At 33.0% G+C, this 68,284-nt stretch overlaps 11 protein-coding genes and 1 non-coding gene across 23 annotated transcripts in view; 3 read left to right on the top strand and 9 right to left on the bottom strand.

Moving 5' to 3' along the window:
- Window positions 1-4,606, bottom strand: part of LOC113854546 (uncharacterized RNA methyltransferase PG_1095) — a 4,743-nt gene extending 137 nt beyond the window's left edge. The window contains exons 1-13 of one of the 3 annotated variants that reach the window (XM_027485581.1): window positions 4,216-4,550; window positions 3,900-4,142; window positions 3,648-3,815; window positions 3,444-3,553; window positions 3,149-3,257; window positions 2,750-2,905; window positions 2,518-2,633; window positions 1,977-2,143; window positions 1,369-1,499; window positions 1,148-1,285; window positions 624-697; window positions 440-513; window positions 91-304 (exon numbers count right to left, since the gene is read on the bottom strand). In XM_027485581.1, the coding sequence (XP_027341382.1) occupies window positions 1,178-1,285; window positions 1,369-1,499; window positions 1,977-2,143; window positions 2,518-2,633; window positions 2,750-2,905; window positions 3,149-3,257; window positions 3,444-3,553; window positions 3,648-3,815; window positions 3,900-4,142; window positions 4,216-4,530 (1,623 nt within the window). In that variant the 5' untranslated portion in view covers window positions 4,531-4,550 and the 3' untranslated portion in view covers window positions 91-304; window positions 440-513; window positions 624-697; window positions 1,148-1,177. Of the gene's footprint in view, window positions 305-396; window positions 514-623; window positions 698-1,147; window positions 1,286-1,368; window positions 1,500-1,976; window positions 2,144-2,517; window positions 2,634-2,749; window positions 2,906-3,148; window positions 3,258-3,443; window positions 3,554-3,647; window positions 3,816-3,899; window positions 4,143-4,215 lie in introns of all 3 variants that reach the window. The other 2 variants (XM_027485580.1, XM_027485582.1) reach the window with 2 other exon arrangements.
- Window positions 4,607-5,055: 449 nt separating this feature from the next.
- On the bottom strand, window positions 5,056-8,422 carry LOC113854548 (IAA-amino acid hydrolase ILR1-like 4). Its single transcript, XM_027485583.1, has 5 exons — window positions 7,934-8,422; window positions 7,598-7,720; window positions 6,683-6,997; window positions 5,915-6,043; window positions 5,056-5,701 (listed from the first exon to the last, which is right to left on the bottom strand). Exons 1-5 carry the CDS (start codon window positions 8,282-8,284, stop codon window positions 5,294-5,296), a joined length of 1,326 nt encoding a protein of 441 aa, XP_027341384.1. The 5' UTR covers window positions 8,285-8,422; the 3' UTR covers window positions 5,056-5,293.
- A 2,347-nt stretch (window positions 8,423-10,769) lies between these two features.
- On the top strand, window positions 10,770-14,760 carry LOC113856003. The gene is made up of 7 exons (XM_027487629.1): window positions 10,770-10,857; window positions 10,891-12,086; window positions 12,200-12,373; window positions 12,479-12,764; window positions 13,215-13,273; window positions 13,869-14,078; window positions 14,292-14,760. Exons 1-7 carry the CDS (start codon window positions 10,770-10,772, stop codon window positions 14,622-14,624), a joined length of 2,346 nt encoding a protein of 781 aa, XP_027343430.1. The 3' UTR covers window positions 14,625-14,760.
- A 2,966-nt stretch (window positions 14,761-17,726) lies between these two features.
- On the bottom strand, window positions 17,727-18,662 carry LOC113855195 (ESCRT-related protein CHMP1B). Its single transcript, XM_027486731.1, has one exon. It carries the CDS (start codon window positions 18,553-18,555, stop codon window positions 17,944-17,946), a length of 612 nt encoding a protein of 203 aa, XP_027342532.1. The 5' UTR covers window positions 18,556-18,662; the 3' UTR covers window positions 17,727-17,943.
- Window positions 18,663-20,951: 2,289 nt separating this feature from the next.
- Window positions 20,952-23,292, bottom strand: LOC113854819 (60S ribosomal protein L28-2-like). The gene is made up of 4 exons (XM_027486066.1): window positions 23,221-23,292; window positions 22,965-23,133; window positions 22,544-22,707; window positions 20,952-21,481 (listed from the first exon to the last, which is right to left on the bottom strand). The coding sequence occupies exons 2-4, from the start codon at window positions 23,110-23,112 to the stop codon at window positions 21,338-21,340; spliced, it is 456 nt and encodes a 151-aa protein (XP_027341867.1). The 5' UTR covers window positions 23,113-23,133; window positions 23,221-23,292; the 3' UTR covers window positions 20,952-21,337.
- Window positions 21,963-22,053, bottom strand: LOC113856714. The gene has a single exon (XR_003502947.1). It is a non-coding gene; the product is annotated as a small nucleolar RNA R24 (small nucleolar RNA).
- Window positions 23,293-24,270: 978 nt separating the features above from the next.
- On the bottom strand, window positions 24,271-33,075 carry LOC113854818 (NADP-specific glutamate dehydrogenase-like). 6 transcript variants are annotated; one of them, XM_027486065.1, is made up of 16 exons: window positions 32,745-32,979; window positions 31,464-32,067; window positions 30,866-30,977; window positions 30,544-30,745; window positions 29,383-29,469; window positions 29,245-29,304; window positions 29,057-29,143; window positions 28,098-28,169; window positions 27,679-27,734; window positions 27,263-27,348; window positions 26,923-27,013; window positions 26,677-26,834; window positions 26,494-26,585; window positions 26,025-26,105; window positions 25,208-25,285; window positions 24,271-24,726 (listed from the first exon to the last, which is right to left on the bottom strand). In XM_027486065.1, exons 2-15 carry the CDS (start codon window positions 32,023-32,025, stop codon window positions 25,208-25,210), a joined length of 1,824 nt encoding a protein of 607 aa, XP_027341866.1. In that variant the 5' UTR covers window positions 32,026-32,067; window positions 32,745-32,979; the 3' UTR covers window positions 24,271-24,726. The 6 variants fall into 6 exon arrangements, 5 of the variants coding, with proteins under 5 accessions (XP_027341866.1, XP_027341865.1, XP_027341863.1 ...); XM_027486064.1 differs by having other exon boundaries at window positions 24,276-24,726; window positions 25,212-25,285; window positions 30,866-30,998; window positions 31,467-32,067; window positions 32,717-33,075; XM_027486062.1 differs by having other exon boundaries at window positions 24,278-24,726; window positions 25,212-25,285; window positions 29,383-29,565; window positions 31,464-32,242; window positions 32,717-33,075.
- Window positions 33,076-34,527: 1,452 nt separating this feature from the next.
- On the bottom strand, window positions 34,528-37,687 carry LOC113854813 (dof zinc finger protein DOF3.1-like). 3 transcript variants are annotated; one of them, XR_003502802.1, is made up of 2 exons: window positions 36,093-37,687; window positions 34,528-35,781 (listed from the first exon to the last, which is right to left on the bottom strand). XR_003502802.1 is itself a non-coding variant. In XM_027486052.1 (2 exons), the coding sequence occupies exon 2, from the start codon at window positions 36,955-36,957 to the stop codon at window positions 36,286-36,288; it is 672 nt and encodes a 223-aa protein (XP_027341853.1). In that variant the 5' UTR covers window positions 36,958-37,026; window positions 37,390-37,687; the 3' UTR covers window positions 35,617-36,285. The 3 variants fall into 3 exon arrangements, 2 of the variants coding, with proteins under 2 accessions (XP_027341853.1, XP_027341852.1); XM_027486052.1 differs by having other exon boundaries at window positions 35,617-37,026; window positions 37,390-37,687; XM_027486051.1 differs by having other exon boundaries at window positions 35,617-37,026; window positions 37,449-37,687.
- Window positions 37,688-41,229: 3,542 nt separating this feature from the next.
- LOC113853652 lies at window positions 41,230-42,573 on the bottom strand. The gene is made up of 2 exons (XM_027484145.1): window positions 42,392-42,573; window positions 41,230-41,416 (listed from the first exon to the last, which is right to left on the bottom strand). The coding sequence occupies exons 1-2, from the start codon at window positions 42,571-42,573 to the stop codon at window positions 41,230-41,232; spliced, it is 369 nt and encodes a 122-aa protein (XP_027339946.1).
- A 1,648-nt stretch (window positions 42,574-44,221) lies between these two features.
- On the bottom strand, window positions 44,222-51,980 carry LOC113853651 (serine/threonine protein phosphatase 2A 55 kDa regulatory subunit B beta isoform). 3 transcript variants are annotated; one of them, XM_027484144.1, is made up of 15 exons: window positions 51,373-51,828; window positions 50,938-50,955; window positions 50,383-50,486; window positions 50,169-50,267; window positions 49,964-50,083; window positions 48,497-48,706; window positions 47,778-47,869; window positions 47,493-47,611; window positions 46,692-46,815; window positions 46,297-46,420; window positions 45,725-45,793; window positions 45,533-45,624; window positions 45,373-45,450; window positions 45,220-45,290; window positions 44,403-45,105 (listed from the first exon to the last, which is right to left on the bottom strand). In XM_027484144.1, the coding sequence occupies exons 1-15, from the start codon at window positions 51,482-51,484 to the stop codon at window positions 44,969-44,971; spliced, it is 1,569 nt and encodes a 522-aa protein (XP_027339945.1). In that variant the 5' UTR covers window positions 51,485-51,828; the 3' UTR covers window positions 44,403-44,968. The 3 variants fall into 3 exon arrangements, with proteins under 3 accessions (XP_027339943.1, XP_027339945.1, XP_027339944.1); XM_027484142.1 differs by lacking the exon at window positions 50,938-50,955 and having other exon boundaries at window positions 44,222-45,105; window positions 51,373-51,980; XM_027484143.1 differs by lacking the exon at window positions 50,938-50,955 and having other exon boundaries at window positions 48,500-48,706.
- A 6,027-nt stretch (window positions 51,981-58,007) lies between these two features.
- Window positions 58,008-60,045, top strand: LOC113856002 (inorganic pyrophosphatase 2-like). Its single transcript, XM_027487628.1, has 4 exons — window positions 58,008-58,145; window positions 58,492-58,613; window positions 58,751-58,952; window positions 59,683-60,045. Exons 1-4 carry the CDS (start codon window positions 58,008-58,010, stop codon window positions 60,043-60,045), a joined length of 825 nt encoding a protein of 274 aa, XP_027343429.1.
- A 1,946-nt stretch (window positions 60,046-61,991) lies between these two features.
- LOC113855452 (inorganic pyrophosphatase 2-like) lies at window positions 61,992-63,844 on the top strand. The gene is made up of 4 exons (XM_027487096.1): window positions 61,992-62,129; window positions 62,233-62,354; window positions 62,829-63,030; window positions 63,473-63,844. Exons 1-4 carry the CDS (start codon window positions 61,992-61,994, stop codon window positions 63,842-63,844), a joined length of 834 nt encoding a protein of 277 aa, XP_027342897.1.
- The last annotated feature ends 4,440 nt before the right edge of the window (window positions 63,845-68,284 follow it).

The following is a 68,284-nucleotide window of genomic DNA, read 5'->3' as shown; positions in this document are numbered from 1 at the left end:
CCGGCATAACAGTACAAATACACAGTTCAGGACCCCCAAAGAGAAAAAAAAACATTTAAAATTGCTAGAAAGCATAGTCAAGACCAAGAGACAGAGGACAGAATATGGTCTATTTGTATGCAAACTGAATACTGTTTATTCATCTGGTTTACATCTAATATTTCATGATGGACTAGCACCTCCCCCTCAAGTATGCGAGGATCTGACAAGTGTAGCGTATGACCTATTTCATGGCAGATTCGTCATATGAAGTGAGATCCATATTTTGCAGGTTGCTAAGCATGAATCCAATCTTTTGGGGTACCTGCATAAAATAAAAAATGAGAAACATTTGCAACGTTGCAACAATGTAGTCATCTATGCATATGCTTGTTGCCATTCAAAATGATTTAGTACCCTCATGCAGCATAGTCTTGGGCAGGTAAACCATTAGTCAGACCTTGCAGCAAAAGAGTATGAATTTCCCAATCTAGCACCGAAGACCCAACCTTGACTTATATCTTGTTATATCCCCTGGAAGACATGTCAGAAACAGAGAAATAAGGGAAAGGAAGGAAGGAGGAAACATGCAAGAAAACAACAGTAGAAACACTATTTGAATTGGTGCAGATTACATCACTCACAACTTTAATTCGTACTATCAATGACCTATAATGCATCATACAAATTCAGCAACAGGTAATGTCACAGAGGTGGCCTATAACTGATGAGTTATGACCGCATTAATATATTAGCTACATCTCTTTAACAAAGTCTTGAGAACAGGGTAATCACACTGCAAGTTGAATAGAAATACAAGACTAGGAAAATGCAACTTCTATTGCAGTTTACTGTAGCCCATGGATGCAAGTCATAGTTAATCCTGCTGAACTACATAAATTAAGAGTCCATTTATGATTTATCCATTGAATTCTGCACTTTGCATTCATTTTCATTAAGAAATTGTAATACAAATGGCAGCTATATTTGACAGCAAATCATGAACAAGTGTTATGATAATTACTAGGCCTTTACCCAAAATCTAATCCAACTGAATTTATGCATTAAAGATTTCAAACAAGACAGTCACTCAAAATTCATCAGACATCCAAGGTGCATACTCCTAAGTAGTCCCAAATGTAGCATAAAAAATGAGATGGTGCCCAACCTTGAAATGGTAAGTTTTGATTGTCACAGATTAATGAAGCTCCAGAAGGCAGACACACTCAATATGAGGTGTGTGAGGGAACATGTCAACTGGCTGTAGGCCTACTAGCTTGTAACATCCTTTTATATTCTGTTCTGCCTACACAAAACCTTCAAATTTCAATGTCTCAAATAATTTAATCCCAAAGAAAAAGAATTAATATACAATAAAATAACACATACCACACCATTACAGAGATAATCAAGGTCACGTGCACATGTGGCAGGATTACATGATACATAAACTATGCGAGGTGCCCTAAGATTTAGCAGGAATTTAATCAACTTCATGTGCATTCCTGGGCGGTTGGGATCTGTATTAAGTTTACAATGGTGAGAAGCGTGAAGCATTGGGGTCACACACAAAAGATAACCAATATTAAGAACTGCAATTCAGTCAGTGTGAAGAAAACATATGATCAGCATGTTAATATCTAAAATGGAGCTAAGTTAGTTTTCTTGGCATAGAAACTGTATGTTGAAATCTTGAAGCACACAATGATAAATACCAGTAGAAACTAAACAAAGCAATTGGCACAGAAAGCTTGATAAGTTCACTTTTGCAGGACACTTATCGACTTGATTTAATGAAACAACATTCAAGTGATGGGGAAAACAAGTTGAATAACAGTGGCAAATCCAATAAGTAGAAAGGTATCTCCATCTATACCTATGATTAAGATTTGAGACTATATTCAAGTAAATAGCTTCCAGCACAAGCCAAACTAATTGGGAGAAACAAATATAACAAAAAAATAAGTACAAATAAAGAAACTTAAGAGTAACGAAACCTGAAATAACAATGTCCGGTTTAGGAAAATTCTTCCCAAAATTCTCATCAATTTTATTGAGATCCCCCTGGATAAATGTTGCATTTTGTATGCCATTTATCTTGGCATTAAGACGAGCATCTGCAATGGCTTGAGGAACTACTTCATAGCCATAAACATGTCCTACCCTGTTCAACATTGGAAGATAATAAATTAGTCGCATGGTTTGATAGTTTATCCTTATATACTATTTCTTCCAGTCCTTTTTATAAGAAACAAAAGACTAAATCACCAGAATTAAGGAAAACAATTAATTCTATTATGTTTTCCATAAATATAAATTTTATTCCAAAAATACCCATGATATTAAATGGTGTAATTAGTAATTTGTATATTTAATGATATTAATAAAAGAATGGTATAAAAGAAACTTAGCAATTAATGCATCTTAAATCTATCATTTATTTTTTATAATAAAGACAAAAAAAATGGTCCATTTTGTTTCTTATAAAAAAGATTGGAGGAAGTAATAGTCTAAAACTAGATGAAGATAAAAGATTACCTTCTTGCAAGTGTCAAACCTATGGTCCCTGTTCCACAAAACAGGTCAAGGACAATTTCTGAGCCATCGCCACTGACTCCAGCACAATCTTCTATAAGCTTATATAAAACTTCTGCCTAAAAGGGAAAAGAAACATGCTTTTTTTTTGGACAGATGGCCATGATTAAATATAAGAAATAAAATATGGGACAGGATCCAAAGAGAATGCCAATTATTTTGGCATATTGCAAACCTGATAAGTATTTGTCTGAAAGAAAGAGTTTGCTGATATTTGGAATGTAAGCCCCCTTAAGGTCTCTGTTATGCTAGATTTCCCATACAATGTATATTCTTCCTCCCCAACAGATGTGTTACCAACAGAAGTATTTACATTATTAATGACGCTTACCTATCATTCATGTAAAGGAGAAACTTTAATGGTATTAAAAACAAATATAAGCATACAGTTTGGAAACAAGTTAACAGGTCATTACTCATTTTGTGATAATTTCCCAAGAAATTCTATCTGACTGTTGGCATTGTAATACTGAGTAAAAATTGCATTGCAAACTCAAGTACCAACCACTTCAAGAAATGAAGAAGCAGAATGTATATTCAGAAGAAAAAGGTTACTAAAAACATAAGTACCAACCACTTCAGGAAATGCAGAAATTTTATCAACTAGGAACTTCAACAGGTCTGGCTTGTAGGAAGAGGTCACAAAGTTGACCATAATTTCAGGCAGACCAGTTGTTACATCCCTGGAACAAACTTACATCGATTAAAAAAAGTTACTATTGAAAGATATAAGAATGTATGAAAGGAACAAGTGTTAGGGATGTGTTCAAATAACTATAGACATTAGACACTCTTCAACTTGAGGAATTGTGTAAGGTATATGTACTTGAAACAATTAAGTCAGGGATCATGAGATATAATTTATATACCTTCCTGTTCTCAGCATCAAATGCTTAAGAAATCCCAAGTGTGAATGAACATTATAGGGAGAAAAACCGAGTTGTGGATCTCTCCAACATTCTTGGATAGCGCCCAGTGCCTATTCAAAATTTCAAGTCAAAACAGGAGAGTGTGCCTTCCGAAGACGTGATAGAAAATCAAATAATTTAAAAGAACAATAATACATGGCACACCTTATTAGCAGGATCAGATTGCAGTAAGCACTTATCAACATTTAGAATTTTATCAAAAAAACCAGGAGCATGCAATCCCAGTGCATAATTTTCATTCCCACCATCCCCACCTCGTTCATGCAACAACTCTTTAGGTAACCATCTATGGGGTCCAAACGAGAATTCCATCTGCACAAACACGTAAACAGAAGCTATTCACTATCAGCTGACATTTTATTAAAAAAAGAAAAAGGTTAACACAGCAACACAAACCTTATTCCTATAATGAAACTGAATATCACAAGGGACAATAGGCTTCACAATGGCGTCCAATTGGAGTTCTTTGGAAGAAAACCTTCCAACGTGAACCAACAAGTCACGAACCTGCTCCTCCTTGGCTCGGAGCTGAGCCTCGTAAGACAAGTTTTGCGTCTTGCATCCGCCACAGTAAGGAGCATAGACACAGGGAGCATCAACGATGTCACGTGGAGGAGTTAGGGTCTTAACCTTAGTAACCTGCACTTGTCAACCGAATCAGAAAAGGAAGAGTGAAAAACGAAATGAAGAAGAAAAGAGGAGAGGGAGTTGCCTCGGCGTAATTGCCCTTTTTGCGGGTGACACGGCCGATGAAGTGTTCGCCGGGAAGGGCACGGTCGCAGAGGACGACGAAGCCGGTTTGGGTGACCTTGCAGAGGCCCTTTCCTTTGAAAGCCAGGGATTCGCACACCAGTTCCAGGGTTTGCCCGCGCTTCGGGAAATAGGAATTCGGGGTTTTGGTGGGGTCCACGTCTTCGGCGAGAGAGCATTGGAGAGTGGATAGCGAACGAGAATAACAGGAAAGTGGAACTCGGAACTTGCGGATTTGCAGTGGCAGAGTGCTTGTTAGATTTGAAATGCAAGCCATTTCGCGGCTCAACTCTTCACTCTCAATGTTGGTTTCCACGCCCACTCTTCCCTCTCATCCATGATATGGCTAGTTTGAAGTAGCTTAACCAAATAGCATTATTTTAAAAATTAATTTTTAAATATAATTTTAACATTAAAATTAAAATTACAAGGAATATGTATCACAAAAGAGATGACACATTGCAACTTCTAGTGTATTGCATTTTGCAATATACTTGAAATACCCGACTGTTACGCATATCGGTCTTTAGCAAATGACACATTTTGTTTCAACTTTTTTATATAATTTAAAAATTAATTTTTAAAATAACCCTATTTGAGTCAACAAGTTGTTTAAACTCCACTCATCTCTTAAAATAAGGTAAATACAAGTAAACACTCTTAAAACCCGAATTTCACATGCTTGAAACAGGACATTTAAAAAAAACTGTATCAAATATTTTTTATATATTATTATTTTTGAAGTCCAGAACACAAGCAATTTGATATGGATAGGATCACGGTAGATGACTATTATTTTTAAATACAGTAGTTTATATTTAATTTTATTTATTTTTTTAACTTAAAATCTGAATACATCGGGTCAAATTTTTTTCTGCTAATAGATTTGTAGATGAGCACGGTTAATGAGTTTTACGTGGAAGCGGAATGGAATTATTTGAATTAAAAAGCAATGCATTTACAACCAAGGTATGTGTCAATGCAATGTCCCACTACTACCTCGTGATAAAAAAACCAACAAGAGCATTCTACGATCCGTGTTATAATTCATCGTGATATTGCCCCTTCACTAGTGGTACTTGTTGATTTGATTTGAGAAGATATGTAGTAGCCAAAGACGCATGAAATGCAGCTCCATAAGGAAGTACATCTTCATTGATTTTGAAAGAGGGAGAGTGTGCTGACCCAAGACGTTCACCAGAAGCACTCTCCATTCCAAGTAGGAAGAAGTAGCCAGGAAAAACCTCTTGATAGAATGCAAAGTCCTCAGCTCCCATCACTGGTTGCATGTCCTTAACTTTATCTACTCCTACCAAACTCCATGCAACGCTTCGAAAAAACTCATGCAAGTCACCATTGTTTATTGTTGGGGGGAAGAAAAGTCTCTCTTCATCAAGAAAGTTGACCGTTGCATTGCATCTTTGCACAGCAGCTTGCCCTGTGATAACCTACATAAATGAATCAGCCTTAGCCCCTAATACCATTCCACTCAAAACTACAATCGTTTCTTGGTTGCAACACAAACCAACGAAAAAAGGTCTACTAGAGTTTGTTAGCAATTTGTATTGTAACATAAGAATACAACACATTGTGTGCTAAAAAAATTAGCTCATTAGTTCCACTTTACTGTATATATGAATCTATTCTAGTCCATAACTGACCTGCTCAATCCGCTGCTTTAGTTGCATTAAGCTTTCCTTTGAAAAAGCTCGGAAGGTGCCACTAATTGTGACGGAGTCTGGAATAACATTGAATGCACCACCTCCTTGAAATTTTCCTACAGTCACAACCTGTGGGGATATTCTGTGTTAGGAATCACACAGAAGATTGCCTCCATAAACAAGAAATTACTTCTAGAAGCAAGGCTTTTATCATATTCAATAATCTTTGTTAACAGATATTTGTAAACAGATGATTTTGTGGTATGTTTTCCATCGTACACATTTTCCCCCCGGAAATAGCTACAAGTGTAGGCAAGACAAAGTGCCTACAACATAGGTATTGATTGTATAAGTTATGAGAATCTCTATTCTTTGATAACATATCTACGATGAAGGCCCACAAGGATACAAAGCTTTTGATGCTCAATATAATGATAACAAGTTTAAGGTCTCAGATTAATAATATGAAAGTTATGTATGTAGTTAACTAAAAAGAGTGGGCGAAAGCAAGGGAAGCTAAGAATTGCTAAAGAAACTGGTTTGCTAGCTCAGGCCCAACCAATACTTTCCTTTAGCTTCCCTTTGTTCTTTCTGATGTCCACATAGTTAAAGAAGTAAGCATATACAAGACAGAGTTTGCCATTTTGGTAGTCATGGATTCAAAATATGGTATAAATGCAATGCTCTCAGACAAGGTAAGGATAAAACTAAGAGTAGATGAGCATGGGTGGCAAGAAGGTAAAAAAGAATGAAATAAAATAAGTTTACCTGGGAGTCCAGAGGATCGGCCTCACGAGAAACAATATGTTGTAAGCTAACAATCACATTGGAAGCTGCCAATATTGGGTCTATAGAGTGCTGAGGGATAGCTGCATGACCTCCCCTACCATTTATTATTGCTTCAAAGAAACCACTTCCTGCCAACATAGGACCTGACCTAGAGGACACTTCACCTAAAGGTGAGGTAGGATCAACATGCAATCCGAAGATGGCAGAGATATTTTCTAGGACTCCAGCATCTAAAATTTTCTTAGCCCCTCCACCTCCTTCTTCTGCTGGTTGAAAAACAAGAACAACAGTTCCCTATAGAGACAAAATAAGGAACGATATTAAGGATCCACGAGGATGAAACAACAGAACACAACAATTCAGAAAAAGTAGTAAGCAGGAGTAACTGTCCTTGAATAGTTGATGATGTAGTGGCCATTTTTTCCCTTTTCCATTTCTTTTCCAGTCTTCTTCTAAATTATGTGTCCGTTACAATTACAACAATCACGGATGCATCATGCTTTAAGACTAAAGTTGCATACCAGATCATAGGATTATTTAAGTTTGTAACATAAAAAGTTGGCATAATCATAATTGGCAGCGGTTTCCCAATATGACATTCATGGTTAAAATCTATTCTATTGATTTTCTCATTAATGGTTGAAATGTCTCACTTTTCTCTCTGAAGTGAACTAATCAATCACTTCCGAGGAGCCAAATATCGTATCCTTGACTAGATAGAGCATGGACGTTCTAAATTATTTGAAGAGAATACATCAACAAAACATTAAAAGATAGTAAAACAAGACGTTGCCTATGCATAAAGAAAAGTAACTACCATCACCCCCCCCCCCCCCGCCCCCCGCCCCCCGCCCCCAAAACAAACAAATAAATAATGAATGTCAAAAAGCATACCGGTATCTCCTTTTCATGCTCTTTGAGGATCTTTGCAGCACCGAGAAGCATAGCAACATGAGCATCATGACCGCATGCATGCATCTTTCCAGGTACTTTACTCTTGTGCTCCCACTCCATTTCCTAATGTTAAATATAGCAAATAAATAAATGAAGTATACGAAAGAGTGTCCCCATAGAAACATAACCCATAAATTGGAAAAGGGTCAGACTACTAGCAATGAAAAATTGATCAAAAGCAAAACATTAACTTTAAATCAAACCCAAAAGGAATCCGAAACATAAGCACATGGTAAGCATATATGAAGAGAAAGAAAACATAGAAATCATGTATACCTGCATAGGAAGAGCATCCATGTCTGCTCTTATTGCAACAAAAGGAGAAAGTCCAGTCCCTATGAAGCCAATAACACCAGTAACTGCAACTGGGTGCTTATATGAGATGCCCAGTTTATCCAATTCCGCTCTAATCAGCTCACTGGTCTCAAATTCCTCAAAACCCAGTTCTGGATTCTCATGAATTTTCCTCCTGATACCCACCATCCAGTCAAAAACCCGAGGATCCTTCGCTAAATCTAGAAACTTGGCAGCGTGTTCCTTTAAGCTGAAGGAGGAATCAGAGAAGATGGGGGTCGCAGCAAAGAAATTAAAAAAGATGAACAAGTTGATCCATTTGAAGAAACCCATGGCTACTTTAGACTTTGAATGGGTCTGGGAAAGAAAAACGTACAAGATGAACCAACAAAACTCACAGATTACAGCACTGCACAGTTTGCAGTACGAGTGTTGTTAATATTGACTTCTGCTTGGCCAATATAATTCTACACGTATACCCAAAAACTTGAACATCAAATAGAGGTTTTTTTTTTATATGAAAACAAAATATGGTACTTTGAACAAAATTATATAAATATGAGATTATTTCAGTAATTATTTTTGAGAAGTTTTTTTTTTCATTTTTAATATTTTTTGAAAATTTGTCTAAATTTAATAGATTTTTGTTACTTTATCGATATTTATATAAAAAAAATCGTTGCTAACCATTTTAAATTTTATATTTTATAATTTTTTAAGAATATTATATTTTAGTATTTATTTTAAAAATTCTATATATAAAAAAATTAATCTTCAATTTCGAAAGAATCCAACAGACATTAATCCTTTTAACCTCGAAAGATACAGCTCCAAACGTATGACTAAGGAGCAGTTTAAAAAATGATAAACATGTGGATTTGAATGTGTGGCCGGTGATGTCACATCAGAAGGTCTAAGTCACAGCACGTGACATTCCCACATTTCACGCTTTTGCTAAATTAAAAGCACTTCAAAAATATTTTAATCAAATTCGAAACAGTCTTTAAATAGAGATAGGCTTAATTGGCATTATGCATCAATTTTTGTAAAATGGTATTTAATAAATTTAAAATACAAGACCATCAAGATAATATCATACAATTTAATAATTAAGGTGATAAATTTTTTACTAAAATATTAAAAAGTCATTTTATAAAATTTTATATATATAAATAAATATTGAAATTTATATAATATACAAATTTTAAAAATAGATATATGATTTCAACTGTTATATTTAATATTTTATTAATATGAAATTTAAAATATAATTAGTATTTTATCTAACTATTTTATTTATAAATGAACTAATAAAAAAATATTCGTGTTAATAGAAAAAAGATGTGATAAGAAAGAATATTTTCTTATTAATTTGTGATCACTAGACGGGATCTAATCAAATGCATTTAGTCAAACTAAGAATTTAATGTACAATTAGATTTCATGAATAATGATTATGTGGTGTAGCAAAAACATATTTAGAAGATGATAGTTTTTTTTTTTTTTTTAAACATTAGTAATTTACAATTTCAATTATCTTCAAACATACTTAAGGCATAACTCATTAAAATTATTTTTAAAAAACAACTGAACATACGTTAATAAATTCCAATAAACACAATAACTATGTAATATCAAAGAAAAAAAGTATATTTAGCAAATTTAAGGAACATTTTTATAACTTCTTAAACTAACAAAGCTAAAAACAAAATTCTTTACCAAGTTAATATATTTAATTATCCCTTCTCGTGTAATTAGAGAATCATTAAACTGATTTATTGTGAAATTTAAAAATTTAATTGTCTTGAAAATAACTGTAAATGTCAGTGGTTGCCAGTTTTATAATCTTTACATCGTTAAATAGAACAGAAAATTTGATGATGTTTAACTAAATGGAGCATTTGTTTTTTTGGTGAATAGTAGGCAAAGTCTAACATGAGTTACGCTGGACATTCCTTGTGGTTCACTCTGGACATTCTATCTTGGGTCCATGGCAATGTAACACTCTGTCTGGGCCCACGAAGAAGCCCACGATCTTCTGCTGCTATATCATCGTTCCCTTCCAAGTCGGTGTTCGTCTCTTTCGCTCTGTCTCCCTCTCCAATTCGAAAACCCTTCGTCTCTGTCATAAAAAAGAAATAGTAAGAAAAGAAAAAAGAAAACCCTTCGTCAATTTATGTTATTCGTTTTCTTTATCGATTCATCTATTGTGATCAGAGATCACGTAATTTTTACCACCTAAGTGCTTAACGTTTCGCTTAGTTTCCCCCAAACAAAAGTAATTATTAGGTATTTCATTTTTCAACAATGTCTTCAATTTCATCGCATCGTTTGCCTGATCGCTTTCTTTGTCTTCAATTTATTCGGCAACGTTTCGTTTTTTTCGTTCAATTCTTTTTTCTGGGGTTTGGAATCTCACGGAGTTGTCAATCCTAATTCTTAAAGTTTTTGACTTTTTGGGTGGAGTTCGTAATTTGTGAAGTGATTCTGATAACTAGTTGTTTTCTTCGCCATTTTTTGAGTGGTTTAGATATAGATTTATGGAGTTGGGACGATTGGATTTTGTGCCATCTATTCTTGTTGTGGATTGTTCCCCTTATGTTTTGTGCTTTATGTTTCTTTATCAATAGCTTGATATGATTATCAGATTAATCTCAAACAACTGCCTATTCATGATTTTTGGTAGTAAAACAGAATGAACTTAAACCCATTATAATATGTATTTCTTGGTTATGTAAAGTGTGAATCTTTTCTGAATTCTCCGTTTCCTTTCAAAATTGTGATTAATGTCAGTGTGTTCAGATATCTGCCCTGTCAAATGGTCTCTGATGGCGTGCCTCTGCATTTGACATCAGGGAGAAAAAGGAAACACAAGGTAGAGGATAATTCCAATTGTGTTCGAGAGGGTACTAGGCTGAAAGAAACTCAAGGAAAAAAAGATTTAGATCAAATGGACCAAAGTGTTGAATCTGTGGATCGTATCTCGCAGTTGCCTGATCATGTCATCCATCACATTCTCTCACACCTTCGAAATGTGAAGGATGCAATTCGAACCAGTACTTTGTCCAAGAGATGGAGAGCATTGTGGTATTCTTTTTCTATTTTAATTTTTGATGAACGAAGGTTTGCTGCTGGAAATGAACATGAAGATGCAAGTAAAAAGGAGGTGACGTTTAGAGATTATGTATCTAACTATCTACATGGCCACCTTGCAAAAAAATTGTACATACAGAAATTGATGGTGCACATGACCTCCTTTGACTTAGAAGATACCCCATTTGTGAACCATTGGCTAAGTGTTGCCATTGCAAGAAACGTCCAAGAACTAGATCTCCACGTTGGCATCAAGAATAATAGGCGCTATACTCTACCAAAAATTATCTTTTCATGCAAAACACTGACTGGGATAAGGTTAAGTGGTTGCAAACTGGAAACATGCGATAATATAATGCTTCCCCGTCTGCAGAAGCTTTATCTGCGCAAACTTTCCTTGGTTGATCATATGATTCAAAATATGATTTCCGGCTGTCATTCAATTGAAGATTTAAGAGTCATAAAATGCTCAGGTTTGAAACATCTGAATGTTTCAAATCTCATTCAACTCAGTAGAGTTGAGGTCCACAACTGCAATCAACTGAAGAAAGTTGAAATCAGTGATCCCAATCTTCATACATTTTGGTTTTGTGGCAAGAATACAACTTCCTGTAAAGTTAGTTTGGAGGGGTGTACATCTCTGAAGAGGTTGACACTAGAGCATACCCAAGTTATTCGTGACTTTTGTGAAAATCAGATCTCCAATTTTCCCTTACTTGAAAAATTGGATCTAAGTATATCCGGAAAGATGAAACATGTTATGATTTCAAATACTCATCTTCAGAAATTTGCTTTGAAAGGATGCAAGAAATTGGGTCTTGCTCTACTAGAAACTCCTAATCTTGTCTCTTTTGAGTGCAAGGGTGAGAGCATGCCCTGGACTGAAATTCACCCTTTCCGCCTCAACGTTGCCAAACTTTCTTTCATATCTAAATCTGAACGTAAAATAGTTGGAAATGGTGACAAAATTTGGTTTCTCATGAAAGCATTTATTAAAAAGTTCGACAGTGAAGAATTTAGATTGGTTCTCTACTCAAATAAGGTATTTTTCTTCTAACTTTTTAGACATATCTGGTTGGCTACTTTGAAGAATTTCTGCCTCTAAACAACACTTAAGTCTCATTTGTTTTTTCCTTATCTGGTTGCTTAATCCAGAATATTGTTGTCCATGAAAATTTGAACAATTTCACACTTCCTCCGGCGCCCGACCTCAGTTGTGAAATTATCAAATCATCAGCCCGAATCGATGATACTTTGTACAGTTTGTTGCGGACATTGCACCCAGTAACTCTATCTATAATTTCTCCATTTGACAGCAAATTCCCTAAGGTAAGATTGTTCTTTCTATTTTTATTTTCTATACAATATACATTCATGTTGAATTTATTACTTCTGAAAGCTTACTTGAACTGCTTTTGCTATAACTGATTGCAGTTAGTGTGTGAAACGATAAAGAACGAAGATGAGGATCCTATCTGTTGTAAATTTAATGCTTTGAACAATAAATGTTGGCGGCATTTCATGAAGGATGTCAAGTTTGAGGACCTTAATGATATGACGTTTGAAGACATCGAAGCCTATGAAGACAAAAGGACTTCAAATTGGTATAATTGGTTGAAGTCCTCGTATGCCAAATCGCAGTGTCAGATTACTAATCTTAGATTATACTGGAATTCTCACCAACAAGATAGGAAGACAGAACAATTATTCACAGAAAATAGTTAAATGACAGTTGTTCTGTGGAATTTATTCCATTGCACACTCACTCTTCTTTTTTTGCACTCTTCTTTTTACTGTTATAGCAAAAGAAATTATATGTTCGGAAGAACATTTTATATATTTATTTATCATGATTTTATAGCGCTTCTGGACACTTCATTTTAGTGTTGCCTACTATTCTAAATTCCATTTGACATAAGAATATTTTACCGTGAGAATATGTCGTGCTCCCACTGGATGGTGGTGGCCATGTAGTATATCGTAAATTATAATTGAAAATGAGTTAACATGTCTAATTATAATTCGTCTAGCTTATAAAGATAATAATAGACTATGCTTTATCGAAAAGTTATAGTGATATTCTTTCAAATTTGTTCGAATAAGATGCTCTGCATAACAGTCGCCAATTTGTTGCTTATTAACATCATTTTGCGTTGCTGCTCATCATAACTTATTGTTGTTTCTTCTGTCACTGGTATAAGCTCCCTTTCCGAGTTAATTGGCCTTATGGTAAAGAAACGCTAGATCCCTATCGTTTTTTCTTCTCTAATCGATGTTTCTTTTGTTCTTTAACGTTGTTGTTAAGTAGAACTCGTTGACCATACGAAGAGTCCAGTTTTATGATGCTATCTGTTCTAGATTTTGGGTAGGAAGTTTCAGTTTTTACAGATCTGAAAAATGGAAACCTGTGATGAAGAAACAAAATTACTATTTGATCTAGCTACTCAGCTCTTTAAACGTACTGATTAAGAAATTAATAAATAATAAAATTTTATTAAATTTTTTTTATAATAAACATTAAAAATTACAGGAATATTTATTTTATGTTTTTTAATTAAGAAAAATCTAGTTTTGATTTCTGAAGTACACTAAGTAGAATTTTCCTTAACTATTAACGGAAGTACTGCTGTGATTTTGCTTTCCTTGTCTACTGTATTGCTTGAAAGGATGTGGTTAAGTTGCATGCTGTTAAATTTTGCATGTTAAGCACATACTGGTGTTAGAAGTTCATCGTTGTATTGGGACAAATATAAATAAAATTGATCCTTGTGTAGTTATGGTTGTTTTGCACACAGTTAATAGAGTAGTGTGATACAATTTGTAGGATGGAACAAATAAGAAGACAAGCGTGACAGTGGGACCATGGGGTGGCGAAGGTGGGACTATCTGGGATGATGGAACATTCACAGGGGTGAGAGAAATAAAACTTGTTTATGATCATTGTATAGACTCAATCCATGTTGTTTATGATAGGAGTGGTAAGCCTTTCAGAGCTGAAAAACATGGAGGAGTTGGAGGTACCAAAACAGCTGAGGTTAGTTCAATTAGTACTTCTTTTTGCTTCACTATCTCATCTAAGAGATACAATTTACGTGCAGTTTTTTAAATGCTCTTTTTATATTATTTTTTATTGTTTAATAAAACATCTTAAATTATATAAATTAATAATATTATAATATAATAACACAAAAAACAACTAACCTAAGTTTTGTTGTATAAATATGTTGTATTTTTCTCTGTCTCCTAGATAAAGCTGCAATACCCAGATGAGATGTTGATCAGTGTGAGTGGGCACTATAGTCCAGTTACTCGTGGTGGCACCCCCGTGATTCGGTCATTGACATTGAAGAGCAACCGCAGAAGCTTTGGACCGTACGGAGTTGAAGAAGGGACCCCATTCACTTTTTCAATAGAAGGAGGCTGTGTGGTGGGCTTTAAGGGACGAAGTGATTGGTATTTGGATGCTATTGCTTTCACTGTGTGTAGTGCACGACCAAAGTCGCTGCTTCAGAAGATGCAGAGAGGCTTCCAAAGGCTTGCAAGCACTCCTGCAAAATCTTCATTCTCCTATGATGCCTAGAAGACCATATGAAATTGTGACTTTTCTATGTATCATGTGCTCAAGAGTGTAGATTTCTCTTTGGTTTTTCTTCACTAGCTTTTTCAAGTAAATGCTTAGTTTGAGAGTGTGAACTATAATTGAAATGAGGATAATGTCTTCTTAGCCAAAAAGTCATAGTTGAGAATATAAATAAATGTGTATGTGTTCATAATTATTTTGCATAGGCCTGATGCAACTATGTTAATCTTTTTCATTGCCAGTTAAATTAACACATAAAATTGATACCTTAAATATATTAATAAGTTATGATTGATAATAAAAAAAAAAACTACTGTCATTTTAAACTTTTAAAAATGACATATAAATAAAAAAAAACTAAAAGGTAAGAGATTAAAAAAATGAAGGAAGTAATATATACGATATTTAATAACAAATAAAGTTTATGAAAAAATGTGCATCTGCATGACAAATATATACAAGAGCTATACTCATCCATTAGGTATTCACCTCCTTCCTTATTGCGAATAAATTGCACTTGTACTCGTGGATGTATTTATTTTTGTCATCTTTAATTTGAACAATTTAAAAATTTAACAAATTTTAATTTTATTTTATTAGGTCATCTAATTATAGTTTAACATCCCAAGCTTGAATATGGGATAACCCTTGTCTACCTTAATAATAGCTTCAATTTTGTTTTAATGACTTTATTAGATGCCACAATAATAGTTTTTTAGAAATGGTAATATACTATTTATTGGATATTCTCGTTCTAACACATTTTGACTTTGTTTAGTATATATCAAGAGAATTTAAACTAATCTTTTTTCAAAAACAAATAAATTATTGACATAAATTGTACTTCTGTTAATAAATTTAAAAGAAACTGTGGCTCTAAGAGCAATAACACTTATCTACTGTGTTTGTAGACTCAATTGCTGTGCTCTATGATGATCGCGGTTTTCCTTTCAAAGCGTAAAAACAGAGGACGTGGAGGTAATAAACTGCTGAGGCGAGCCTTTTTATTTACCTCTCTCTTTTTTGTGAAATATAAGATGTAATTGATTTTGTTATTCATTTTCATCTCTAATAATTGCCTTTTAATGAAGTATATCGCTATGTTTCCTAGGTTATACTACAACACCTGAAAGAGTTCCTTGTCAGGGAGTGGTCCATTATGGTGGAATAAATATACCGAACATGCATGATCGTTATATTCGGTCGTTGACATTGCAAGGCAATTTCAGAACTTTTGGACCACGTGGAGTTGAAGTTTTGGGTTTGAATGGTCGCCGCGGCTAATTGTTGGACACTACTGCATTTCATTTTCAATTCTTATGCGGTAGCATGCAATTCAATGCAGAGTCGTATGCTTCTGCTAAAACAAGTTACAACTGGAGTTGAAGTTTTAGTATACTGAAATAGTACAAGAGGTGTTTTTACTTGAGAACGATTGTGTTGTTGGTTGGCACAACTTTTTCTTACAAATCTTATAAAAATGACATTTTTACAGTTGCAGCATTACTTGGACAAATATTTTAACTTGTGCTTTCATTAGATTAGTTTTTTATATCATAATATTGCCTATGTGAGTTGACATTGTTGCTTTTGGTTTTACCCTTTTATGAAATAAAACCCTTGGTTTTGGATAATCACTTTCATTCCTTCTATCCCACTCTTACGTGGGTAATTTGCCCTTTAATAAAACAAGTTGCTACGTTTCCTAGGTACCCAAAAGAGTTCATCTCATAGCACGGTAAACGCACGGCAAAGTTTGATCCATGTATTCAGTTAACATTTCAGATGGTTGTTACCGGACAAGAAGTTAAATTAGGCACCACATTGGCCCAGAATTCCTTATATACATTACACGCCATCTTTTGGATTTAGAAGAAACTTGGTTCAACTTGAAAAAATTATCATTTTTTTTAGCGCTCTGATAAAAATTAAAATAAAATTCAACAATTAGGGTTTTTTATATAAAAAAATTGTCTACATGAAAAAAAAAATGATCTTTAACATGCCAGCAGCAGTTATTGTTTGGAAGCTATTGCATTTAATACTTTGCATGGATGGCTAGATTGTAGTTTCCCGGGTAATTAAGTGAAACGTAATGCAGACTATACACAGTCAGTAAAAGCTAACATACATTATTCGCGATGGTTATCGTCATGCTCTCTTATTATGCATGCCCATTCTTCCTTGGTCATCATGTAAATAAATCCCACACAGGCAAAGCATTGGTGACACTTAAAAATATAAAACCAATTATATACTTATCTCAAACGTTCTAGCATGAAAAGTGAAATGTATTTTTCAAATTACATTTTCCCAGTACCGAAACACAACCCAACATAAAAACATCAACCACGAAGCATATAATTGATACACGTTCAATAGGAAATGAACCAGAATCCACGCTATAAGAGCCAAGAAGCATTCTCGGTGGCTAATTGTAGACGTAGACTTTTAGGGTGTATAAATGTGCAACACAACCAAGTAGATGTTGCACACTTTAAAAGCATCTGCGATTGGTTTATTACATAAGATAACTTTACCATACATTACATTGGTTTACAACACACAGATTTCCAAGTTGTGAACCCAAACGTCGTCCAAAAGGATGGCAAGGCAACTTGAAAATACCTCAAAAATAATTGGATAGATGGAGGAAGGAAAAACATTTTCTAATGTAATAAACTTTTGGCAAAAGTGAAGAGCTTTTGTCCAAAAATGTTATTAATCTACCTCCTCCAAGATTTCCAATGCAGTCCAACATAAATTTTAATAAAGATAATCATAACAGTTAGTGGTGTATTTGAAAAAGCCATAAATATCCTTTAATATCTTAGAGGTAATCTCCCTTAATAAAAAGTTAACATTTTTTATCCCTTGGAGCACTGGTAGCCCAAAACATTATCAACCAAAATTTTCATAAAAGAATCTCCCCTCCCGAGCATTCAAACCGTGTAAACAAATAACACTTTAACATGAATTTTCAATCTGCATCACGCAGACGTAGCCCTTTCCAAAATCACCCGCACAATAACGAACTCCTCAGTTCTCTAATCCACCAAAAAAAATCACACATAAACCGCAATCAATAATTCCAGAAAACATGCCAAAGACAAACAGAAGCATTCAATTAATCTATTAAATATTCACACAAGCATAAAAGGAAGGGCACAGAAACCCCTCAAAGCGAAGTGCACATAACAATATCACGTACTGTTAAGGGCAACCAAATTAAGTTTTCATATACAGAAACATATATAATAGTAGTATAACACTGCATCAGCGTCGAGAAAGAACGATAACAACCATAACGATGATCATATTAACCTCTAGCCTTGAGCTCAGCAAGGCGCCTTGACAAATCATCTTCGTCGACTTTGTCGGCGTCTTTGACCGGAACGGCATGGGCAGCAGGTTGGGGCAGACCGACGGAGACTTCGAGGCCGTAATCGTCGGCGACCTGTTGCATGAGACTATTGACCTCTCCCTCGGGAGTGGAGAGCGAGGTGGATCCGGCCATGGCGCTCTCCATGAACTCAGCTTGGACCTCCATGTTCACGAACTGCTTCTCGAACTGGTCCATTGTCTCCGACATCTTCTGTAGGTTCCCTGTGGCAAGAGAAGATTCCAGCGATTTCACGATGTTCCCCATCGATTTGTTGATCGTCGTCATCTTCGCTTGGGTGTCGAGACGCGCCACCACTGCGTCTAGCCGCGAGGCCAGACGTAGGTAGTTCATCTGCTCCGTACGCTTGCGGATCGCGTTCTCCGCGTAGATCCGCGCGCCGTCCATGTTTCCTTTCTCGATCGCTTTCTTCACCTTCAGCTTCTCTGATTTCTCTTCCTTCTCGCATTTCCGAGCTTGCCGCTGCAGCGATTTCGACGTGAATTTCAATTCCATGATCTGGTTCATCAGCTTCTCCGTGTTCCCCATCGTTATCGGTTAGGTTAGGGTTTTTGGATTGGGAATTTCAGATATACAGAGAGAGAGAGAGAGAGAGAAAGGGAATTTTGAATTTGAAGTCTTTTCTAAAGTTTCTTGTGATTTTTTTATTAATTGTCAAAAGTCATTTGGGCTCCTTCCAGGAACCGTTACTACTACTCTTTCTCTCTCCCCGCTACGGCCCAACCTATGTAAATATTATTAACAATTTATTTATTATTCTGATTATAATAAATGCATTTTTTATTAGAGTTTAATGAAATAACATTGAATATTTGACAAATATTTCAAACATAAACGAGAAAATAGGCAAATTTATTATAATATTATAAATTAAAAAATAATTTATTATTTTATAATAAATCTGAAACAATTTCTTAATCTGGGATTTTTTTGCCACGTTGATCAATTTTTTGCCATAACAGCCGGCGAAAGTAATTAATTTTTAAATTTTTTAATATCTATTTTGTCACAAAAAGTACGAAATTTGACTTTTTAGAGCGGTTAACCGCTCTCATAACTCTATTTATATTATCTACTCTTTCTTCCTTTTCAATGTAAATATAAACAATAAAAATAAAGTTATTTATCATTGTATTATAAACATTATAAATGAAAGTAATGAAACTCTAATTTAATTTTTTATATTACCTTCACTGTCGGCTTCACAATTTTATTTGCAGTGAAACTTTATTTTTTACGACTTTCAAAGTGGGTACTCATTTTTATTTGAATAGTATGTGAAGTGTCAATAATCTTTAAAAGTTTGGAAGGTAATTTTAACACTTCACCATTACCTTTAAAAAATTATCACATAAAAATGGTTATATGTTTTAATATATTTTATTTATAAGAAGTTAGAAATTAACACATTTGCTTACAATTTAAGATGTTATAATAAGATCTATTAACTTTACTTGTGCTAATAATTAATTATCTTATTATTGGATACTCTACGTCTTTATAACATTATTCACATTTAAAATTTGTAGTTGTGAAAGAAATTATATATATATATATATATATAGTTTGCAATTTTAAAAATTAGCACTTTTCAAGGATATCAGCATATAATAAAAAAAGTATCATAGCTTCCATTCCATGGAATGATTAAAAAAAAAAGGATCACAGGGACGTAAGCCCCGTTCTGTTAGTCAGACTGAAAGACCATGTGAATGACTGTGAATATTGGCCAATTGCTTCGTAGGGACTTGTAAAGGCTCCGCACGCGTCTCAGCCCATCGCCCCCCCCGAAGAGCGAAACAAGTCCCATATCGAAGAGTACTCGTTTCCGAGCCTGCATCTCTGCAGTAGGGGCCCGGGGACTTTCCAGAGCCCAGCACAAAGCATGGGCCCACTCACATCACCCTATGATCCGGGTTACTTGGTGTGCTCTCATTCTAACCATATAAAGGCCTTTGAACTAATATTACTTACCGATGTGGGCCTTGTTGGTAGCACCATGCAACTCGCTTGGCATCATTATTTGTCAAGGAAGGCTGGGTTTCACCTGCAAGCAGGTGTCGTGTCTGGTCTAGTATATAAACTTTTGATAAATGTAACTGAAAATTTCTGCTAGTGTAAGGAACTTGGAGGCTATAAACCAACAAAAACTAATGTTATTTGGATTACTCCGAAAGTGATCTATAGTGGTTGGATTACCTTGGGATGCCTCTGAATACGAAAATACAACTCTCATCGCATTCACAAAAGGCAAGCCTTTGTCAAACTATATTGCATTAACCTCGTCAAATGTTCAAAATATACTATACTGCATTCACCTCATCAAATATTCAAAATATACCTTTAATTCTTATTATCAGAGCTCATTTTTAAGACTAAATTTTAGTCTAAAACATCATAACTTTTATAGTACCATTAAAAAAATGTCAACTCTTACAAAACTTTAATGTTATCACAACCTAAATTAAGGCACATCAAAATGTTTTGCAAAAAAACTAAATATGATTTATTTTAATATAATGACTAATTTGTAAACGAATATAATCTATATAGAGCAAATGTATATTTTAACTGCTCATATAAGATTTTTTTGCCCTTTCCTTGGCCTTTGTTCTTCTTATATCTTGCTTTGTTTACCAATATTCACTTTTTTATATCAAAATCAACGAACATTTTATACAGTTATTAAATTAATAAGTTGGTTAGATAGTTCAGTTAACAAAAATTCTTCGATAACAGGTCATAAATTATATTCTTTCTCCCGCAATTCATGACCTTGCAGGGATAAAAACGAAAAAGACAGATACACGTAATCCTTCACTAATTCAAGACCACTGGTAAAATTGAATTTGATTCAATTGATTGTAATATGGTAATATTATTATTGCATTCTTACAAAAATTGAAAACTGAATTTCTGAATGACGAGTGAATATATAGTTGATTTTAATTCATACAGAAAACCAAGCATGCTTTCAGGGATTTGTTCTCATTGTTGCCAAAATGGTTAAATTGCAGGGCTAATAAAAACAAGTAATCCATATGGAAAACATTGAGTGTAGTTCTTCAAAATCTTGCCCGTGTCCAGCTTTAAAGATTCAGCCTTCATTGTCAATTGACGGGTGACAAGATGAACATCCTTCAATCATTTGCTCAAAATAATAAATCCCGGTTGAAAGCTATAACATAGTTCCAGTTGTATATTGAAAACACAATATTTCCATTTCAAACAAAACTCCGAATCTCGAATCGAGTTTTGGAACACATACTAGAAAAGGGAAAAAAACGATGGTAGAAATGTAGAATGCAATTTAACTCTTCTCTCCAGGGACCTTCACAGCTTGTCTGTTTCTCTTCTTCACACCAGACTTGGCAACTTTGAGGCTCCTATTGACAGCACTCAATCTTGCGAGAGATGCATTTTTGAGATCAGGCCTGTAGTAGTTATCTGCTACCTGCAATACATATCAAAAGTGGGAGAGAGAGGAGATAAATTTAGCCACATTGATTTAATAAAATAACAAAAGTGGAAAATACAATGCAGTAAGCAGTCAACAAGTAGATAAAACTAGTAACAAGGTAGCAAATATTGGGAAAAAAAAGGCATAAAACTATCATTTAAGGAAACCTAAAGAACAGTTGTATGGCAGCATTATGCTTATTCACAACTTGGGAATTCACGAGAACAAGTAGAACAGTTGTAGTAGCCAAACAAATAATTTCATATTTACACAGAATGCAGATTGAGAAAGGACGAATTGCCATGGAATTCTAATGAAAACCAAATATAATTATTCTATAATATTTTGTATGGAAGCATTAAGAAAGAACAGTCAAGTGACAATGGATAGAGGCCAGAAACCTTCTATTAACAACATAAAATAAGGAAGAGACCAAGAGAGTACATTACTACATTCATAAAGAATTTCTGAAGAAAGAGCTCAGAAGCCAAGCGTAACAAGTAAATTTCATTGAAGAATCCCATCTAGGGATTTCTTCTTACATGTTAGAAGCTCATCACTGCTGGGGAAAACTCATTCATGATGGCAGAGATTCAAAAAGGTTTCAATTTAAAACTAGACATAGCAAACCACATTTCCAAGTGTCATATCCCTACAAACACTCATAATTAATAATAAAAAACATACGAGCATATGTACAAAAAATGTCATCCCTTATTTGGTACTGAAATGCCTTCAAGTTTTCAACATCTTAAGCTAGCATCATCACCCCAAAACAAAAATTACAACAATTACCAAAAGCCTGATAGAAAAGACACCTTTATCAAGTAACAATAACTAAAACAAAACAAATTTTGATGCATCAAATTATTTCACACACAAACTACAACATTAAAATTATAATATATCAAGACGACACCAAAAAATTCACCACCTTTCAATGGGGACTGACAGCAAATAAAATTGAAACTAACAAAGCAAACAAATACTGCAAAATGAATCAGTGAAGTCGCCATCAAAACATAAAATAACTGATATTATTCCCTCCAATATTACCTGATTTTGCACTGACTTTGCCATCCTCCTAAACTCCTTCCTCATGACAGACTTGTGATACAATGCAACAGGCTTGTTTTGCTTCTTTGTCTTGGTTGTTGCTAGCAACACAGACTGATCTTTACCCGCAGGTTGAATAGTAACAGTCTTTTTGTTTGCCAAACCTACAATACCAGCATAAAAACAAGGTAAATTATCATCAAAATTTAAAACTCCACACAAACTCAAGTCATATATCAATAAACATTCAATTATGATCATTATGTCATCGAAAACAACTTTCAATTCCCTAAATACATGATTTTGGGAAGTAACCATTTCTTATCACCCCCTTTCACGTACAAAACCCTTTCCAGAAAGGAGATTTAAATATAATTCCCATAATTGCAAATGTAAAAGCATGATAAAGCAAGGGACAAACCAGAGAACTTGAAGGAGTTGAGGTTGTAGAGATTGTTGGGTTCTCTGCTGAACTGCACGCTCTGAGTGCCCCTACCAAACTCTTTCACCAAGAAAGAGTTGTTCTTCTTCACAATCTCCCAAATGAGTTGACCTGGTACTGTCGCCATTTCCTTCTTCTACTTCCTCACCTGAAACGCACTGCACCAGATCTAAAGTCAGAACAACGAGGAAACTAAAGAGAACCCTAACAACAACAATGAGAAACACGGAAAAACCTTCGTTTGCTGTGGAGAGTGGAGAGAATTAAGAGGTGTTTTCTTTCTGTGTGAATTTATAGCAAGTACAATGGAAAACCCTAATTCAACGCTCTGAAATAGGCCCGGTCCGATTACGTTATTATTGGGCTACCATCATATAGCCCATGAACCTCTCAGATAATCTTTATTTCATAATCTCACAAAAAGCCCAAATTGATTAAAGAAAATGTTAGTAAGATACTGGCGATACAGTGATAATAATGAAAAAAAATGCATTGGTTTGGAAATTTTAATTTAAGTAGTTTTGAGAAATATTATAAAAAGAATACACCGAGGGTCAGGGAGGGACCATACACTCTGGCAAATGATTGTACTAAAAATTTAATTAAAATACACTCATTTAGTTATAGTCTCATAGATTGACATATTACTAAAATTTACTCTCTTTTTTTTTAACTATTTTAAAAGCATATCTATCATTTATTTTAAGTAATTGACTAAGCATATTGTTTTGTTTTTGCCTCATTATTTAACAAAGTATGCGTAAAAATAAATTTTATTGAGGTACAATATTACTCATAACTCATTCTCATAAAAGACTTAATTGATACATTTTATGAAAGCATAACAGATTTTTAAGAACGTGTACAATTTCTCACACAAGAATACTAATATTTAATATATTCCAGTGATATTTCACTTTTATTGATACAAAAATTCAAAATAAACAATCATAGGATGCAAGCTTACAATATTTGTTATAAATATCTTGATTATTCTTCGAGACAGTTTATAAGATTTAAATATCTAAATATTTCAGAAAATAAGTAGAAAATGATCTACAAACTCATGAATTACACACCCGGCCACATTCCCATCTTTCACCACTTTCCAAAGAGGTAAAGCAACTGAAAATAAATGTTACCCTCATAAAATAAACCACAGGGAATTTAAGACTTTGCTTCTAGAACATGGAAAGGCAGCATAAAGTAAGTCACTTTCAAGTCCAATATAAAAGATACCAAAAGAAAATTACGACATTCATATGAACTTCTGGGTAGAGATCTTCAAATAATAAGCATGTTTAATGCTAAGCTTTATTTCTTATCTCAACATCCAAATTGGAAACAAGCATCTAGATGGGTTGAATGAGCCAAGAACAATATCTCCTATTCCTGGCAACAATTTGGATAACCTTTCCCTTGTTCAACTAACACCATATCACATGCTTTCCCAAATCTGCCTACAACATTCATCCTCTATAACTTCTAATTTTAACAGTCACGTTACACATTTTACAAGGAAAATGCTCTTGCATTAGTGCGTATCCCGATGTTGAGACTGCAACATCAACATCCATCCTTAGCTTGCAATTATTAGTTGCATGTGGATTTCCATCCATATGAAAAATACCAGCACCAAGATGCATTCAAGGTTTTGACAAGCGTTTATACACAGCCTTGATCCGTCATAGCTTGAGCAATGGTCAGAAAAGCAGAGATGACTGCTCCATGTACCAAAGCCCTGAACAAAACAAGCATACAGGTATTATATAAGTAGGGCTGTGTGGGAAGTAGCCACTTGAAAATTAAGGATCATTAAAACAAACCCACAACATGATTGAAAAGGATTAGAAAAGAAAATGGAGCAGTTCCAAGAACCAATAATTTGTCACTAATTTAGTCTTTTTTTAAATCAAATACATAGCTGAAGCACATTTGTGTTAGAAACTGAGACAATGAATTTCATTATTAGTTTCAGCCTAAGTATAATATCATGATTCACATTATTCTAAATTAGTAATTCAGGATCAAATTATGTTCAATATTCAGAAATTCAAGACAACTTTTTATAGAGGGAGGTCAAATATTTTTTTAATGGGAGAAAAACAATTTGAAAGAGAATAGCTACACAAGTTGGAAGTTTACTAGCAGAGCATCAATTCTGAAAAGTGCAGGCACAGGTAGATAGCAGCTTTCATCAGTTTTACATTTCTGGAGAAAACTTACTCGGGACTTTCTTTCTGATAACCAAAATCAGTTGCAGCTTTGATAGCTCTCTGATAAGTCTGTTTCATTGCTTCCTATAAAATAAAAATAGAAAAATTGAGGACAATAGTTAGCATAAAACAGTATGCAATGGTGTTTATGCAAGTTTGAAAAAAGTAAGAACTAAACAAGAATAATTCACAATTCACATTTTTCAGATTTCATCCAGCTAAGATTTTTGCTCACGCATAATGCACCATCCAGCTGCATAATAACAATAATCAGCACCCAAATCTGGAAATGTCCTATTAACTATCAAGATCCTATTGGTCGAGCTATTAGATCTTTATCTCAGCGAGCAGAGCAAATTCCGAATTGGTTTTTTTAGCACTTAACCTTTTTAATTGTTTAAAAAAGAATTTGAATTCGCAGAAAAGAGAGAAATTTTTACCTATTTTTTCTAGAATAGGAGAATACGATTAGAGTGTGTAATAAGACTTGTATTTATTAAACATATGCAGATCTAACTCCAACTCTATCTATCTATCTATTTAAACAATAATTCTCCTTTCCTCACACAACCCAAAACACAGATGCACACACTTGCATATCTACATGCATTATACAGTATTCCTCTGCACAAAATAACTGTATTCAAGGAAACTATACATTTTTTTTTTCAAAAATAAAATAAAACAATGAGTGAATTCCATACAAATTGTATAGGTTTGATTTACAGTAAAAGGAAGAGGAAGAATGTGCCACGATAACCACACTACCAATTACAATTCTCAAAAGGGAACTTATGCTGTATAGGAACAGATTTCAAAGAACCTGCAATTTAGATTCAAAATCCTCTGGCGACCAGTGCATCAAACTGCATTCATGATTTAACTCGAGTTCTCCAGCCACAACCTGCAGGCAAGGAGAACACTTAGAGGAAGGTACCTTCAGATATCATGCTAACAAATTTATGTAGCATATGTAATAATCTGACCAAAAGATCAGTCAAATAGAACTAATTACCAAAATATAAAATTAATTTTGAATTTCCAGTTATAATATGATAAATAATTAATTGTGCATTAAAAATTCTCATTTTAACTGGACTTAGAAGCTCCAGTTGGTTGGTATCAACATAAACTGCATCAAAATATAATATTTATCATAATTTGGAATTTCCTTATAGCAGTATGACAATTTAAAGTGGTTAGTTGCAGACTATCAATGTTAAATTGTTATTGCAGATTTAAGATCTGAAAATGTCTCTCAATAAATAAGATAACTAAACACAACACCATACCCCTCCAGCACCAGCAGCCATAGCCGGAGCAATGAGAACACTAGCTTTCCTCAGAACATCAATTGCCTCAGGGGTACAGGGCATGTTCGAACCTTGGATATAAAAGATTAAATTGCCATTAGTGTATATGCTAAAAACATGCAAAATAGAGTCAATTACATGTTGGATCTGATAGAAAACTACCTTCTACTAGTACGCAACAACCTGAATTAACCAAATTAATGGCATCAGATTGATCAATTTCATTGTGTGAAGCACAAGCAAAAGCAATATCACACCTTTCATTCCAAGGTTTCGCTTCATCATAATATTTAGACCGAGCATAGGTCTTTGAATAATCTCTACACATGCCAAATTCATGCACAACAAAAAATCAGATAAAATTCCCCATCTGAAAAATATACAAGATTATGTGAGAGTGATACAAACCTCAAACTCCTTTGTTGAGCTTTGATGTCTCTTAAAAATGATATTTTCATGTAGTCGAATCCATCTTCATCGACCAAATATCCTCTTGAATCTGACAATAGCCTTTGTTAAAAAATTGCATATGCCTTCTAAAGACCAGGCTTTATTAAGGAATTTACTCCTAACAATTACATTATGAGAATCCTACTTCTAATTGTGACTATTCTTAATATTGTGAATATTAAACTTGACACCTGAAATGCAGTATTGAAAGACAGGTTTCTATTTTTGTTACAACGAAAGAATGCACCAGTACCATAGGAAATGATTAGCTTCTGTATGTTCACACGGCCAAAATTACCTGATACTGAGATGGGAAGAGCACCATAAGCAACAAGCTTCTCTAAAACATGCATTGCAATCTTTCCAGATCCACTCACAACACATCTACAGAAAAATATAAATTAGAAGAATTCCAGAATCATGAATATGTACAATAAATCTAATAAGCAACAAATTTCACTCTAGATTAATTGGTTTAAAAATAGCAGCTAAATTAACTATTGAAAAAATAAATTATTGAAGTCATGCTAATGGGAGCTTTCTCTAATATCACTGGATTTTCGAGCTCTAGAAACACTATCAATAATTAAAATGAGATTCTTCACACCGTCATATGAATATCTAAATAGCAAGAAATGGGGATTAAAATGGTATCATCAATAATGAATGTATCAGTGGTAATTCCTTATAAAATGACCAATATTAAAAGAGAACCTTAATCCTTTGAGTTCTTTATTCATGTCAGCAAGTACGAGCTGGGCAAAAAAAACCTGCAGATGTATGGAAAACTTGTCAAAAGGTTTAAACTTGAAACAAGATATGCATGGAAGTTTTTTTACAATGATATTCTGGATTAATAATGGACAAGTATGCTATATGCTCTTGGTCTTTAAAAAAGTTGGCAGATAAGAGATCAAGGCAACAACTCTGAGAGGTCGCGAATAAAGAGAAAGCCATGTAAAGGAAACTGAAAGGTCCTGCCATAAAAGGATATCATGTCGAGAAATTCCAGAAAACATAAATAAATAAATAACAAATGGATGGCTACCAAAGGACACATTTCATAAATAGTCACTTATATTTTCATATCCCACCATACATCCACTGTGTGTAAGAATTAAAAGTTAAATTACCAAGCCATAACCTGTAGCTTCAGGTCGAAGACTGGCACCAGACCAAAATATCCTTGGTCCTGTAAAACTCCCCTGCATAAGTAAGGAATACATTTGAAAAATACATAAAAGTTACTCAGTTTCCCTGTCTGCCAAGAATGTCAATATAATCAGTACCTCAAAATTTCATGCTCCAGAACTGATTAGATAAGTGGAAAAAACTCCTCTAAAGTAAGCTTATCTGCAAAGTGCACAAGGTGTATCCACATTTAAAACTTGGCGTGTTAAGATTGCAATGTATTTTAAATTAAATCAAGTGTGGATATACACTTGTGCACTTCACAAACACTAGGATCCTTATCCTAGATATGTTGCATACAGCAAGATACACGGTGTATATTGTTCAAACTTGCACATTCATCTGTGCACAGTAAAGCATTCAGCCAAATAACTAAAGGCTAATATGCATAGAGGGAAAAAAAGTGAAGCAAATATATAAAAACCAATTCTTAAATTTTGCAAAATCTGTTCTGTTTCTATGATAATCTAAAAGAGATACAAAAATCATCTTTTTAAATTAACCAAAAAATCTGACCTACTACAATCTCTTCCTCCTTTTGAGGAATTTAAAGTTCTTTTATTGTACATCATAATACAATTTTTCACTCGAGAGAAATACATCATGTCATCATATAATAAAATAAAAGTTGCAATTGTCTCATAAAAAAGCCTTCATGTGTGCCTCCTCTTGTCTCAAGATAAAATCAATCATAAGAGTACTTAATCAGAGTAGAATTTTATTTTAAAAAAATTATTAGAGACACAAGATGAAATAGAATAAGGAGGGAGGGATGAGTGCATCAAGAAAGTAATCACTAGATCTGAAATATAAAAATACAGCAGATTCAAAGGGTAAACCCATAGAAAAAGGAAGAGCAAGACACCAACTAGTTAATTAAACTTAAAGATTGTTACATTACCTGAAAATGACCAGCTAGACGTCTATACTGCCCAAAAAGATAACCCATTTCTCGAGTACCAACACCCATTTCCTCTGAGGGAAGGTCCTAATAAAGTAATAAACATCCATTACAAGAATGATAAGATTTAGAACAGGTTTGGAATGCATATAGGTTTAAAGATACACAAATGGATATACTTTAGTTACCTTGTCAGGACCCATGTACCGATACATCTCACTCATGAAACTTTGGCAAAATCGCATGATCTATCAGCTTGTCAAAGTAACACTTAGAAATTATACAACCGCAAGAGAAGAGAGAGATAGCATAAGTTGAAAAAGCACCTCATTATCACTTTTTCCTTTTGGATCAAAATCACTTCCACCAGCGGCTCCTCCTAATTTGTAAGGTGATAAAGCATTCTTTAAGGTCTGCAGAGAAGGAAGTCTGTCATATAAATGGTCCAATAAATAATGCAGCTTGCAATCTAGATTCTTTTCACTTGATGGTAGTTGAATCTCAGTATACTTGTAAAAAATAAAGCCTTAGATATGTATAATCACTTAATAAAAGTGAAGACTATATGTGTGTGCATGTGCAGCCTGCATGCATGAGCTTGTGTGGACACGAGTCATCTAACAAGCATAAGCACATTTTCTCCATGTGTTAAGACAGATATCACACATTTGGATCCCCAGAGGATGCCACATGTAAAATAAAAGCATATAAGTACATTTTTTCCCATTCTCCATTTGAACCCAAAAAATTGAAAAAAAAAAAAGTGATTAAGAAAGTGAAGGAAAAATTGGGGGGGTGGGGGGGATGGAATCCTACTAGTAAGGGTGAAAAATGGAAGGGAAAAAGAGGCACACGATAGAAAATTGCATCAAATCAATAAATGGCCTAGCAGTTTTTAAAATATATGTAGGTAAACAATACATGTTTGTTATGTTGGTATTATTGGTACCAGTGATTGTATGGGTATGTTCTAAAATATAAAATTCCAGAAAATCCTGTATGAGAATATTTGGAAGAACTAACTGCAAACACCCCACCAGTCCCTTCAACTATATTTATACCGTCTAGCATTACTTATTTTCAATACTCCCCCCCCCCCCCTACAAAAAAATAATAATAATAATAATAAAGAAAACAGAAATTTCACTGATATCATGCTTTTCTTTGCTAGTAAACTTGTTTTTATTCATTTCTATATATGCATGTGTATGTGCAAGCACAAGTCTGTTTTGCACATTTATCCTCACAATGTTTGTGTTTATTATCTTCTTTTATCACCCAAAGAAAAAAGGAAGCAAACTCTTGCATTCTGCACATATTTGTTGGTGCTTAGGTTTCCAACCTGTCAATTTTCATGTGCACCAGGTATTCAGATAGTAAATAGACAAAAATGCATTGACCCTAATATAGGATAGGTTCTGAAAAAGTTGAATGATTAGCTTTAGGAGAAAATGTTCAGTATTAAATACCAAAAGTATTCATAATACCTGTTCAAAACCAAGGAACTTGGCTATACTTAAATTCATTGATGGATGAAAACGAATACCACCCCTACATGGACCCATTGACTGGTTAAATTGTATGCGGAAACCACGATTAACATGTGTCTCACCCCTATCATCCACCCATGGAACTCGGAAAATAATCATTCGTTCAGGTTCCACCAAGCGTTCCATGATGCTAACATAACTGAAACATAACAATAGTAACGAGAAGCATACAATATTTAAACATTAGAATTGTCATATGTAATGTAGAGTAATTAAATAAATGAATATACAATTACGACTTCATTTGCATAAAACTCACTGGGAATTTTTTGCTATGACTCTTTCAAGAGCACGAACTGCTTCCTGAACTGCCTGAATGAATTCAGTTTCATGAGGATCCCTTTTTAAAGTAGCTTCAAGAATTGACCCAGCTGTTTTTGATACAATAGTTTCAATTTTAAATTATTAGACAACACAGAAAAGACAGTAATCTTTTTATAGACTGCGGAGGGCTTATAATTTCCACATGATTTTTTAGCTGGTAAATAACCAGCATAAACACATTCTAGAAATAGGTTATGTAAATCATAAATATTTAGTTCTATACACAGATACAGAACAAGGATGAACTAAAGTTTTATCAAAGCAACTATCATCTCATCTAAAACAAACATTTTAAGATGCAGATTAAGAAACATTACATTAATATTAAACAAGATGGAAATACAATATTAGTCAGGACAGAAGCAGAAACCAATATCAGAGAATGGGAGAAGACAAAAGAGAAGTTTTGTTACGCAAGAAGGCAGCTGGCAAACCGTGGAGGGAGGGTAAATCAGGGAAAAGATCGAAAATCAGTACGGAGAGGAGGTTAAAAGGGGCACATGCCAGCATTTATAGCATGAGAAATGACCAACCTTTAACATAAACGGGCTTGTCAACAACAATTTTATCCTTGGAGGCCATCTGAAGACGAAGAGCCTCTTTGTGAAGCAAACTATTATTGTGTTCTTCTAGGGCACTCATCTGCATGTTTCGACTGCCTTCATTCCCATAAGGATTTCTTCTGTGCTTCCTGCCATACTCCCTGCAGACAGAGCAAAAAATCCTTGCTGTTCCATCTTTCACGTCAACGTAAGCCCATTTATAGGTGTCTGCCCATTCCTCTCTCCATCTTTTAACAACTTTCTTCTTCCTTTTCCCTGGTTGGGTCTTTGACATATCTTGAGCATCATTAGGAAGCTGAGAAACCATCCCCATCTGTTTGCTCTCTACGTGCTCTTCTGTAGAAGATTCTCGTGGCGGGCCACCAATTAGAGTAGTGTTACCAAATGAAGGATCATCATCCCCAGGTCCAATTTCTAAATCAATCTCTTCGCCAATCTCCCTCACAACCAAGTGATGCCTCTGGGCCTGCTGAATCAAATTCATATCATCCATTGCAGAATTCATCACTCCTCCACTGGAAGGCAGCAACATTCAGCATGACAGCCACCTCCACAAATCTAAAATCCTTAGGTTCTAGCAAAACACATACACCACATACGGCAGTTAATAGAACAATCAAAAGACAAAACAAAAAAATAAAATTAATGGGCAAAATTTCTTAGTGATGTTTGTTTAGTGACTTCAGCTTCACATGCCTCAATTGAGCTAGATTAATTTTAGATTCTCAAGACACAGAACCAACGTACCACTGTATGAAGAGAATTCAAAACAATAAAAATGACTAATTATTTCTGCCTAGTTCCAGACTCCTCGTGTTACTTTTGCAGGCTCAACTACCCGAATTAAGCATAAAAAGTATAATCGCTTGATAATGTAGAACTAAAAAGAACATCACACCTTTGACCAAAAACAAAAATAAAAATAAAAATAAAAATAAAATGCCATTGTCAAGGGCAGGTTCCGTATCTCCAAAACCTTAACAAACAAAAAGTAACTTCGTTTCCAGCGTTCAGTATGTCAGTCAACACAGAATTCTACAAATTTTCCTCAAAAAGTTTTATCTAGCCAAGATTTAGCAAATCAGTAAAGCCCAAAAACACCCAAAATCACAGAATAACACAAGAAGTTAATAGTGAATGCAAAAGACAGTTTCCTGGTAACGACCCAGAAGTCAGAATTGAACATTTAGGAATACCCAGAACTCAAATCTCATAATTAGTACCTTTGGAATATGAATGAAAGTGATGAACCTGGAAAGGGGGGAATTTGCGGAGGTTGGTTTCAGCTTCGAGTGAGATCTTAACCCCTCACCCAAACATTTTGAGTTGAGTTGATGAAAAAGGAAGATACTTTATTTGCTGAAACTGAGCGGAAAAAGTGAGTGAGTTTTTCTATTTGATCAATCATAATCAGCGACTTAACTTTGATTGTTTTCAGTTTTTGTCTGTTCAAAAGTGAAAAAACGAGATGAATGAATGAACAGGCAAACAGGGCATAATTCTGTCGCCCAGAAATAACCCCTTTGGAAAGCACTTTTTTGCCGACTTATTTTTTCAGGACGAGCATTGAGCATGATCAAAGTTTGGGTCAAATTTTTAAAATTGTAAATTTTATTAACTCTGAAATTGTTCTAATTACTATATATATATATTACTACTTTTTTCTTTGTTTTCCTTCGACTCTGTTTACCAAAAAAAAAACCCATATTTTCAGCCGTATGAGTTATATCCTTGTCCGTGCACCAAAAAAACCCATCGTGCTGGCTTTTTTGGAGATCAATATAATTGTTTCATGTCCGAAGCAACTTGTAACCTATTCAACATTATAAAAATATAATTTATAGTATGTGTTATAAATTTGATCTAATATATAACACTATTGCTTTATTATTATTTAATAAAATATTTCATTATATGATAGTAAAAAAATAAATTAAATATTAAATATACAATTATACATTAACGATATCAAAATTTTAATAATGACATAATTATTTTAAATTTTCATTTGGCATAATATTTTAATATTAAGAATTTTTAATTAGATCAAATAGTTTAGCTTTATTTATCTGAATAAGACTTATTTGTTATTATTGTATACTTGCATTAATTGTATAAATAGTGTAACTTATTATGCAAACTTCTTTCTTTTTTTTTTGGTTCATATTCTATTGCGTATAATAATTAATTTTTAAATATCAAATAATAAATATTGATAATAAAATATTTTAAAATTTGGTAATCGTGTATAATATCAGGAAAAAAATTAAAAAGATGGTTTAGTACTATTAATAATCAAAATATTTAATGCTTCTATTTAATTTAATTGTATTTAATATTGTTAATAATTAATATTTTTAACCTTTTTGAACTTCTATAAAATTTATTAAATATAACAAAATTATTTAATACAGACTTAATTTTCATTAAAAATATCATTTTAATTTAATAACACCCATGTAATATACGAAAAATTTGCTGGTATATATATATATATATATATATATATATATATATATATATATGTGTGTGTGTGTGACATTCACATACTCGTATGCATGTTCAGACTTGCAACTTCTTAAGCTTGATTTTTTTTTTCTATTATTTTTCAAATCTCAATATCGTTGTAAGTGTAATTAATCCTTTGACTTTTGTAAGCTAAATGAATTGAAAAGAGGGGCATGGGGACATTGATTCATAACTCCAATACAAGAAGGTACTAAGTTTTTACAAAATTTTAAAATTGACAAAATAAATAGTTTTAATTGGACGAATTTTAACCTAATGAAAAATAAAAAAAATAAATTTTGGAATCAAATTAGATCTTAACTTAATCTAATTAAAGATGACGTGGATTAAACTAAAAAAGATAAAACTTGGACATCATCTTATTCAAAATAAATTTAATTTTTTTCTCACCAGCTAAAGCTTGTCCACAACGATTTAGCTCAATAACATGTTTGTTGTTCATAGCAATTTAGCTTAAATTAGTTATATAACCTGCCTTGTCAGCTCTAAATAGATATGAATAATGAACTTCTAAGTTTTGTTAATATATATATTTCATGATTTTAACACGGAATATAAATAAATCATCTCTCTCATATCTCTTTAAGCTAAGGTAAACAGAGATAAATTGTTTCGAATTAAAGAAAACACTTCACCACAATTTCGTCTAATTATTCCTTTTAACAGGTACAAAAGTCAAAATAAAAAAATGAGTAATTTTTGCTAAACATGAGCATGACATTCTAAAACTCAAAGGAAAGTCATTAAATTAGATGAACCAAACTATGCAACAGCAACCCCACCTAAAGAACCAAACTTATCCTAAAGTTGACGTTGACTACATTAATTAGACGAAGAAAATATATAAGAATATTTTCTTTCTTCTTTTGGTATAGAAGATGTAGACTCTTCTGTGATAACGTGTATAGCAATAAGTGGTCACCATTCAACTCAACAAGACAAAGTCAAGGCTCAAATCATATAGCAGTTATCTTTGAAAGCAGAATTGTAATTCACCAAGACTTTGCTTCTTCTCATTCAACTTGCCAAGCAATTTCAACTCTTATAGGCCGCAATTAATGTTTGTCCATTTGATTCAAAAAAATACACGTGTTTCATACAAGTAGCTTGCAAATGTGGCTGATTAAGTTGAACTTGGGGATAAATTGGGTAGCACAACTTAAATTCAAACTCACTTGAAGCAATAAATGCTTTTTTTTTTTACGAGATTTTTTCTGTATTCAGTTTGTCAAATTGACCTAGCAATCGAACGCATGTGTTGGGTAGTAAATGATATCTAAAGATGGAACTGGGTGGTCCTTAAAAAACACACCATAGTATGTGATCCACGAGAGCAAGGTGATTGGAATGAAGATGATCATCACACATGAGTTGAGCAAAAACACACCTTGATTGATCAATCAAACAACTACCTCAACTTGAAATTAGTAATTGGGTAAAAGAGGCTCGACTTTGGTGGTTTCTTTTGAGAGATATATTGGTAGGTTGTCTCACAAAATGTTCCATATCTAGAACGAACACAATCCCCACATATTATGATAGAAATCCACTGAATATTCTTCTAAATACTGGAGAGAGAGTAATCGGTGGGAGAAAAACAAAATCTAGTTGCATACTTGAGAATAAAAAACAAACATGCATAATATATTATTTCCTTTGAACCTTGTCGACCCTCCATTGAAAATGTACACAAAGTATACGAAGGTTTATATGTATTGCAGTTTTGGATCTCCAAATTCAACGAACCTCCATTCCCTACCTAAAATAATTAATGACAAGCAACTTGTCAAGTAGTAAACACTTCCATTCATACAACCATAGATGCTTGAAAAAGTTATTAGAAAAAAATACAACAAATTGCACGTGTGAAATACATAGATATAGATTAGATAAATTAGGAATTCCCAAGCCATGGCAACATATACTCTCACCATAACGACATTCATATCTCTCCATATTCTGCCCTAAAAATGACTTCGTTTCCTTTTCTTTTCCACCATCGATAAACGTGAAGAACACCAACCACAAATATATTCAAAAAACCCGTAAAAAGTAAAAAAAAGACTTTACCTAATTGATGCTACTGTAATAGCCTTCTGGTTCGTGATCCTTCACAACTTGATATCCATCAAAATATTCAATAGGCTATACACATAGACCTTTTCACAACATGTCTAAATATACTGATCAGAATAATCAGCATAATTGTAAAGCTGATTCAGCCAAAAAGATTCATTTTTTTCATAAGTTTCTCTCATTGCTTCTACTGAAAACCTGACCCAGGAGTGTATATTGCAAGGTTGGACCACCCATTACTTCCATTCCAACAACTAGAATCACCATTTTGCATAGTCAGAAAACTCTCTGCACTGCCATTACTCTGCATTTCCAAACCGGGATTCCGACCAGAACCCGGATTCACCAGTGGGCCAGAACTCACATTCTCCCCAAAATTTTCCATTTGCACAGTTTTCAGATTCGAACCACTTGAATTCAGACCCTCCAGAAGGTTCCCCAAATGCCCATTTGATGTCAGAAGGGAACTGAAACCCCCACCAACAAGCACCCTCCGCTCTTGATCAACCGGGTTGGTGTAAACCCGGGTCGGGTCGGGTTCTGAAGCACTCCCACCTTGGGCCGCAGTGGAAACTGATGGTGATGGAGAAGGTGATGATGATGATGATGCAGAGCGTTTGGCGTTGGTGGATGACCGTTTTGTGTTCTTTCGGCTTCCACCCCCAACAGGAATGTTTCTCAAAGCGCCTCCTTTGGTCCAATACCTTCTACAGTTCTTGCAAAAATGGCGTGGCTGTGAGAGGTTGTAGTTGTTGTAGTAACAGAATTTGGTGTTGGTGGAATCACAACGTGGGCATTTGAGTTGTTCTTGTTCAGGAAAATGGGGTTTGATGGGTTGGAATGCCGTTGGGTCTTGCATTCTCTTCTATCTCAAAAGCACTCTTTTGTCACGGTGGAAAATTGATCAACTTGACGTCAAAGTTCAAACCTTTCAATGGATTGAATTTGAGGGCATGTGTAAGATTTTTGGGAGGAGAAATAAATGATAAAAAAATTTAAATAAAAAAAGAGGATATTAAATGGTGTTCAATAATTAAGCATTTAAGATCTAATTGAGCTTAAGGAAAATGAGGGGTGTAAACTTGTGTTGAAGATTTGAAGTGCATAAAGGGTACAGCTAAAGCTACAACTGAGCAGAAAGTGGAAAAAAGACAAAAAGGAAGGATATTTATTCGGACCCTGAGATGGGTTTTAGTAGAACCGACCAAAATCCAAAAAAACTGATCTAGATAGAACCGATTCCACAAGGTTGTTTTAAGATAAAGAAAAACTCAAACAGACAGAAAGTTACATGTTGTGATGGATAAGTGCAAAAAAGCAAGGTGATTGATGATTGAGCTTGGAACTTGCCTTGTCTGCTCTTGCACTTGTATGGAGGAAACTCGCTGAAAAAACACAGATTTAACTGAGTTCCGAAGATAGCAAACAATATTCGAGAAAACCACAAAAAAAGGTTAAAGATGTTTGTAGAGTCTGGAAATGTTGATGGAGATGATCTATCACTTAGTCCGCGTGAGTGTGACGAGTGACGACTACCACAGTCCTCAGCCTTCAAATAGAAAGAGAAAATGCTCTCTCTTTCTCTCTCTCTCACTAGGGGAAGGATTGGCTTCAATCTTGAGCTGCACTCCCACAACCCACTTAACCAAAGTTAAAAACTACATTTTTGTTAAAAAAAATGTAATATGAGAATCATGCTATTTGATTAGTTTTAATAGAATATTAGATAGCTTATCTCCACGAAAATGACATATTTTATGTGGAAAATCACTATCGTTAATAATGTATAAAAAGTATACACAACTATTAGGAAATAACTACGACTATTTTATTGGTCAACGACGAGTCCATGACCAAAAGACAACAATAAATTAACAGTTGATTTGATTAAACAATCCAGTACCAAAACTGTGTTTGAAAAGTAGTAATATTAAATAAAAGGACAACAATAATGCAATAAAAAATTGCTAAAGAGACAAATAAGAATATTGCGAGTGGGAATTAAGCATGAAAACTTGAAAACGTAAATTCCTGGGGTTATAAACAAACACGAACGAGCAACAAATCAACACTCTTTCTTTTTTTAATATTTGTGATATTAGAATGTTTCTGCCAACTAAATTAACTTAATCAACACACCAACCACGGAAAGACAACTAATGACCTCATTACTATTTCATCTTGTTTTTCTTAAAACTACATTATACTTCTTTTAATTCATGTTATAAGTAATATATTTTTCTAAATATACATCTATGTTAGATGTATTCATTATTAAAAAAAAAGTTATACTATTGTTTTACTGTAAATTTTGAGTTAATAAAATACTCACACGTTTAACATATAAACAAGTGATTCAATTATTTAATATGAATATATAATTAATTTTTTATCTTGATTTATTAATTGTTAAAAAAATGGAGGGAGTAGTAGTATATGAAGGCAGGGCTTGACAGACATGTCAAAGCTTGTGTTGAGGTGAGGCGCGACTTAACTATGTGGAAGCCAAGCCAGCCGTATGGGTGCATGAGCTTGAGCCGTGGGCAACGGTGGCCCAGTGAGTCCACGACAGGCTTGCGCGTGAACGAAGCAAACGCAACCCATCATGATTTGGATTTCATCAGCAGATCAGAGCCGTTGAAGGCCAGCGAAGCGAATCTGGGACGTCTAAGTGTCGAGCTGGGTGATGAATGAAAGTGCGAACGGTTGCGTTGAGTTACCGCCACCCCAACACAGTGGCAACCAATGTCACCCGCAACACGTGGCAGTGCCCCCATGAGTGGCATACGCACTAATAAGTGGAAGGTGCTTGAGTGAAAGGATAGAATAGTAAATTTGAATCACGGATGTGCTAGAGTACCACGCCGGTTATATGGGGAGGAAGCTGGGTCCCCCGAGTTTGTCTTTTCATTGGCGCTATGTGTTTGACTCGTTTGGCTGTGATGTGGAAGTGGTGCACGGCGAGTGAAGTTAAGGGAGCATGTGGGTCCCATTCCATCACGAATTATTTGGACGGCCGTGATTTGATATGGTTGATGGATTAGAATTCAAGAGAGGCACCGTCCTCGTGCGCGTAGATGAATGATTAGGTGACCAGTGACCACTATTTTCGACTATTTCGGTGATTGATCATCTCAATGACACGTGTACAGTCATGATTGCGCCTCTTCTGTAATCTTTGCTTCATGGAATTACGATCATCAACCTCATCAACCTCATCTTGATGTCGATGAATTAAATAACCTAACTGCATCCTTACCATCTTCTATAATGATCCTCATAATCTATCTCTCTAACTTCATCAAAGATCCCACTATTTTCTTGAAAAATTGGAAAATAAATATAATAAATCAGTGGCTGCTATTCTACTTTGTAACCCCTCAAAGCCATAAAACTGTTTTATGAATAGCTTTAATTACCTTATTTTTGCTTTTATTATTTAATCAGTTTGATTTTAAAATTTATATATAATACAAATTAATTCAAAGCAGTTTAAAATGAAATAACTTTTTAAAAAGAAAACAGCAAATAAATCCTTAACATATCGTATAAGCCATAACATCTCGTAAGAAATGTTACTGACACATTTTCTGATATAATTATTTTTAATACACTTTTTTTATTATTAATTAAAATTTATTAAAAAAATGAGAGATAAATATTAATTTAAAAACAAAAACATGAAACTTGTATAATTTTTGTAATTTTTAATAGATATTAATCAATAATAAAAAAATGTATATTAGAAAGTATGTTGTTAATATTTTAAAAAAATATATATAATGTTATAATTAGTTTGTTTCACGATAATAAATGGAATAATTTACAAATTTGTACGTGTATTCGAATATAATTTTTTATAAATGAGTAAAGATTATATGGCAGTTTTGTAGAACTAAACAGTTTTATCTAAATTTAAAATATATTTTTAAACGAAATTTATTGTCATTATATATATATTCTCTAAACACAATTACAGTTGTATTCTAAAAGAATTTGTTTTCAGATTCAATGCCAAATTTAGCAATCTAGTAAAATAATTTTAATTTTTATTTCAGATTCAATTGGTTTACTTGAGTCAACGGGTTGATCAATGATGATACCTAAATACTACTAATAAATGATAATACAAAACCAATGGAAGCAAGTTAAATAGTAAAGTAAACGAAGTTGACCCATAAAAAAAAAAAAGAATAGTCGTGCACTTTCGGCTTTGACAAATAGGCATTTACGACACATTAATGTCGAAATCCCGTGTATGAAAAATCTACGTATTAATAAAAATAAGATGACTATTAAATTAATGATACTCGTATCTATTCTCAAGATTTCTATGTTTAAATTAAACTTGCTCGTAAATGTAAAATCTAAACAACTTTATAAGAGGCAACGGATGCATGTATGTATGTATGCTCCAAGGCTCTAACACAAGACATGATCCTGATGTACATGCCTTATATTCTCCATACCATCTTCTCAAAAATAGTTTATAGTTTATATAACTTTTTTAAACTTAATTTCAATAAAATTTATAATATAAATTATTATTTAAAAATACATTAAATAAATGTTTAATCACCCTAAATTTGAAGTGAATGGGAGCTGACTGGTCGCCGTCCAGGAGTGAGAATCACGTTTACAAAAGTGGTTTCCTATGTGAATGGGAATATAAGATCTCAATCCGTTGACGATGACCCACTCACACATTTCAATTGATTGAAGCACATATTCATTTCATATGCATATGCTCAATATATTCTTTCTAGCTACTAAAGAAAAGGAACAATTATAACCAGAATATGGTTCTTCCTAAGATTCTCCATCTGTTTAATTTGAAGCACACACATTCTTTAATCCATTAAGCCAATACGGAAAGTAAAGATGCCAATAGAACACCCCAAATACGCGTAAATGAAATTGAAACCAAAACAACATTATTGTAACTCCCCTAAATTACATCATTAGCCATACCCAACAAGCAAAAGAGATTTTTTTGTTCATAAATATTAAATTCTTTTGAAGCTACATCATACATGAATTTTCACGGATTTCGGAAATTATTATGTTGTTCATTTTCATTCATCAATATCAGAATCAAAACATAGCAATTTAGAAAATTAAGCAGTTCAGCTCAAACATAGTAGCCCGTGAATGTAAATCCTCTGCCCACAATCTCACCCCCACAAAACCATGCAAAACACTCAAGTCCAAACAAAGCAGCAATGCCAAGATTCCCTATATTTAGATCTTGCCTGTTCTTCACTAGATTCTTTGCGTGGTCCAATTCCTTCCTGAATGAATTGCAACGAAGAGGAATACTGCATAAGATAAGCAAATAGTGAAACACCACAAAGCCATTACCACTTCTGTCTTCACTTTGACAAGTAAAGCACAAGAGTAAAAAGAATGTTTGTGGAGGATTTATAATAGGTTAAGTTACACAAGTGATTACCGTTTAAAAGCGGTGAAATTTGAACATTCTAGAATTTTGAAGACAAAAAACAATTATGTCAAGCCTAAGGGTGATTTGCAGACGTGCCTTAGTTCAGATCATGTTATGAAAATACACATTGCCATCTTATTCAGTGGCAAAATCTATGACTACCATTTTACCACAAGTTCATCTATTAATGGATTGTGAAATAGCTTATAAGATTCGTAACAGTTTTATTATGAAAGTTGGTGACACGATTCACTGCTTGTGTTCTCGGCACATATCTTCATATCATCCACAGAGCTAAAATCTTGGCATCCAATGTTTGTAGTGCACAATCTTCATTTCCTAGTTGGAGTTATGGATCACAACGAGTTTTTACTTTAGTTTTGTTAACATAAGCTATAAAAGATAAGTAACTAATAATAATAAAATTTTATTAGAAAAAAAATTATTTATTATATTTTTATAATTTTAATATAATAATTATGTATTTTTTTTATAAAAATTTTCTATTTGTATATGTTTAAATTCAGCTCTAAGAGATGAAGTTAATAAAACTTTATTGTTTATTTTTTTATTTCAATTTATTTTTAAAAAGTCATATTCAATTCTTTTAAAGAGGATAAAAGTGACTTCGTGTACCTAACATGTAATAAGGTAAATTGTGAAGGTTATTTAAAAGTTTTATTTTGATAATTTTGAAAAGTGAGAATTATTGAATCTAGAAGAAACATTTTATCAAAAATAATCAAATAGGACGGATATAAATATATGTAAATAACATATGAGATAAAATTGCAATATCAGAAACGAAATGAAACAGAAGACATAACATATAGTGACAGAGAGAACAAACCTCGCTAGGCGAGTATAAAATAGTTGTTTTGCTAATGATTGACACTTTTCAATCGTGGGTGGATCCTGGATATAGTGTTTGTTCTGCTCCAACAATAGTTTGTAGTATGAAGCTCCATGGTTTGTCACTACTTGTGATGCTTGGGTTACCTTCGATTGTAACTGAGGAATCTTTGATGCCATGGATTTCCTGAACAAAGTATCAAGATTTTGGCAAAGAAGGAACATTTATTGAAATCTCATAATTATATCCTCCTAAAATATCCACTAATGAAGAACATAAAAAAATAAATTCAACATATTCATCGAGTAATTAGGAAGATTTAGAATTATTTATACGATTATACTACTCAAGGTAACATGTGCAAAGACAACAAATTTAAATCCAGGTTTTAAATTAGATCATTCACAATTAAGGCTATCGATTTCCATTTTCAAACAGATGAATTAAACATGAATGTCTCTAGGTATATAGACAAGTAGTCATGTATGTATCCTTGAAACACCATTAGATGCAAAGAATAAACAGCCATATTGCACCTACATTGTACGGTGAAAACTGTAGATTTGTGTTGGAGAAATCCGAGGTTGCACATTCGAAAACAAGAATCATTTATAATTTCACAATTTTCAGCGATTGAAAACACAATGGCCTTTGATATGTCAAATACAAACTACAAAGACATCGATCTTCATTCAGACACGAAGGTAAGAACTTCATATAAAATTAGCAAATTATGGAAAGCATTGACAAAAAGTTGGAACATTAAAACATTGGATTTGGTTTCAGTACCTAAAAGGGTAGTTGAAAATTGATATGAACAAATTTCAGGAAAGCTGAATGCACCCTACACTCCCCGCTGGACTTGTATTACCGTTTCTAGTTTCTACCGCTATGTCAGCCTAGCACTCCTCTGTTCTTCAACTGCTTACCGTTGTCGTTTTAGACGTGCTTATGTTTTTAATTATACACGGATATGAAACTAATCACTCAAATGTAATAACTATGTAAATCTCTCTCAAAGTAACAAATTCAAGATTTGAGTTTCTGACATTATAAGTTAGTCCACAATCATAATTTACTTTTACTTTGATCTGTTGAAGATTTTACAAAAATATGTTGATAAAAGGTCAAATGAATAGATTTAAAAAATGGCATAATAACTGTTCTTTACATAGTTAAAATGTATGGTACAGCTTTCGAATAATATAAGTTATGTCGTCTTTTGATGGAGTCAGCTGATGAATCGTTCAAATAAGCACTACTACTACTACTACTACTACTAATAATAATAAAGAAATTCATCGTAAACTTTTGACACGAAATAAATAATTTGCATGAAGTTGTAAACTGAGACTGGCGTATCATTACCGTTCAAAGGTTATATGATTATGATGCTTACAATTTATTTACATACAAATACGAGTAATTCAACCATTACATAATATGTTAGGCAAGTGATTTGAATTAAAGCTGTATCTCAATCATTAAATTTGACTCTCAGTAGAAACCATGCTCTCTCATAGGCCATGTTAATCCAACCAGAAGTGGTGGTGGGAAAGTTCATCCTCTATTAGACGAAAGACACGTGAATGTTTTATATTGATCTTCATCTTTGCCGATGCATAAAAGCAATCATTATCCTTCTATCAATCGATACACCACAAAGTTAAGTTTACAACTTTTTTAATTTAATCAATAATAAATCCACTTTCAATATTTCATTTTATATATCTCAATTTAATTTTTGGGGTCCAAAATGCCTCATTTTAGAGGGAGATAAATCCACCTTGTTACGCACACAAACAAATGCATACTTCATACTTCACGACAATTTTGTTATTTGAATTTGAAAAGAATATTAGTGAGAATCAACAAAAATTGGGGGCATACCGACCGGGATGGAACTTCGCAGAGATAAATCATGTTTATCCTACAATGCAACCTAAAATTATTACCTTTTGACACAAAATGAACAGGTACAGAAAAATTAGAGTTTGAAACATGTCAAATTAAATTCCAACACAAAATTAATCAATGAAAAAATGATGCACTGCAGGTTTCAACTGCTCCATCCCACAGAGATATATCTGGGCAAAAAGAAGGAAAAAGAAAAGCTACATTTTTTTAATCTGAGTCCTAGTGGCAGATATTGAACATCCTTTAGTATCTGTTGTAGGAGAGCTACAATCACATTTTCTTCTTCACTTGCAAGCCAAACACAATTTGAAACATTGAATGCACCTTCTCTTTCAGAAGAAGATACAGAAATAGGGGGAAAGAATATTAGGATTGAGAGGAGGAGGAGGAGGAGGAGAAGGAGAATGGGGGGAAAAAAGAAGAGAGATGCTGCCCATTCAGTAACAAAATATGGTCTTTCTGCCTACCCGGGAACTTGGAAACAGCCACTTCTTGATCTTTTTTCTAGAAGCTCTGAAGGGCACTTGTAGTGTGAGAGTTAATGTATATGTAGCCTCCAACCCAGTGGTTGGTTGGTAAGAGGGGTAAAGAAGCTTTCTCCTCAGCAATATAACCATGAAATGCAAATACATGTATGTTCTCTTCAATCATCTCTCTTTACGCGTAGTACATGTACAAGCTATTTGCAGCGGCACAAGCAATTGAATTTTCGGTTGGATGCCATGCTAAGTGCAGCAACTTTGTTGTGAAATCAAAAGAATTCCCATTAGCATCCACCCCAGGGGTGTCTGCTCCTGATCAAGAATACCAAATATTGGAACTCAGGGATACGCAATAGTAAGAAACAGAAGTAAAAAAGTACAAAGTTTGCACAAATAAGATAAGATCAAAGGTAATAGACAACTGACCCCGCCTTACAACACGTGTTATACTATTTCCCAGTGATCTAGAAGGCCTTGAAGGAGTTGGAACTTGTCGTCTGAGGGAGTACGAGAGTTAATATGAATGCAAAAATGCCTAACTAAAAACTATGCTTGATGTTAGAGCACCCATAAACTTACCTCATTGGATTTTTACTGGCTTCTAAAGTTGTAGCCTCAGCACTTCCAGGAGCACAACCAAACACCCGGAATAGATTGCTGGCATTAAGTGAAACAAAATTGTAAGATGCAGGGAAAAAAATTCCAATATAATCGAACTGTTGTCAAATTTGTATCAGACCTGTAAGAACCAGTTGCTAAGCGCAATCCATCCCCACTCAGACAACACTCAAACTTATCAAAAATTGAGTCATTTTCATATAAATCACAAAGCTGACATGTTCAAACAAATGCGTAGTCAGTTATAACTCAATTAAGCAGCAGAAAGAAATCCATAATTCATCATCATCTATCTAGGACACAGGAATCTAACCTTAGGTCTTAAATACTCATGAACCTGGAAAGTTGAAACGGGGCCTGTATCCATATTGATGTCCCATAACTGATAAACAAGTCAACTAGTGAAATGAGAAGCTTCAAGGACTTAAAACATAACAAGCAGAAGTCATCCAAACGAAGTCAGAAACGAAAGAAATCAGTCCATTTAAACAAGACAACTATTGAATTTTAATGGAAGGAAGAGACATAAATCAATAAAAATAATAATTTAGTGAAAGGACCTCAGCTCATAAGTAAGTAAATCTAAGGCATCCAAAATAAGCAAATATGTATCAACTTTGGGTCCTTGGCAAATAGGATCATCAACTTAAACTTCTGCAATTTACCCCCTTAAATTTTTAAATATGTTCGCTTATTGAAAAATATTAGAAGTTAGAAAATAAGATAAAAGATATTCATCTTTTTTCAGAACAAATTAACTATCGAAAATTTGTTTTTGATGTTAAAGGAGGTTGATTGCCAAAAATTAAAGAAAGGGGGTTTAATTCCGGAAGTCCAAAGTACTTTTAACACAAGCATGGATTTTGAAATTATAAAAGTGCAAACCTTTAAAGTCATGTAATCACGACTAAGTATGTATCTTCCATCCTTCCCAAACTTTATGTCTGAGATAGAAGCAATAATCTCTGTGAAAAATGATCTGGAGCCCGGGGCCTCCTGTTCCTCAAATCTGTACCAAAGTTTATTGCCTATATTAGAGTCTACAGGGTAATAAATAAATAAACAAATGCATACATAGAACGGGCTTCACAACAATTCTTGTCCCCATAAGCATCATTTTGAATGTTCACACCAACAAGGAAAAATAAATTATCAAACAGTAATTTTTCTTACTGTCTCAACATTTTCTAAAACCTGGAAGCCTTATGGGAGAAGTGGGATAACTAATTGTTAGTAACCAACAAGATTACCACAAAAGAAAATAGACAAGATGTGCTTACAGTTTGGCATGAGAATCACATAATGCTGATTGCCGCAAGTCAACAAGACGAATTGAACCCTTTGAACTGCTATATGCCAACATATTACAATGTGTAGGGTGAAACTCTGCTGATGTTATAACCTCTGCAGTAATAATATTTAGGCTCAAGGCTCAACCAATACTGTAAAAAATTGGACTAAGTTGCAAAAAAATGGATACAAATATCCTTCCTTCACTTTGTCTTAAAACCATTGAAATCCCAAAAATTAGGTTCAGAGCATTCAAACAGTCGTCAATCCAACCTTAAAACCCCGTCCTATTGGTTGCAAATCCCCTCACACTATCAAACACCCAACCAACCTTCACGCTTCAGCCCACCTTTCTTCTCCTCTTGACTCACCATACAAAAACAGGATTTTGATGGGTTAAATTCTAATCCTTCCACTATTCCACATCATAGTTTAGCAACCACATAATATTAATCTATCAAGTCAAATGTTGACAGCTCAATAATTAAATATGACTAAAAGACAACGGGTGATTCTTTCAACCACCATGGCATAAAGTAACAAATTTCCTCTTATACGGAAAAATTGAGACCTTGCCTGGTTGACTGGCTTAAGCCTGGTTGAGTCACTAGGCTTGGTTGGGTTAGTAAATGGGGCAGGCCATGAACACCCACCGCACTGCCAACTACAGTCATATGTTGTAATCATTTATTTAATTAACCACATAAATGAATTAGTTTGTGTTTTACCAAGTTATCAATAGAATAATGTTTACATTATTACAAGGCAGTTTTTTTTTTTATCAAGCTTACCTGTCAGATCCTCCATATTTGCAGGCTTTACATCAACAATATTAAAACTTTGATTGCTAATTTCCAGGTTCCAAAGATTTATTCGCAAATCATCGGCTGATATGAAAGTTTCACCATCACTAGAAGATATGAGCAACACAACACCAGTTAGAAAAATAAAAATAATGAAAGCAAAATTTAAAATTTTGCCTTTAATTAGAATATGAACCATCAGGGTTCTCAATTTCAACCCAAATTTACTAGACAATAGCAAAATATAATACACATTCAAAAAACAAAAATCACCTGTTATTTGAAATAGAATTGATATGATAATCATGAGCATGGGCATACACTCTACGACATCGAGCCACTAAGCTGGTCTCGTGGCTACTTACCTACATATTTTACAAAACACGAGTTAGTACTGCAAAATCTCAAACAAGCAATTGTCAAAATTTGAAATAGAAAAAACTTCAACCATTTCTCATTCTTTCTTATCTTCTAAAGTATCAGAATCAGAAAACATAATAAAATAAAAACTATGAAAAAATGGAACAATTGAAATCTGGAAAGAAAAAAAAATACTATTCCTCTTTTTACTCCTTCCACTACTTTCATGAATATACTGAATTGAAATATCCCTGTTAATGAACTTAAGTGCAGTCAGTATGCTATAAGTTCTAAGGTTCCATCTATTTAAATGGAAAAACTTTAAGTTGCTATACCCTAAAATACAATAAGAAACCTTAACTAGCATCATGAAACCAACCACTATTGACTTATGTTTGTTGTACCAAGCCTTGTAAGTTCAACCCATTTCTGCCTGGCTATTTAACTTTAAATCAATAAGAAACAACATAATGTATTCCATTTTAAAGAGGAAAAAGTAAGCATTGCGGAGCTTTGACCCTTTCATATTTATCTAATAACTTTTTGGTAGTTTATAATAAAAGTAAAAAAAATCATCCCCAACAAACATCTATCAGAAAAAAAGAATTTCACAAAGAAGGGCTGGATACAACTACCATGGGTAATCTTAGTGATGGTATGCCTCCTGGTGGAAATGAGAAGTCATTGTTTAGATAATTGTATGACCTATCTGGTGATCCTCCATTTGCAAGATATGGCCTAGAACTACTTGAATTACTTGAACTAGCAATACAGCCATTTCCCATTGATTTTGAAGGGTCAACATTCATCTCAGAAATTTTCTTGACCTTCTTCTCTTGCACCTGTTCAACTCTCAGATAAGGATAAATACAAATGAGTGGACCTAGGAGATGATGGATAAATGATATTATTCATATGAAAAAATACAATTTGGAATGCAATCACACTTATTTTGCATACATGCAAAAGCAAACAATCAATCTAGGTTACATATTCATTCAACAAAATTTTCCCTTAGGATCTATTTCACAGAGAGCTTCCTTTGACATCTACTTTTCTCAACATTCAATCATCCCAATGAATTCAATGAAATAACTATTAAGGCACCACATGGCATAATAAAAGTTTAAAATTAACAAGCAAAAGATACAGTAGCTAATGTCCTTGAAAGATGGCAGTGTTCAGAAAGGAAGGAATGATATTAAGAATTTGAGAATGAACAGCCTATACATTCCTGCACCCCCAAAAGTCATCCTCCAGTTATCTGGCTAACTGAACAATACTTCAATCAATAACCAGTGGTACAAAACATGGACATGAATCCCGGAAGGTGGTACAAAGCGGCTAACTCCACAGAGGTGGACCAAAGGCAAGACTTATGTTAGATGAAATGGACTTGCATGAAAACTGAGTTGAGCCGTAGAGGACACATACATAACAGAGCAATTAGTTGCAGGGCCTAGCTACAACTAGGCCAGCAAGCAGTGGGTCTAAGAGATTGTAACATACAAACAAGGCTGTGGGTGCTTCCATGAAAGAGTACTCAAACAAGGGTTTTCAAACCCCTTGCTGTGAGAAAAAAGGGAGATATCATGAAATAATCACAAAAAGGGGTCAGACAACACAAACTGGGGGACAAAGATGGGTTTTTAGGCCCAACTCACAGTTGCAGCAACAGTAGCAGTAAATCACTGCAATTTCTGGTGCGATAGCAGGCAAGACATCTGCAAAGCACAAACATTGCAACAAATTTCTATAGGGGCTGATACTGTGACACCGTGACAGTGGCACTATAGCATGCTATTAATAACTATGATTCCAAACATAATTGGTAACTTTAGAAGCCCAAGCCTTGCCAATAGAATCCAATTAGAAGGCAGATAAATGAGCCTCATAAGAAATTATACACCTTTGTCAAAACATGTGAAACAAGGGATCCAACTTAGTACCACAAAAGTGTAACCTCGTGAACAATTTATCAGAGCATGTGAAACAAGGGATCCAACTTAGTTCCACAAAAGTGTAACCTTGTGAACAATTTATTGATAAATTGATAACATACAGCACTAAGCATGCTAAAGGAGACATTCATTTCATACCTTCCAAAATTTGATAGTTTTATCATTTGTTGAAAGAAGAAAGAGGGCACCATTAGCTGTTTGGCACCATCTGATTTTGTTGATTTTCTCTTCTATCTCCAAGCTCTTGAGATAGTCAAACTGAAACAACAATCATACATTATAAATATTGACACTTCTGAGCCACAGGATGTTGGTGCAACATTACTCAGCAAATGATGATTACCTCAGGCTCATGACTCTGAAACTCTGTTTTGTAACGGAATTCAGGATGCCTACTGATAGAATAGTCCATCCTCTCCAAATCCCTTCTTGATCCTCCATGCTGCATGTTTCATCGTACATACATATTAGAATACTAAGTGCATAACATGTAATTTTCCAAAACGAAGTTTATTTTAAAAGAAAAAAACATTTGCATAAGCAAAAATCAGCCTTACATCTTTTGTATCAGTTCTCTCAAAGAGAACCACTCGACCACCACGATCACCAGTAGCAAGATGATCACCAGACTTGTCAAATTCAATAGCAGAAATTATGTCCACTGTAGAAAGGCAATAGGGCCAATAGTCAGGAAACTTTCATATTATCCTGTAACAAAAGCTAATTCAGAATCTCAAATACAAAAGCAGCAAATCCTTTGATCAATCTAACTATCTCATTCCCTTGCAAGCACCTAATTCCACATTCTAAATGGTTACCTTTGTATAACACCGTATACCATACTAGCACCCAATGATATTTCAATTTTTCTTCCCACTTTTTGTTTGGACAGAAAATGATATTCACTGTCTGACATAAACAGGATTGCCACACACCCATTCTTAAACCATCAGCTAAACATTCACTGACAAGAGACACACGCCATCAAAATTACCGGCACTCCCAACTTAGCAAACTCAGTCAAAACCAAATTGCTTTTGCATTGTCAAAGCCACACACTACGACGGGACCCCAGCAGTCAATCTTCAACGCTACTCACCAAACTATACAACATGAAGATCTAACCCATCCTACTCAAATAAACTCATTCATTGATTGACAAACTAAAGAAACCAATTCTCCACAACATAAGTGGCTGCAACACAAGCTAGGACCTCGATACCAAAACAAAAGACACCAGGTAAGTCTCAGCAGCTAATTTTCACAGTCTCACAATCCAATCCAGTAAAATCACAATGCAAAGACTCTTCCTTGAGGTCAAAGAGACCAACCCATTCCAAGCCACTACTTTGCCCCCCAAATCAAACAAGACCCACAATCAGACAACGATAAAAGCAATGACCCAAAAGCCAAAACAAACATTACTCAATGAAACACGATCCAAAACGGATCGAATCAAACCCTAATCCCAAAACACGAATTGGATCCGACAAAGACAAGAAAAACATGCCCTTTTCCCACACACCAATACTAGGTACCATAATTACCTTCCTGAACCTCTTCCCCAGCCGTACGTTCCCCGAACACCTGCGAGAATTTCCACTCCAGAGGGTGCGGTGGACCCGCCGGAGCTGCGACGACCTCATCGCCACCATTCATTTGAAATGAAATCAAAGGCCACCGAAGACGCGACTGAATCGGCCAATCCTATGAGTGCATCAAAGATCGCTTCCTGGGTTTTCACAAGATCATATGTTCACAAAGACCCGTCCAAAAAAGAAATAAAATTTCTTTTCTCTTCTCTTTGGGTTCCCAGTTGAACCATTGGAACACAAAAAAGACCAAAATTTTTCTCTCTCCTACACCCCTCTCTATCTACTAATTTCTCTCTCTAGAAGGAGAAAATTGGAATTTTCTATATTAAAAATGACTGAGCAAACGGTTCTTTGGCTTTAGAGACGAAAAAATAAATAAAACACATAGGTACACTTCTGTGTTTAGTTCTCTCTCGACAATACATTTCTGTTTGTTTTTTTAAGGATGTAAAATATATAATTATCCTCGTATGTGATACCCTCAGTTGTTTGTTACGCAAGGAGTGAAATACCACTTTTGATTGGACTGTGATGGTGGGAGAAGTGTATGGCCTCACTGTGAGGGCAGAATAATTTTTCAAGAGGATCGTAGTTGATGTTTTGATTAAGGACTTGTTTGGATGGTTTCCAAAAAAAAAAAAGTAGTTATCGGAAATGACTTGAATGTCCTTGCATTTTTTATTTCTTTATCTGTTTAGACATCCACAGAGAAAGAGGGGCATAAAGGAGAACAAGACCGTATTTGTAAAATAATAGTATTTTTTAGAAATATTCAAAATGAATGAAAAAGAAATGATGGGAAAGGAAGACAAAATTTGGGTCCTAAAGTGGATAATATTAAGATCGTGTTGCATGTGACATTGGTGAACACACACATGCAATGGAAGTAGCAGTGTCGCTACTGTGTGTGTTGCCTTGTGCTTGCACTCTTTTCCATCCCAAATTTTTGCATGACCAATAACTTGATCTTGACCTTGGCACATGAACTTGTTTACACACCAGACCTTTCCTCGTCAACTTGGAGTTTTGTTGTAATAGCACATATGAATTGAGTTGAGTTAAACAATTAAAGTGTATTTCATTTTTATTTATTTAATAAAACTTCTTAAATTAGGATTTGATTAAAAAATACATTAAATATTTTTTTATTTATATTTTAAATAACAAATTAATAACTTGTTTATTTTTGTTTTTATTTTGAACTTTTAAAAATTATATTTTAAAATAATTTAAAAACTGTTTTTAAAGAAATGAAAATAAAACTTGTCTGTTAAATTAGTTTTTATTTTTAGATAAGAAAATAAAAAAAAAACTTGATTGATAAATTTGTTTTTAAAAAAAATTAAAAATAAAAAAAACTATTAAAATGAACATATCTATACATATATGAAAAATTATTAAAATATTAAAATCTAATTGACATTGAATTTGACAATATTTTTTATGAAGTAATATTTGTAATTTATATATAATTTAATAAATTATGAAAATTGTAAAATATAAATTAATATTAAACTAAAATATAAAATGATTAATTTTAAAATTAAGATAATTTTTAATAAATAATATAAATAGATAATATCATTAAAGAAATAAATGAATGACAATTGTACACTAAAACAAGTGAATATATATATTAAAAATATTATCAGCTATTTTAAAAAGAGAAATAAAATATTAAAATCAAAATACTCTAAAGACTTTTTTAAATTTTTAAAAATTAAAAATAAAAATAATTTTTAAAAACTTAAATTGATGAATAAATTTTTATAATTTATTATTTTTAAAAATAAAAAAGTATATTTAAAAAGAGAAACAATATGATATTAGTATTTTATTTATTTGAGCTATATATATATTATTTAAATAAGTCTTTGTTGAATTGATTTGCAATAAAAAATTGTATGTCTTTGCTTATGAAAAAAATATTTAAATTTATTTATTATTTTGAATAAATTAAATTTAAATTTCAAAATTTTAAAATATGACATTTAAATTTGAATTGTTTATCAATTAATTGTTATTATTTATTTATTTTTCAAAATATTTTTAATTTTTGACAAGTTAACCCATGGTATATTGTACGTTAGAAATCTTTATGTAATATATAAATAATTGAATTTAGATTTTTTATTTAGGTAGTCAACTTGTAGTAATTTAATTTATTTTTTTTACATTAGTTTGTACCAACAAAATTCTTCTTTCATCATCATTATTCCAAATAAGACTACGCCAATTTGTTTTACTTTTTGTTCTTCTCTTTCTTATATGATTAGGTAGTATTTTTTTAAGTTCAGTACAGTACCTAAATAGAGTCTAAATAACTCCATTTAGGGATAGGTGATGTAAATAGAGTAAATCATTCCATGGGTCATGTAAGTCAACAATTTTGATTTTTTTTTATTAAAAATTCATCCAAAATCAATTTTGAATTTAATTTAGTATGTTGTGTTAGTATACAGTGTATACCAACATAATATTCCACTACCTTAAAAAAAGTAATAATAATGTGAATTATTAATTTAAAAAATATAAAATAAATGACAGGTGCAAATGTTAGCTTTGATACATTTTATAATATTAAATTCAAATGTCTTTATCAATATTTATAATTGTATCTATGAAAAAATAAAAAACTTTATGATTCAAATAAACTTGGTTTTTAATTGATTTTAAAAATAAAATAATAAATATTATTAATTATTAATTAATTAAGTGAAAGTTTCAATTTCAAATACAAGAATAATAAAATTTTAAATTTTAAAAAATAGGTCATTGTTTAAGGGATTTCTCCTTTTTTATATATATAAAGAGATAATTTACGATCGACAAGGACAAATTCCCAAAGGACTGCTTGTAACTACACGAGGCTGTGTTATGAATGATTGAAGTTCAGCATTGAAATTGACATGACACCATAATGAAGGGAAAGAAGACTCTTTTGGATGTGTGTTTCACAACACAGTTGCTATTGATGGAAGAAAAACAGAGGAAATGAAGTTACCTTTGGAACAATGGTGTGGAGGTTAGGTGCGGCCCATGTGCAAGGATAATGAACAAGTAAACAGAAAATTATATTCAACTAATAAATGTCTCTTGCACTTAAAGGAATCTCTTAAACTAGACAAATTAAATTTAAAACCTAAATATATATATTATTACTTTTGTATACTGAAATTTTCATTTGCTCCTAAATAAACTTTAAATTAATGAATAGCAGTAGATTGCAATATTTTTGGTAAAATTTTAACTTTATTGCAAGAAATTGGCCTGAACAAGACCACTGCCCCTCACCACTAGCTGCATGCTTGCAGCTTTCCAAACACACTATTACCACTGTGAAAGAGTTGCAAATAATGAAGCAGTTACATATACATGGTGGAATTTATAGAAATAAAGTAACAACATGTTTTGATTATTTATGGAAAGATTTTGATGATCAGATAGCAATAAGGTTTGGCGTTTCAAATTTTTATGGAAAACTACTAAAATGAGAGGACATTAGGACTTACAAAACCATATGTAGCTACTTGGTATTACAAAGTTGATAAGTTGGCTGCAGCTTAGAACAAATTATTGTCTTTTAAATTATAGTGACACAATGATTATTACAATTGATGAAATGATATCTTCAATTATTTTCAAGCTTAATAATATCGAATAAAAATAATTCTAGTTTCTACCATTGTCTCTCAATTCTCTCTGTTTACATCATTACACAATTTTCTAGTTTCGTCCTCTTTCTCATGTACCATCAACCTTATATCATTTTCTTTCCCATCATTTTTTATATAATCAATTTGTCACACTCAGATAACTCTTATTTTAGTCTAAAATCGGTCAAGTCCAATTATCTCCTCCTATATATAGTCTTGCATAAGATTGTATACGTTCCCAACTTTCATGGCAAATTGCTATCCATCAGTGCCATATTGCAAAATTCTTATTATTCAATTATTTATCTGATTCATCTTTACTGATCCATGACTTGCAACAGTTGAAGATGATCAGCAAAGGTAAGCTGAATGAATGAAGACCTTTACTTCCTTGACACTTTCAAGCTTGTTGCAAGAAAGATAAAACAAACTAGCTTTATTATTGATTAGAAAATGCGAAATGTAATCAATTCTAATAATTTAATAAAATCTTATTATTGGTTTTTGAGTGAATGCCAAAAATGAAAAATAGGAAGCCTGATCTCCTAAAGCACTGGAGGAACACATGTCATTTGTGGGTTCGAGTAAGAAGTGTATATTTTGCACAAATAAGCTGCATGAGTTGTGTGGCTGTGTAAGAAGTGTTTTTTATGCACAAATAAATGCCCTGCATGTCATGCAGTTTTATTTATCACCACTTTGTTCTCTTCCTTGTGCTGTATTCAGTTGAATGCTTAACTTCTGCATAAGATCTTTGTTCTGCTCATAGTGGTTGGTGCTGATTGCTAAATGTTGGGGGTCTTCTAGAAAGGAACTGACAAACATTGAATGCCAAAATTAAGGTCAATGCTTGCTGGGCAAAAAAATATTATAAAATATCAAATAAAATGACAAACATTGAAGCTCAATATGGACTAGAGTGGTCCATTTTTTAAAACGGATGTGGGCTAATCCAAACCTAATGCATCAACAGGAAAGTTAAAGTAGAATGTTCCAGAATTTATTCCCCAAAATATAATGGCCCAGTGGCATAGCACACAAGCTTTTGATTATTTATAAAATAATGTTTATTATTTTTTATTTACACTTCAAAATTTTCCTCTCGTTTAATATGTCAAATATTAAAAATAAAAATAAAAATCAATAAGCAGAAGAGATAATGTAAACAAGATGCTTGGACTTGATTGATGGTATTTATCTCAACTATCCCTGACGCAATGTCAAGTGTGAACGACAAATGTAGGTGTTCCTCTTGTATATATTAAGCTTATCTCATTGAACAAGAATATATATATGCTAGCTTGTGACAAAGAATGAAGGGCCAGATTTCTAATATGATTTATTACTAAATTGTACCCCCACTTCAGCTAACTAAACACACGTCGTTTGTACCCACAGAGAAAAGGCCAAAACAGATGTTGAGCCAAGGCATGATGTGTGTAGTATATGGCAGTGGATTTCACATTATTTTTAGTTTCCAACTCTTTTTTTAAATAAGATTATCAAGAATAAAAGTTTTCAAATAATTATAAATATTTTAATTAAAATACCTTGAAAACTCTCAACTCTAATGCCAGTGTGCCCAACCCATGTACTGACTTTTGCGTAGGATCTCATTCTTATTTGATAATGAAATTCTCACTCACCAATCTTTTTCTACGCTCTTGAAAAGTTATTGTATATTTAAATTGACATTTAAATATTTATGAATTTATGTTTACTTTAATATTATTAATTATAATTTTATATTAAATTTAAGTTTATAGAATTTTTAAATTTTTTCTATTTGACCAATAGCATAAACAGCTTTCATTCATCGTTTCAATGGATTATAGAAAAAGCTAAGAATATTTATTTATTTTAATTATTATAACACTAACACTAACACTAACACTAACACTAGTATCACTTGAGCTTTTCCCAAACTCCTCCACATCACCAAGCACTATTTTGGGACCCCACTTTACACGTATGAGAATACTACCTTCAAATTTCTTATTGCATTATTAGTTGATTTGGCCTAAAGACAACAAAAGCCTGCATAGCATAGGGATAGTAGCAGCAGATAAAGTGGAAACCACATAGACTCCATCGCCATTTAATCGTCCATAATATGATATGTCATCCATTTTTTAAAGAGAAAGAAAGAGAGTTTGAAATGAAGATCGAAGCAGTAGGCTTGATACTTAAATTCAATGTTAAAAAATAAAAAATAAAAAATTAACCACTTTTTAAAAATTATTTTACCAACAATAAACATATCAATTAAAATATTGTTTCGGAAATCATTTATAATTATTTTATTACATTTGATATTGATGTAGGAAATTTGAACATTGATTAAAGTAATTATGAAAATTAAAAATCTCATTTAATTGAAAAAAAATTATAAATATAAATATAAAAAATAGCATATCAATATATTATCCATGGGCTGCACCTATAAAAAAAGGAATGGAATCCAAGTGTAAATGCAGCATAAGCAGCACATGCTAAATTGAGAATATAGAATATTCCCTTAACTAGTGGCAGTGGATTTCACGCGTGGGCAACGCAATTTAATTACCCTCGAATATTCGCTCCAGTGATCTCATGTTTCACGACATAAACCAATCACACCCTCTTTAAACCCTCCGATTATATGACTCCTCGAATGTTCATCACATCCAACGGTTCTAATGAGATTTAATTTCCGTTAGGAAATAACAATAAAAATGTATTCCATCGGAATTGGAATTTAAACCTTTGTTTATGGGTTCGTTAGGCTTCACGTTCACGCTCAGCATTCACTACAAATACCATCTTTCCATTGAATGCAACTAAGACACGATTCTGAGAGCCGACAGCCAATAAGAATCTGATTCTCGGAAAACAGAGACTAAATATTTGGGGACATTGGGAATTTGTACATTCTCATTGATTGTTCCTATAATGGCTGGAATTGTTGTGGTTTTCGACTTCGACAAGACCATCATCGACTGTGATAGTGATAATTGGGTTGTTGACGAATTGGGCTTCAACGATTTGTTCAATCAGCTCCATCCCACCATGCCGTGGAACACTCTCATGGTAAGATTTTCATTTGCTCAGGATGTGTTTCTGCATGCAATACCATAATTCATTAGTTTTCTCCTTTCGGAAAATGTTAGGTTTGGTCGTTTTGAAAGATGTTAGATGACAAACAATTAAAAATATAAAATTTACTAAAAAAATGTGTATCACTCCGACAATTCAAATGCTATGTTTTTTAATAAAAAATTACTATTTTTAAATGTTTAAATTAACGATACAATGAATATTTTCCTTCTCATTATGGGATTTTTTGAAGAATGTTTCATTTATATCTTACTATCTATCTGCATTGTGTCAATGACATAAACACCTTAGGTTTTTATTTTTGGGTTTGGGTTTATAGGATAGGATGATGATGGAGCTTCATTTGCATGGAAAAACCAATGAGGAGATTGAGCAAGTTCTGCAGAGGATTCCTATACATCCCAGAGTAATCCCTTCCATTAAAGGTGCCCATGCTTTAGGGTATGCATTTCTTTCCTTTATTTTGTTTTATTTCATTTTCCTATAGATAAAGTATAGTCTTTTTTCTTAAAAGTTTTTTTACTTTTAAAAATAATTTTGGGGTGGAAGAAATATATGGTGGCATTTGTGATTTTCAGGTGTGATTTGAGGATTGTAAGCGATGCAAACACGTTCTTCATCGAGACAATTTTGAAGCACTTAGGAATAAGGGAATGTTTCTCAGAGATTAACACTAACCCAGGTTATTTTAATGAAGAGGGAAGGCTAAGAATTTTGTCATACCATGACTCCAAAAAGTCTCCCCATGGCTGCTGCCTCTGCCCTCCGAATATGTGCAAGGTCTATATATTTCATACATCCTTTACTTATTACCATTAAAATATCTTTTCAGTAAAAATTATCTTGAATTAAAAAAAGAGTAATTTTTACAATACTTTTAAAAATGAAGAAATATTTTGTATACGTAAAATAATCATAACTATTAATAAATATTTAAAAAAATTATAAATATTCTTTAATATTTTGGTATAAAAAAATATTTAATATCACAATTTAGAGTACTGTATCAAATATCTTAAAAAAATTGTAAAAATTTACCTCAGATTGATTCAAATTCAATGATCATATGATATATAACAGCACGAATTTCTAGAAATTTTCATGTCCATGTGCCAAACTTTTTCGTACCAAAACCCATGATTCATGGATAATTTGTAGATTCATGCATAATTTGTAGCAATCTCTTCACACTAAATAAAAAAACTCAATATGGGTGCTCACTCGAGTCAATGAGTTTGCCTTTACTGAAAAAAAAAAAAAAGGGCTGACCAATAAACACCTTTGGATGTTTCTTACGTCTCTGATTTGTGCCCTCTATTTATTTAATGATTTTGATCAATATTAAAGATATATAAAAAAAAGCGTAACAACAAACTTTTTGAGGCCATTGTTATCTATGATGGTAAAAAAAATAAAAATAAAAATGATTAATGAAGATTTTTAAAGTGATTACAAGATTACTTTATAGTATATTTGGTTAATTCTATTAAATTTTTTTTTCCCATTACAGGGTCTAATCATAGATAAAATCCAAGACTCAATACTATGTTCAGGAGAAAAGAAGAGGTTCATCTATCTTGGGGATGGTAGTGCGGACTACTGCCCGAGCTTGAGGCTCAAAGACCTTGACTTTGTTATGCCAAGAAAGGACTTTCCGGTGTGGGACTTAATATGCAAAGACCCTTTGCATATTAAAGCTGAAATTCATGAATGGAGCGACGGAGAAGAGCTAGAACGAACTTTGCTGCACCTAATCAACAAAATTTCTTTGGAAGAAAGTGCTCAGTTTATTTCAGCCGATTGCAAGCTTCAAACTATATCTGCCTCTGCTCATGAAGCTTTTCCTCAAGCTCTACCAGTTCGGCAAAGATAACCATTTAATATCTTTGGAAATGTAACATGCCTCAAAGCTAGTTTTTTTCCTTCTTTTCTTCTCTCTCTTGCACCTGAATTGAAGTTCCTAAAGTTTTCAATATTAAACACAAACATCAGTTCGCTCCAAATTCTTAATGTTGTTCTCTTTAGCATATATGCCTCTAAACTCTATTTATATTGGCTTAGTATTAGTGAATAACCACTATGTCGATTTGGTGAATAGAGAGAAGAAAAACAAATTGACATTAAAAAACAAAAAGTTTTTAAAAAATTAATTCAAATTTCAAAATCTCTAGATTCATGTTTTTTCACCGAATAAATAAAATATAAGCATGAAAAGCCCACACATGTATAATCTGATATTTAAATGCTGATAATTTGCGAAGAGCTCATTGCTCTTTATAAGGATGGGCTAGCTTTCTGCACAAGTACAGCCTTATTGAATTTTTTTTATGATTGCAAGATAGATGGACCGAGGGGCCAAACGGCCCAGGCCCAAGAATCAGATTCAATAGAACTGGCCCGGACACACAGGAGCAAATCTAGGCTGAATACAGAGAATGGACAAAAATGAAGCACTGAGAGAAACAGAAACACCTCTTAAATTATGGACCTAATTAATCTTTATTTGGGTATTAATAAATTTATCAATTATAAAAGGGTTTCTTGACAGTGGAAAGAGAAAATTTATATCGCATCATATCATATAAACAACAAAAAGCACATAATAGTAGCATGAGCGCTAACCATTGGTTGAAGGCCCTTTAGCCATCAATAATTATATTTAACTCGTGGATATAATCTTGTCACGTCTCTAACATTTTAATGAATGACTGAAACATTGATTTTTATTTGATTATGACCTTTTTCAACTAAACAGCTTTTTTTTCATTACATATATTCTCTAATATAATTACTTTTGCTAGATTATTTGTTGATTGGTTGGTTGGTTGCTAGAATGTTTGGGTTCCTAATCAAAGAAGAGGATAAGGGGAGGTGGTATTAGTCAAACGGGTTTGTGAATAGACATGTGCAAACTAAGTTTTATTCCAATTGGAAAAAAAATTATAATCCTCTTCTTTTAGATTATGTTTGGATATAGAGAAAAATAAAAATAAAAGAAGTATGAAAGAAAAAAAAAGTAAAATTGAGTTGTATTTTTTTTTTTATCTGTATAGAAAAGTAAAAAGAAAAAGTAAATTTTATAGATATTGATGCCTTAGTATCCACACTTTGAAACAAGTCTAAAAGGGTAATATTGGAAAAATAAAAATGGAGAATATGTTCTAAATCTTTTGATAGAAGGCGAAACTTATTTTACGAGATTCTCTACATTTTCTTATATCGCTCATTTGTTTCTTAACATTTTAAATGATAAAGGTTTAACTTATTCACTCTGATTTTCTCTTACCCACTTATCTTAAGTCTTTTTTCCTTTCAAAACAAAGTATTTGTTCTATCTCTTAACTTGCTCTTAGAAGCTTTATTTGTTTATTTTATCAAAACTGAATTAAACTAGTTAAAATATATTTTATATTATATAAACGAACCGAACAAACATAAAGTTTTGAATGAAACCAAGCAAACTTGAGTGTCTAAATCAAATAAATCCGATTGGTTAAAATCAATAATTAAGCCTTCGAAATGAAATAATAATTATTCATTAAATAATATTCTTTGTAAAATATAATGCTTGTTATTCCTTTTTTTGAAGCCTCAGTGCAAAAGATATTTGTTATCTTAAAATCCTTGGAATTGAAATAATGAAAAGTATAATATTTATTCAATCAGCATTGTAATACTCATTGGAATCCAAAAATCCCATCTATCATGATGATAGCTTACTTGCCTATAAATACCCTCTGTTTGTTCTATGGTCACATTCATATGCATTTGCATGCTCACACATATCTAATCACCTCAACATTAGCTTTTGTGCATTTAATGGCTGGGATGGTAGTGATTTTTGACTTTGACTCAACAATCATTGAGTGTGATAGTGATAATTGGGTACTTGATGAGTTTGGTTTAACTGAAGAGTTCTATCAGCTTCTTCCTAGCATGCCTTGGAATCCCCTCATGGTTTTTTTTCCCTTCCCTTTCTTTCTTCAGATACAATGTTCTTCTCCTACCTTATTTCTTTCCTGATAGGAAAATTATTTATGTTTGTCCGAAAATTTTACAGGATAGAATGATGAATGAACTTCATTCACAAGGAAAAACCATTGAAAACATTGTACAGGTTCTTAATAGAACTCCAATGCATCCCCACATTGTTCCAGCCATTAAGGCAGCATATTCTCTTGGGTACATCTCTCTCTCACACATACTATTTTTACACTCCCTTTATTACTTGTACGATAACCCTAGAAGGGAGAAAGGTGAATAAATGGAAGAGAAAACAGTTTAAAATTAAATTAAGGGGTTATTTGATTTAAGAAGATGTCTTCTATTTGTTTTTTTTTACCTTTACTTTTAATTATAAAAATATTACAACTTATTGCTTTACTTTTTATTTTAAAGATTTATAAATAGAATAATGGAATTGAAACAATAATTTTCAATGATAGGGTTGAAAATATTTCCTCAAATTAAATGGTTGCTATATAATTATCATGCATGGGTTTGTAATGAAATTTAATTTCCTTCTCTCCAATAATTTTCTTTCTTCTCCCTCCCAAATAAACTCATTCATGTGATCAGATAGTTAGCATGTGCCGTTTTATACTTCGGTTTCCTTAATGAAGATGTTAACGCCTGTGATGGGGCTGTCTGCTTTAGGTGTGAGTTGAAGATTGTGAGCGACGCAAATATTTTCTTTATTGAAACAATATTGAAGTATCATGGGGTGCGGAATTGTTTCTCAGAGGTCATTGCAAATCCTAGTTATGTTGATGAAGAAGGGAGGCTCAGAATTTGCCCCTACCATGATTATCTCAAATCTTCTCATGGATGTAATCTTTGTCCACCAAACATGTGCAAGGCAACTGCACTAGCTCTTACTATCTCTTTATTTACGGCCATATACATTAATATCACATTTAATTATGCACTTTATGAACTATATAGATCTATATTTAATTTACTGATTCTATATTTTGTTGATGAGCAATTTTGGGTCAGTTTTTCTTTTAACAATATATTTAATTTATTGAATTATTGCACTGTCTTTGTCATTGAACACACGTCAGGCACCACTTTTCTTGTCTATGTCATATATGCCATAATTCAAGGGATCTTGAAAGCAAAAAGACAAAATTATGTTTCATGAACCATGAGCATAATAGAACACATTCTATAATAAGCAAATAACTTTTCACCAAAAATCACTGATTAATTTTTATCAATATTTCTTGCAAAAGTTCAATTTTTTTAAACTTTTTTTTTATTGACATTTTCCTTCTATGGACATTTTTGACTTGTAGGGATTGGTCATAGAAAGTATCCAAAATTCACTTGGTGCCGAAGGAAAGAAGAAATTCATTTATCTTGGAGATGGAAATGGAGACTTTTGCCCTAGTTTGAAGCTCAAAGATGGAGATTATTTGATGCCTAGAATGAACTTTCCATTGTGTGATTTAGTATCTAAAAACTCTAATCTCATAAAGGCAGAGGTACATGCATGGAGAGACGGGGAAGAGCTTGAGCATGTTCTTCTCCATATTATCAACAAAGCTATTGGTGAAGGAAACAGCACTAGTAGTTCTATTCCAACAATATCAGTTGATTGCAAGTCGGGGCCAATTTCAATTGATGCTCATATACCTTTTCCTAAGGCCCTCCCAGTTCCTCAATAACTAGTAACAAAAATTGCTAAGGAACTATTATATTTCTACTGGCTTGTCAACTATATGCACTGCAACTTTCTTAGCTTTTGCAAAAAAAATGTATGAGGCTTTGACCTAGTTATTATTGGTAATAAAATAACAAATGAAGCCTATTGTTTTGAATAAAAGCATAAAAGTGATATATCTTGGTTTCAATTGTCAAGTTCGAACTTTGGTCGTTTAACAAGCATTTCATGTGAGTTATTAAGTTGGGTAGAATTAAACACTGTTAACTCACATTAATATGTAATCTTATTATGAAAGTGAAGATATCAAGCACTCAATATTAAATGTATGCTTCGGCAATTGTTGGAGTCACTTTCGAGCATGGTATATTTTGCAAGAAATAAGGCATGGTCAATGGCTCACAATGTTCGTGCAAATGCAAGCTGCATAAATTAGACGAAGATAATTCATTTTAATAACTAATGGAAGCTGTAGAAATTCTACAGCATAAATATGATCAGAATTAATTTGAAGGCATGCATTGTCATGCAAATGTCTCTTATTTACTCACGGTAATTGTTTTATTTTACCCCTGACTTTATAAAAGAAAACTAAATTTAATTGTGGGTAAAGTTGAGGTCGATTTTTTCTCAATATATAAATAGAAAAAAATAAAAATAAAAATAAAAATAAAAATAAATCGTTTAATTCACCCCTATATTGATAATAACTAATCCTAATGATAATTAAATTATTTGTACTAACAATATGATTTAGTTTATATATTTTTCATGTTTATAAAGTTATAATCCCTTATTTTATGTATTATTTAATTTAAAATATATTTAATATATGATTTATTCCAACTATGAGTTTCAGAAAAATTAAGAAATGGACAAGGATGGGTTCCCTTGATCCTGAAAAGAGTGACATTGAGTATCATTTATCTCCAAATAGGTATAAACTTAAAGAGGATGAGTTAAGGACAGAGAGTAGACGTAGAAAGTAAAAATCATATCCATTAACATCTGTTTATTTCAGCACAACTTTGATAGAGAGAATCTAATTTTCTTGAATTCGGGAACTGCAAGTTTTCCGCAATGTATAATTTAGAGGGGTGGGTAGGTTTCAAAATATAGTTTCCTACTTCAAAACCCAACCCTACCTCTTAATAACTATATTATACTTCAAAATAAATTTTATTCTTCTTGAGAGATATTTAATTATTTTTTTTATTTTAAAATATACACTGTCATAATCTATTTTTATTGTTTGGCATTCCCGCCAAACATATATGCTTACGTTTTATTTGATTGGAATAAGAAAAATATAAAAAAAATGAAATTTTCATTAAAAAAAATTGAAGTCTTTTACTACACAAATATTTTTAGCTCTTTCTCTATTATTTTTTAAAAGGAAAGACAAAAAATAAGGATGTATAAAAAAGACATTTTCTTTCCTCCATTTCTATTAACAAATAAATCATTATAATAAACAAAGTGAGCTAGGAAGTGCTTCCCTTTGCAATTCTCTTGATTTGAGACAAGCAAACAATCTTTTTGAGGCAGTCAAGTCAAGATTGTGGTCAATATTTAACTAAAAATTCGACCTCACTTTTTCCCTATCACCATGCCCGTCCATTATCATGAATTTTGTCACTTTCTATGCTTTCCCACAAAAATATTGAAATTGGTTTGAGTAGTTGTTTAAAGTAGACATGCAATTGAATCAAGAAAAGTTATGTGCCTCTATGCAAATGCATCAATTTACCTTATATGCTTACCGTGCCATGCACTAAACCTCCTTTTTTCTTGCTTTTCTACAGAATGCAGGTGTGGTTGGATCTCACCTAAGAAAAGAGAAAGCAAGAAATTAGTGCTGCATGATTGGGTATTGCTTAGTTTTTTAAGAAATAATAATTTTTAAACTTATTACAAAAGTTAATAACAATTTTTAAAAATATAATTTTGTTATTACATAAAACTTTTAGACGATCCATTAAATAAATTATGTCTTACTTTTTATTTATCAAAATCTACATAAAATATATCTAATAACAATAATAATGTATTGTTACTATTTTTCTCTGTTTTAAAAGCTGTAAAAAAAAAATATCTGCCACTCAATGCTTCTCCTTTATTGTCCAAATATTTCATTCTATGCTATTCCTTCAAAAAACTTTTTTCTAATGAAATTAATACACGTTTGTTTTAATTCTTTTGCAGATAACCACTATAATATATTTCCGCAATAACTATTTTATAATTAAAACACAATGAACTTGTTGTGGTTGCAATTTCTAACAGGTAGCATAGAATGCGTCAAAAGGTGAATTGCATAAATACTTTGTCATCTATCATTGTGCAAGATGCTTCCTCATTAATCAGCACCAAAAGCTTTAAAAAACCAATTTAATATCCCACCATTAGACTATAATACCGACATTAATTTTCTCAAAATATATTTTTTTTAAATATTTTTTTTCCACTTTCCCTCTCTTTCATTTATATAAACACTATTTTATATCGTAATGCCAAAGACAAAATCAGCAGTAGTTTCTTCCGTTCTTTTTTTTGGGTCAAAATTTGGGTCATTCAAACAAAGGAAACAGAAACAGGCCCAAGTAGCCTATGCTATATGCATAGTTTGGGTTCCTCCGTCCGATTCAAATTAAAGTTCGGCCAAAGCAAAAGTTCTAATTGATGTTCTGAAATTTAAAGCCCAGTAGTTTTGTCATCTCTGAAAGATCTTGTATGCCATATGTGGGACGATGTGTATTGACGTGTGGGTGCTTCTCTTTCCTCGTTTTAGGTTCACATGCATGCTCCACAAGATGTAAATTTATTGAAGTCAAGAATATTCAAAGTATGATAGAACTCTTTCAGTAATTTTTCTTTTCTATACATGACTCAAACTGAAGATGTTACTTAAGAGAAGTTAAACATGTACTACCTAGTTAATTAATTTGCTTATTTTGTTCTAATAAAGAAATGTATTTAGTGCACTTTAGCTCCTTGTTCAATGACCAATTGGATACATTAAGAATGGCTCCTTAAATGATCAACAAAAAAGGGGCTCCTTAAAAGAAACCTGCATTATTTTTTAAAACAGCAATAACATGAAGAATGAATGCAACCAAAATTTAGTGGAAAAGTAAAAAAGAACAATCAGGTTGGTTAAGGGACATTAGTCAACATGTTCGATGTGTTTGTTCAGAGAAATGTTTTTGTGGTAGCACCTGAGTCTGCAGCAAATTCACACAGTACATAATAGGAGAATGAGGTCTAAAGCAAAAATTAAACCCCCAAAAGAAAAAAAGAGAGGAAAAGGATATACCATATTTAGATGTCATAATGGAGTGGAATCAGAATATTTTATAATTATAATAAACAGACAAGGTTTGATGTCAAGTACTGAGTTTACAGTTTGTAAAGAGATGGGCAAAATGTTGGATGTTCATGGCCACAATTATGACATGGTTCTTCTCACTTTCTAGTTTCCATGGAATCATTAAGCTCAGAATGGTGACAGACACAAAGCAATATGCAATGCTGGTAGCAATAAAGGCCCTCCTGTGGGGGCTGACCCAATCCCCTCTCCTCTTTTCATAGAACAAGGTAAAACATGGGGATGTACCTTAGCCACCTTGCATGGTAGAAATTGCATGTGGGCACAAATTCCAAGTGCCCCACCCCATCATGGCTTGCATTATTGAGCCTGTGAAGCACTTGAGCACAAACTGTTAAGCCTGGATTTTCTTTCTTTTTTGAGTTGTTGGATTTTGTATAAGTAGGTTTGTGGCTTAAAAGATGATTGGCAATAATCCTTGAGCTGTCTAGTACAGTTGTAGGACCATTGCATTTGCATGTGAGTTTTTGCTCATGGCTCAACGGATAAGATATCTCTCACAATCCTACTCCTAACACACACACACCCTCTCCCTCACTCTACTGCTCCACCTTTTTTATTTCATGCCCCCCTTCAAGGGTATTGCCTAATTTAGAAAAAGCATAATACTAGAATGAGCTAGCATGGAATGTTTTTACTAATTAAACGGTAGCTTTGGAGTATTAATCACTAGCATGTTAGCCACCAATTGAACCAAAAATTACTGCTTTTGTTGGTATTGGTATTAAAATAAAAAGTCATGATTGAAAGCATCATTGCTAATACACTTAAATGTGATCATTTCTGGTCATAGACCATATCTGAAAGCCACTTTACACCTTAATTAGTCTGAGTCGAGTTGTGTAAATTCGCTTAAAATGACAGTTTTTCTTTACTTAATTTTCCTCTTAATTACACAAGAGATGAACTTGAGCCGAAACAATCATACTCTTTCACTTGGATCATCAGGCATTGGTAAATATGAAACTGATATTGCAATAATGTCAAACTACTTATGACCAATAATAATAATTCTTCATGATTATATTCTTGATCTTTACAACGTTAAAGATGGTC

This window comes from Abrus precatorius, unplaced genomic scaffold, assembly GCF_003935025.1.
Source record: "Abrus precatorius isolate BTA unplaced genomic scaffold, Abrus_2018 Scaffold11, whole genome shotgun sequence".
Taxonomy (NCBI): Eukaryota; Viridiplantae; Streptophyta; class Magnoliopsida; order Fabales; family Fabaceae; genus Abrus; species Abrus precatorius.
The sequence above is the reverse complement of the archived record's forward strand: the minus strand, read 5'-3'. Positions and strand labels throughout refer to the sequence as shown.

What these genes read in the sequence shown, in the direction of transcription:
- LOC113854813 (XM_027486052.1), bottom strand. Translation starts at nt 36,957, where the DNA reads ATGCAAGACCCAACGGCATTCCAACCCATCAAACCCCATTTTCCTGAA.
- LOC113853652 (XM_027484145.1), bottom strand. Translation starts at nt 42,573, where the DNA reads ATGGCATCAAAGATTCCTCAGTTACAATCGAAGGTAACCCAAGCATCA. An exon ending in TTTTATACTCGCCTAGCGAG is followed by an intron (nt 41,417 to 42,391) that starts GTTTGTTCTCTC and finishes TATCTTATGCAG; the next exon opens with TATTCCTCTTCGTTGCAATT.
- LOC113854548 (XM_027485583.1), bottom strand. Translation starts at nt 8,284, where the DNA reads ATGGGTTTCTTCAAATGGATCAACTTGTTCATCTTTTTTAATTTCTTT. An exon ending in AGCATGAAAAGGAGATACCG is followed by an intron (nt 6,998 to 7,597) that starts GTATGCTTTTTG and finishes TTGTCTCTATAG; the next exon opens with GGAACTGTTGTTCTTGTTTT. An exon ending in TAAAGCAGCGGATTGAGCAG is followed by an intron (nt 5,702 to 5,914) that starts GTCAGTTATGGA and finishes TCATTTATGTAG; the next exon opens with GTTATCACAGGGCAAGCTGC.
- LOC113853651 (XM_027484144.1), bottom strand. Translation starts at nt 51,484, where the DNA reads ATGAATGGTGGCGATGAGGTCGTCGCAGCTCCGGCGGGTCCACCGCAC. An exon ending in AGAGAACTGATACAAAAGAT is followed by an intron (nt 50,268 to 50,382) that starts GTAAGGCTGATT and finishes TGAAACATGCAG; the next exon opens with CATGGAGGATCAAGAAGGGA. An exon ending in CACTAAGATTACCCATGGTA is followed by an intron (nt 47,870 to 48,496) that starts GTTGTATCCAGC and finishes TAAAATATGTAG; the next exon opens with GTAAGTAGCCACGAGACCAG.
- LOC113856003 (XM_027487629.1), top strand. Translation starts at nt 10,770, where the DNA reads ATGGTCTCTGATGGCGTGCCTCTGCATTTGACATCAGGGAGAAAAAGG. An exon ending in ACAATTATTCACAGAAAATA is followed by an intron (nt 12,765 to 13,214) that starts GTTAAATGACAG and finishes GCTCATCATAAC; the next exon opens with TTATTGTTGTTTCTTCTGTC. An exon ending in CCGAGTTAATTGGCCTTATG is followed by an intron (nt 13,274 to 13,868) that starts GTAAAGAAACGC and finishes TACAATTTGTAG; the next exon opens with GATGGAACAAATAAGAAGAC.
- LOC113854818 (XM_027486062.1), bottom strand. Translation starts at nt 32,025, where the DNA reads ATGTTGCTGCCTTCCAGTGGAGGAGTGATGAATTCTGCAATGGATGAT. An exon ending in AAGGAAAAAGTGATAATGAG is followed by an intron (nt 29,305 to 29,382) that starts GTGCTTTTTCAA and finishes ACAAGCTGATAG; the next exon opens with ATCATGCGATTTTGCCAAAG. An exon ending in GCTCAACAAAGGAGTTTGAG is followed by an intron (nt 26,835 to 26,922) that starts GTTTGTATCACT and finishes TGGCATGTGTAG; the next exon opens with AGATTATTCAAAGACCTATG.
- LOC113856002 (XM_027487628.1), top strand. Translation starts at nt 58,008, where the DNA reads ATGGCTGGAATTGTTGTGGTTTTCGACTTCGACAAGACCATCATCGAC. An exon ending in AAAGGTGCCCATGCTTTAGG is followed by an intron (nt 58,614 to 58,750) that starts GTATGCATTTCT and finishes TGTGATTTTCAG; the next exon opens with GTGTGATTTGAGGATTGTAA. An exon ending in GCCCTCCGAATATGTGCAAG is followed by an intron (nt 58,953 to 59,682) that starts GTCTATATATTT and finishes TTCCCATTACAG; the next exon opens with GGTCTAATCATAGATAAAAT.
- LOC113854819 (XM_027486066.1), bottom strand. Translation starts at nt 23,112, where the DNA reads ATGGCGACAGTACCAGGTCAACTCATTTGGGAGATTGTGAAGAAGAAC. An exon ending in CAACTCCTTCAAGTTCTCTG is followed by an intron (nt 22,708 to 22,964) that starts GTTTGTCCCTTG and finishes CTGGTATTGTAG; the next exon opens with GTTTGGCAAACAAAAAGACT. An exon ending in CAAAGTCAGTGCAAAATCAG is followed by an intron (nt 21,482 to 22,543) that starts GTAATATTGGAG and finishes TATGTATTGCAG; the next exon opens with GTAGCAGATAACTACTACAG.
- LOC113855195 (XM_027486731.1), bottom strand. Translation starts at nt 18,555, where the DNA reads ATGGGGAACACGGAGAAGCTGATGAACCAGATCATGGAATTGAAATTC.
- LOC113855452 (XM_027487096.1), top strand. Translation starts at nt 61,992, where the DNA reads ATGGCTGGGATGGTAGTGATTTTTGACTTTGACTCAACAATCATTGAG. An exon ending in AAGGCAGCATATTCTCTTGG is followed by an intron (nt 62,355 to 62,828) that starts GTACATCTCTCT and finishes TGTCTGCTTTAG; the next exon opens with GTGTGAGTTGAAGATTGTGA. An exon ending in GTCCACCAAACATGTGCAAG is followed by an intron (nt 63,031 to 63,472) that starts GCAACTGCACTA and finishes TTTGACTTGTAG; the next exon opens with GGATTGGTCATAGAAAGTAT.